Consider the following 72,089-nt stretch of genomic DNA (forward strand, 5'->3'; position numbering starts at 1 on the left):
AAAAACTTATCTTTTATAAAATAAAATCTAATAATAAATATTAATACTAAGTCAAAACTAACTTCCTATAAAGTAGGCAAACATAATGCAATGACTATTTAACGTGGAAAACTGACTACAAGTGCTGTGCAAACTCGTGTTCCTTCTATAAATGAATTCTAGACAGACTAGTAAGGAACTTACTGGTCATCAACACTAAGTTCCTTACCGACTGAAGTTCCAATGTAGTTCCTTAGGCTTGTTCCAGACAATTTCTCTTGTCCAACATACTTACATGATTCCTAGAAAAATATACTCCTATTTTTCTGTCTTCATGTTTCTCTGATGAAGCTTCTACTCCGATGCTTCTGTTCCTGCAAAGGAACTTCTCTTCTCTGATGAAACTTCTACTCTGAAGCTTCTACTCCCGCGAAGGAACTTCTCTTTACTTGTTCCCCCTGAGGAATTGCTGCTCATTCCTTGCAAAGAACATGTTCTCATTCTTCTTAGGAACTGCATGTAAAGTCTAACAATACGTTTGTACTTTTATACTTCTTCTCTTTATGTTCCCCTTGAGGAACTCAAGCACGATCCATACATTGTATGTAGGGAACCATCTTCAATGATGATCTAACCTGTACTCAATCATCTTCATGCTTCATGACTTGTTCATGCACATCTCAATACACATATTAGTTAGATAATCATCATTTGTTCACAATCATCAAAACCTTACAACATCATTAAAGTTATTTTTGAAAAAGTTTTTTTTTGTTGCAAACTACGAGCGACTTGATCCCTGAAAAAAAATGAAAAATTAAAAAAAAATGAAAAAAATCTTGTAACAGGGTACGTAGGCAGCTCGCTTTGAGTGCAGTCGCAAAAATTTAAAAGTTGGTTTCCTTATTGTGTCGAACTACGATAGGCCTAATTTCCTGAATCACATTACACTCAGCACATTTCCGCACTCAGGAATACGTAGGCAGCCTTCGGGCCCGGCCACTAACAGTTTGTTATTGCTGCAGGATTCACTTATTTATTTATTGATTTATTTATTTATTTTGCTTTCCTTCATCATGAGGTGGAAAATAGACGAATAAGAACATTAATTCATATTTACATAGTGATATAACCATAACAGTAAATAAAAAAAATACATAATGCAAAAGTCAAAAAGGCCCTAACTGAATCTCAGGAGACGGTGGAGCTTCGAACACCTCTGTTTGACCCCAAGTAAACCCTTGGCGATGATCAACCATAAGGAAGACTCCTCGAAGCATGTCTTGAGGGGAATGTCGAATACTAACTTCCCAACCACGAGAGCGCATTAGGAGTAGTATGTCGCATAACTTTTGCTCGGTATTTGTTGGGTAGACATCAAGCCTAGATAGAGATGAGATGAAGCGGTTAACGTCCATCACTACTTTTAATTGTTTCACCTCTAGAGAGCGAGCCTTTTGCAATCCATTTTGCAGTAAACAAAGCGAGAAAAAGGAAAAGCTAGGTCCTCTAAGCCTTGAACCAAAAACCAAACTTCCAAACATGCCCGGGTTCTCGCAATATATACCTACCTCTACATCCATCTGAGCCATCCGATAAGGCTGCTAGAGATAGAGTATGAGGATCTTCTTGTGACCAAGGAGTAGTCGACAATGCCTTAGTTAATCTATCTATTATTATGAAGAGACTCCTTTGACCTATTGACCATAAAGTCTCAGGGAGACGAGATACGTAACGCCTATGACGCGAAGGTAGTTTTTGAAGAAAATTCTCCCTAGATTCTCGATAGTTTGAAGGACCACCCATCATCATTGTTAAGTGATTGTAGGTTATGAAGTCTGATATACCCAACCAGGGATGATTAACTGAGCTTTGGGGTGGGCCTCTCCCTTGGCGTGAGGAAGTCCCAGAATAAATACTATGAGGGGTATTGTAAGCCGATATGGCTATTGATCCTTCAGACAATCGAGTGAGTGAAAAGAAACACGTGTCACTCCATAGGAATAGAGTTGATGGGAGAGAATTATGCCCCGCAAGAATACAAGACCTTGTTACATCTATGTTTTCAGAGACCTCCTTGCCAATTGACAAATTAGAGATGAGTAAGACCAAACAAGTAGGAATATGGGTTTTGTGTAATAGGGAGATATTATGTAATATTTGACTCGTACAGTACCCACGAGCATCCCAAAACAGTAACCTGAGAGATGAGTACATGGGAAGATTAAAAGGGAAATGTGATGGCAGGTTCGGACTCTCTACGAGTTGGCTAGCGAATGGGAGCTTTTGTTGGCTTATAGTAGCTATGATAGGGTAAAACGAGTCTTCAGAGAAACGTAGAAATAGAGACATAGCTAGCACCATTGTATCTGCCACAAATAAGGAAAGTGACTCTGAAGAGTTATTTATCTCGAATACCTGGGGTGGACCAGTCACTAGTGCAAGTTTCACTTGAGGAACTGAAGGTGGGATAGCTGTAGATTTTTGATCATAAGGGAGAGAGAGGTTTTCCCTAGAAAATTGAGATGGATGATCTTCTGGCCGTATTGAACTAAGAATCTTGTTGCGTTCTCTTTCTCGTAACTCTTGGAGGGAGGAGCGCGAAGTGTCAGAGAAGAAGTGAATTAAATCTCTAACGCGTGAGGCATTAGGATCCATAACTTAAATTTAAGCAAAGTAAGCAAATCTCAAAAGAAAACACTTGAGATTTTAGAGAGAGAAGAAGTTTGGGTGAATAATCCTTGTTCAAGTTTTAGTTTTTTATAAGCCAGTAACCAATGGTGTGTTCAACACGCAAGGAATCCTCGTAGTAGGGGTCCAATATATTTTTTTTAATATTTTATTTTATTTTTGAAAAAAAAAACCTTTCTTTTTTTTAGAAAAAAGGGGTGTTCATTTTTTTTAAGAAAAAATCTTTTATTTACTTCTTTTTTTTAGCTTGTTGAAGAAGTTTTTTTTTTTTTTTTTTTTTTGCAATGTTCCTTTTTACCCAGGAAATCCACCTGGACCCGCACAGGATCTAGGCTTGTCCGACAAACCTCTTTTCACAGATTACAATCCGATTTAGTAGCCTTCTCACTGGGTCATTCGACGCCAAGGGAAATTCATTCTCCACCACCAAGCGAAATGTCCGAGATTCCTGGCCATGAAAGTTCGCTAAACCCTGATCCATCCAATGATCTTCGAGGAATGATGCGAGCTATCCTTGATCGTCAAGATACTATGGAACAAACAATACAGAGTTTGTTAAGACAGAGTGCAAGTGCTCCTCCTCCTCACCATGATTCAGAGGTAGCTTCACCATTACATTTAGATGATGGAAATGGTGATAGAGAAGCTCCTACAAAAATTGAGGAAGATATTCTCAAGCTCAAGGAAGTACTGAAGGGTATGACCAAAGCAGAACCTTGGTTGGATATTCATGGTCTCACCTTATTTCCGAAAGCACGACTGCCACCTAGGTTTAAGATGCCGAATCTCACGAGATTTGATGGTACAGGAAGTCCCACCAATTTCTGAAAATTATACGTAGGGGCTATGAGTCCTTGGGGTGTTGATGAACCTTTAATGGCGCAATTGTTTCAGCAATATTTAGATGGGGCTGCCGCTCATTGGTTTCTTAATCTGGAAAATTTAAAGAAAACTTCGTGGGCCGATATTGTGCGAGAATTTTCTAGCCAATACAAATATAATGAAGAGATCGATGTAACAAGGAGGGAGTTGGAGACAACTGCACAAAATCCTAATGAGACGTTTTCCGCCTTCATTACTAGATGGAGAAACAAGGCTGCAAAGATGGTGAATAGGCCGAATGAGGAAGAATAATTACAGATGATAGTGAAGAATCTTCTTCCCGTCTATCAAGGACGAATGGCTTTCCAGTATTTTCCGTCATTTAAAGCCCTTATATCAACAGGAACTTTGGTAGAGGATGCCATAAAAAAGGGAGATATCAAAAAGGATGAAGGGAGCAGTAGTAACACCTCTTACAATCCTAAGTTTGGGGGGAATAGGAAAACCAATAACAACGACTCAATACCCTCAAAACCAACAAACTTGATACACAATATCGGCGTCGCACCAGCATTCCAACTCAAGCCGCAGAGGAATTTTTCTCCTTTGAACATGACCTATGCTCAAGCTTTCTCCAAACTAAAAAAGGCCAACCTTGTTCAACCTTTAAACCCAAGGCCACCCCCAAGAAACCCTTCTCCCAGTTACAACCCAAACCAACACTGTGAATTCCATCAAGGGCCTGGGCATGACATTAAAAATTGCACAGCATTGAAGCACCGTATTCAAGATCTAGTAGATGGAGGAAGGCTTTTAGTTGGGGCACCCTCTGATAAATTTAAAAATACACAACCAAGCATCACTAATAATCCTCTCCCCAATCATAAGCCTCTTGTCTCTATAAACACCATATCCACTACCAATAACCAGATTGATCCAACATTACTAATGGTTCGAAATACCCCTCAAATGTATGAGATGCCATTATCCGAGAATTATGTGTGTGTTGTGTATGATCACTCCACTCAGCAAAAGGTCAAGCTTGTGCCATGCAAGGGTTTTGATGTCATCTTCAATAGAGATTCGTTCTCCGATGTCTGCGCCACTATAGGATATGATGGGGCATTTTACCTAATAGATGATGAAGAGGATGCTCTCTCGTTGTTGTCAATGGCTGAGAAAAATGCTGGGGCACACCTTAGTACCCCTAGTAATTTTCAATGTCCGATCTATCTTGATGATCTTAGTGATGATGAAGATCTACATGTGGCCCATTTGACTCGTGCAGGTCGTCATTTTGAACCTTCATATCTTGAAGATGAGAACCCTGTGGAAGCCCTGAGAAGGAAAGAAAAAGACAGGGAATTAGTAGAGGTGAATAAGGAAGAAGATGATGCTATTAAGCGCATGAAGGAGGTTAATGCAAATGTTTCTATATGGAAGTTACTGACTCATTCACAACCTCATCGGGCTGCTGTTCTGAGACATCTCAATGAAGTTTCAATTGATGCATCTATAACACCGGATCAAATGGTAGGACTTATTCATGGAGCCGACCACACTTTAATGTTTACCGACGATGATCTCCCAGAAGGTGTCAACCATAACAACTCTTTGCACATAACTGTGAAATGTCATGGGTGGACAATACCCCGGGTACTTATTGACAATGGTTCTGCCATCTTCGTATGTCCTTATCGAGTTATGACGAAGCTCGGTTATCAAAAAGAAGATTTGACACCTTCAAGACAGGTTGTTAGGGCTTATGACAATGCCAAAAGGGACGTTTTGGGGTCAACTGAGTTACTTTTGGAATATGGACCAGTGGCTAGAAATGTTTAATTTGTGGTAATTGATATTGAAGCGTGCTTTAACCTTTTGCTCGGTAGACCTTGGCTTCATGAGAAAAGGGCGGTAGTCTCTACCTTACACCAAAAGGTGAAGCTGCTCACAGATCATGGTGCAGTGACACTTGTGGATAATCCAGAAGTTATGAATGTTTCTAGTGTTGGAAAATCAGTGCTCCATTTAGATGAAGAAGAGGGTAGTCGATTAGACGGATTCACTATTCATAATATTGGATTTGATTCAAGTAGCTCATGGAAAGAAGAAGAAGAAACGGAGGAAGATACGGAAAAAGGACTTAGAGGAAGACGAAGAAACCGAGGAAGATCCGAAAGAAGAAACTGAGGAAGATCCAGAAGAAGAGCTTCAAGAAAATGACAATGATTATGAGGTTAATCCCCAAGGAGCTAGAGGTGGAACAAACTGGTCCAATGAAGATGGGGTAGAAGAGGAGCCTAAAACTCCAAAAGACAGCGATCCTTGTTTTAGAGGAGAATCTTGGACAAGTAAATCCTTTAAACATGATGAGGGATCTCGGAAGAGGTCTAGGGCCGAGGATTTTGATTTGGATTTTGATGTCCTGTGTTATAGAAGGTTGGTATACCCGGAGGAGTTGATTCTTTTCCCTAACTACAGGCATGTAGATCGTTATCTTAATCTTCCTCAGTTTGAGAAGTTCAATGGGTTGGGAGATCCTATTCTCCATTTATACAACTTTGTGAACACCTTATACCCTTTAAATGTTCCAGAAGAACATCTTCCTATGTTGTTTAATAGAAGTTTGGGTGGACCCGCGTTATCATGGTATTATACCTCAGGGGTAACAAGTAAAGGCTCTTAGGGAGAAATAGCTCAAGCATTCAGTGACTGGGCATTTGAATTTCGACAGACTGACACCGAAAAACTGAAGCTAGTGAATATGGAGCAAAGTGACCGGGAATCATTTTCACATCTCTTTTCAAGATGTTCTTACATTCGGGCTCAACTTCGTTTTCCCATAACTGATCGGGAGTTTATGTTGATATTGCTAAGAAAGTTAAATGATTTTTATTATCGACATATGGTCTCCATCAAATACGCCGATCTCTTGCACATGGAGAGACATGGTTACGAAATTGATGCCTATCGACTACAGGAAAGAAGGCCTAAGGTGCACCCTCAATGTGAAAGAGCTAACAGGAGGATATTCACTTGAATCGACGAACCATTGAGTGTGGTGTACGATTGTTTGAGCAAAAAGGGTATTCTTCGGGCAAAAAGCTATGTGTATTCATTACCACCACATGGGACCGATATGAGACAATATTGAAGTTATTGTCATCTATATGGGCATAGAACAGATACTTGTTACGACCTTAAATGTGCAATCCAGGATCTTATTGATCGTGGGACCATCACTCCGGCCCATCCTAAGTCTAGCGCACTAGAGACAAGCCCGGCACAGCCACATGCCTCTCAAGATGATTTGTTCCTTCAACTACTCGAAGAAGGTCGTATCAAGCCACTACCTCGTCGAGCAGGACCTGATCCTGTTGGATCAAATCTCAACAAATATTGTCACTATCATCAGTTACATGGCCATGATACTAACGAATGTCACGCCCTCCGTTGGTGTATAAAGCGCACAACTGGAATTTCCTGCCCGAATCAGAAAGTGTCCATAAATTCCCTTTCCCTTTGGACACACGAAGATGATCCCACTCTTTTGATTGCTCGTCACTACTCGGACTTCGAGAAAGACTGTTGAAAACCTTGAAGCCTAAGGAATCTCTACATGGGAAAGGAAACATCTACAACAACATGGTGACCTCTATCTTACCCTCCATCAAGAAGGATGAATAAAAGGGGTAGTATGACAATCGTAAACCAAGCATTTTTTTTCTCTTTATGTTTTCTTTTGGTACAAAGAACTACGTACAGCTTGATCCCCTAAAACACTATTTCATGATCATACACAAAATTGTACTTGCACGCACATTATTATTGGGGTACGTAGGCAACTCTGATCGAGTGCAGCTGTTTCAAAAAAAAAACCTCCTTCTTCCGTTTTGAACTATGACGGGTCTGATTCTCCAAAAAAAAGAGAGAAGAAAAAAAATGTGAAAATATAAAAAATCTATCTGGAGATACGTAGGCAGCCTTATGGCGCGACCCGAAATAATTAAAAAGTTTTTTTTTTGGAAATGAACACCCCACTAACTTATCTAACTTAATAGACGTCCTTTAAATGTTTACCAAAATCTTTTTTTTTTCGCATGCATTTTTGCATTTATCGTTTACTTTTTTTTTAATTATTTTCAAAAAAAAGGAGGAAATCCTAATCTTCGGTATGTAATGTTTAGGTATCCTTTGCCAACCAATGACCAACCAAACTCGAAAATCTACTCTACCCTCGGATTCCATTCAAGAAATCCAAGATCCAATACCACAAACACTTACTAGAGGACTTCAATTGATGTTGAAAATGGGTTATGTTCTAGGAGCTGGTTTAGGACGAAACGGTGAAGGCATGAGGCACCCAATCCCAATAATCGATAAGCGAAATCGTCATGGTTTGGGCTTCGATGAGAACATGGGTTCTAAGGTTATGAAAAAGAATTCTCTCACCTTGAATGGGCAATTTGTGTTGCAAAATGACACTGAGCCATTTTATGAGTTTCCTGAACCTTGGTATGACTTGGATAAAGAGAAAATTCTCCCTGGGTTAGAAATTTTCTTTGCAAAAGCAAGGAATGAAGAATTTATTAAGAAATGGTTTGATAAGAAACCAGTATTTAAGAAAGATTTTGATTGGGCTGACCATCTAAAGCAAGGAGTTCTAAGAGGCTTGTTTTCATCAATTTCTGATTATGAAGTCCGATTGGATCCCATTACGCTTATTACTCCAATAAAAACAGAAGTTGAAAACAATATCCGATCCGAAACTCGAGAACAATTCCTTTTTTCCCTAAACTATATACTTTTCAATCTTCTATCTCAGACGGTTATGAAACCGATAGCTCATCAACTAGCCAATCATCTATCCATACACTGCCTGATGTCCCATATCATGAAGATATCGATAAAATTACTTGTAAACATATTTGCGTACAAGAAATTGATCTTGATCATGAAGCATTTTCTAATAATGAACTTTTCAATGAACCTAAATCATGCGTGACACCCATGGAAGAGTCTATAACTATAAACATAGGTACGGATAATGATGTAAAAGAAGTCAAGATATGATCCTCCCTTTCCCTCGATGAACAAAATGCATTTATTATATTACTTAAAGAATATGTAGATGTGTTTGCATGGTCTTATGCTGATATGCCTGATGTCAATCGTAGCATTGCTGAACATCGTATACCACTCTATCCCGATAGCAATCCAAAGCAACAAAAGCTTCGTAGAATGAAACCGGAAGTTAGTCTCAAAGTTAAGGAGGAAATTCAAAAGCAGCTTGATGCCAACTTCGTCAAACCAATTAAGCATCCGGAATGGCTGGCGAATGTGGTGGTAGTGCCTAAAAAAGATGGAAGGGTTAGAGTGTGCATTGATTTTAGGGATTTAAATTCAGCATCACCAAAAGACTATTTTCCTTTGCCCCACATTAATGTTCTGGTTGATAACACTGCTGGACACGCCATGTTCTCATTCATGGACGGATTCTCGGGATATAATCAGGTACTTATGTCAGAAGAGGACATGTCCAAAACTTCTTTTATTATCCCATGGGGAACCTTTTGTTATAGAGCAATGCCCTTTGGATTAAAGAATGCTGGGCCAACCTATCAACGGGCTCCAACGACGATTTTGCATGACCTCATCCACGATATTGTGGAGGTTTATGTTGATGACATGATTGTCAAAAGTCATGATCATGAGACGCACCTTGATGCTTTAAAATCATTCTTCGATAGAATTAGGAAATACAATATGAGATTGAATCCTCAGAAATGTGTATTTGGAGTAACTTCGGGAAAACTTCTAGGCTTCGTCGTAAGTCAAGACGGAATTAAGGTTGATTATGACAAGGTAAAGGCCATACAAGAGCTTCCTCCGCCAAGGACGGAAAAGGAGATTCGGGGATTTCTTGGTAGAATTCAATATATTAGTAGGTTCATATCGCAATTGACAACCCGGTGTGAACCTATATTCAAGTTACTTAAAAAAAATGTTCTTACAAAATGGAATGACGAATGTCAAGCCTCATTTGATTCAATGAAAGAATACCTCTCCTATCCTCCGGTTTTAATGCCGCCGAAACCGGGGTAGCCCTTGATATTATATCTTACTATTATGGAAACAGCCATGTGTTTTGGGTGTTTTTGTCCCTCGGGAGAGTTACAACACGAAGTATGATCCGGCCGAGCTGTACCTGCAAAATAACGGAGACTCCGGGTGATTGGAGCTCCGCCTCCGACGGTCAAGTTAGTAACTTGAAAAGGAATAAAGAGTACGGAAATTTAGGTGGGAATCTGCTTGGATTCCAAGCTCAGGTGTTTCTCTGATGTAAGAGAATGCAAAGGTAATAAATGGTCAAAAAACGTGTCCTCGAAATGAGGGATATCTCCCTATTTATAGGGTCTTTGGGAATTGTGCCCCTGATTAGGTCACTGAACCCTAATCATTGGTGGGCTGCGCCGTTTTGCGGCATTCTCGGGATTTGGGCCTGAAGGCCGCCTTTTCCCTTGCTTTCTGGAATGACACGTGTCAAGCAGGGATTAGTTCATTTTAAACCAATCGGAGGCCGACACGTGTCAGCTTCTGATTGGGCCACGCGGCAGGGTAAGATTACCCTAAACATTTGCCCCTCACAGATGTGATGTGGCACGCCACGTGGCATCTGTGACACATGTCACGCTTCGGTTGGTGGTAATTTTACCGTTACAGAGTAACCGTTCACCTTACCGGTAATTTACGGAAATGCCCCCATATTTACCCTCTATATCTAGCCGTTTTACCCTCATAATTTTGTACGTTTACAAAAATTTTCTAGAGAGAAAAACTTTGAGAGCAGAAGTCATCCGTTTGAGTCAGGCGCGAGCAAGAAACTTTGTTCTTCCGCAACCCAGCCGGACCCGCCTTCCTTCAGATATCAAATCCAAAGGTACCGTCTCTGTCTCTCTCAGCTCTTTTCTTTTTTCACCGCTTGTACATATTTCTTGCAATAAATGGATGCATCACCAACACACACGGCACAGCCTAGGTTAGAGTCCAGCCGGTCACCAGGGACGGCTGAGTCTAGGACTGGGAGTGCCGGCTCGGGGTGTTGGGACCACCCTTTGCCATGGATTCCGACCAGTTATGTGTCTGTGCAGGACACCATGGCTCGGACAATGCAGACGACCACTGATCCAAATTACAGAAGCGAAGGCTCAGGCGGCCAAATGCCTGAGGGAGAAACGTCTGGTCAGGGAGACCAGACGGCTCTGGAGAGATCCCCTCCGCGCGCCCCTTCAACCCCTGCTGACTCTTTCTAGAGTGTGACCAAGGCGGCGACGAGGCCGCCTCTGCCCCCATGGACCAAAGTGAGGGGGAGACGGAGAGTGACAGCTCTGCCTCTACCTCTGAGAGCAGCGATGACTTGCCCCCTCTTCCGGATAGCGAGGAGGAAGAAAGGAAAAAGTGGAGTGAGAAGGACGATCCCTTCAGCATCCACGTCTCCTCCAAAGACCGGATCCAAATGGGGGAGAACTTAGAGAACTTTAAGAAAATGCACCCGCTTGGAGACGGGTATAAGATCCGGGTGCCGCCTGAGCTGGGCACCATCGCTTGGGGGGATGATCAAGAGAACGCCAACAACTATTTTGGCTATTATGAGGCGGCGTTCAAAGCCGGCCTTCGCTTCCCCCTTCACCAGGCGGTGAAGGCAATTTTGAGAGGCTACGGCCTTAGGCTCTGGCAACTTACCCCCAACTCCTGGACCAACATTTTGGGGTATGTTGCCGCCTGCGAGTTCCAAGGGCTTAACCCCGGCTGGGAGGCTTTTGCAAGCATGCACTACCTCAGTAGGAGCCCAGGCGGCTGGAGGGTGTGGTACACTCTAACCACGCAGCCGCAATATATGATGACCTTGGACAAGGTCTCCAAATTCGATGGCAGGAAACACAGGTTCTACCTGATGTCAGCCCCAACCAGACGGGAAAACTATGAATTCCGTCTATACAATAAGAAGCCTGACTTGTTGGGCAGGAAGTGCGCTCTTCCCCGGATCCCAGAGGAAGACTTTGACAAAATAATTGAGGCAGACTTTTTCGGCCTCACAGACGCAACTCTGTCAACCGGGGAAACAATAAAAGTCCCTAAAAACTGGATTCCCAAGAGCGACTGGTTCAGGGATGAATGTTTCTTAGCCGCCTGCGGGCTAGGGCACATGTTTAATAAACGTATGCACCTGAGTTCATACCGTCTGTAGTATTTTTCTATCGGTATTGATTTATGATTTTGACCAATTTCTTTCTTTTTGCAGAAGAAGCACTAAACATGCTGCAGACGGAGAAAACTCCCAAGCGGTCTTCTGCAGCCATCCGCAAAGAGCTTGCGGAGAAAGCTACGGCCGAGCTCAGGGCCAAGGTATTGAGCGCCTGACCCTTTCTTAAGTTTATTTTATAAACTGTCTTGCCCGGATACTAACCTTTACTTGTTTATTTTCACAGGGGGGAGAAGTTGGGAAATTGTTTGAGAAGAATCTCAAACGGGCTAGAGAGGAGGCCCCAGTCGTTCTCAATAAAATGAAAAAGTCTGCCTCTGCGTCAACTCCTGGCGCCTCAGCCGGGGCTAAGACGATGCGGATAGCGGGGCGACTCGAGAAGGTAGGCGGCAGCCTGTGCCTTGATCTTGCCAACCCCTCAGCAGCCACGGGGTTCACCACGCCTGCAAGCGTTTCCCGCTTGGCCGGCTCTGAAGGTAAGAACCCTTTTGAATCCCCGCTTGAGCTGGGGTGGCCTTTACGGGTGAAATCCCACTCCCAACAGACGTCCTCCTTAGACGGTCGGCAACAGATAGGTGCTGCCTTAGTTTCGCACTCATCACGTATTGATTGTGGTGCAGATCAATCTCCCCGCTGGCCAGACGTCCAGATGCACGCCAAGGCCATGCTGGATGCCGTCCGGAAGAGGGATAAGGACAATATCCCTGGGATAGAGACGTTCAATCTTGAACGCATTCTATCCCTTCTGGCTGAGGTAAGAAACTTGTCAATTCAATGTTATTATTTTTTTTTTCAAGTAATTATCCCGCCTGCTTTTTGCAGGCCATGCTGCGGGTGGACAGGCTCAAACGTCCTTATTCCCGCAAACGGGAAGAGGTAAAAAAGGCCAAGAAGTCCGCCATAGACGCTGATAATATTGCTTTCCACTCAACTATCGTAAATGAACTTGAAACTAAAGCAATAATTATGACACAGGCGTCTAAAATCCAGCAGCTGGAGCTAGATCTGAAGGCGGCCGACCAGCGGGTAACGGATGCTGAGACGGCCAAGAAGGGGGCGGAGGAGGCCCAGAAGAAAGTAGACGAGAGCGCCAAACAGGCTGAAGAGGCGCTCAAGAAGGCCCAGGCGGACCTTGGCAAACTGAAATCCAGGGTTGAGAGGCTGGAGAAGGATGCTGCTCAAGCTCAGAAGAACTTTGCAACAACCTTAGAGGCGGAGCAAAACCGCCTTGTTGCTGAAAGTGATGCTGACAACGACGCCCGTATGAAGATTGCTTGGGCTGCCTTGTATCCAGACGCTGATTATAGCATCTGGACAATGGCACACAGCTATGCCGAGTACGTGGTGTACTTGAGAGAGCAAGGTGAGCCAGAGCCTGCCTCCTTTGAAGCCTGGCTCAGCAATAATGAGCCGTCCGCGCCTGAGCTTCCTGGTCCCGGCAAAGCACATCAAATTCTCTCAGATGATGAGGAGAAGGGGGAGAACCAGGAGGCTCCGTCTGCAGGCCAGAAGTGACTTTTCAGCGGCAGTATGCCAATCTTTGCTTTTGTCTTTTTCTCTTATTCAGCGGCTGTATGCCAAAACTTGCTTTTTCCGGCCTGCGTGCCGAGTATTCTTGTATTTACCGGCTGTGGAGCCGTGTTAATTAACAATTTCTTTCTCCCGGACGAGGTCCGGTTAACATTTGATCCATTCCAACCGTTTGGTTGGATGAACTTTTATGAATTGCACCGACTAAGTCGGTTTTGATTATTTTGCATTTGAATTTTTAATTTTTGCCTATCTTATGAAAAGCATGCGGCGATTCTTTGCCTAACTAGTCAATAGTCTGGCTATCCTTGCCCCTGGACGGCTGTGTGATTGGTTTCAGTTGGAGCTGGTTGATTGGCTTGAAAACGTCTGATGCTGCAAAGAGCATGATATGTTTGTAAGTCAATCAATCACAGTAGTGATTGCCCCAAACCAAGTGCACAGCCGTACACCCACAAGCGTTTCGGTCACTACCCAGACGGGTTACGCCCGTCTTGGTAGAGATTTCATAGCCATTGAACTCTTGCCCCAATTGGGGTGAGGTGCAATTTTGGAATGGATAACCTAAGTGAGAACTTCAGCCGGTGACCGACTGATGCCTATGGGCATCCGGTATTTAGGGACTTATTCGTTCTTCGTAGGTTATTTCGGTCAGACGGCTATGAGTTGACCAATTCGGTCGTTCAATTTTTGCCGTCTGCATGGATACGTAGAACCGACAGATAATCTGTTCTCTGCGACGATTGCACCCGGAGGGGTGTTGCCGGACGCCTTTGTCCATGTTGGGACAGGCGATTTTATAAAAAGAGCAACCATCCGGCCATTTTAGCCTCTAGTCTTGTTTGAGACCGGTTGTGTAGCCACTAAACGTTTTTGTGCTTAGTTTCTTAATCAGTGTTGAATTTTCACTAAGTATCGAACTTAGTTTTTTAATCAAACGAGTCTGTCTGGGTACTACCCAGGCAGATCATGCTAAGTATCAAACTTAGTTAGAAAAATGGAGAATCCGTCTGAGTATTACCCAGGCGGATCATGTTAAGTATCAAACTTAGTTAGAAAAATGGAGAATCCGTCTGAGTATTACCCAGGCGGATCATGCTAAGTATCAAACTTAGTTAGAAAAATGGAGAATCTGTCTGAGTATTACCCAGGCGGATCATGCTAAGTATCAAACTTAGTTAGAAAAATGGAGAATCCGTCTGAGTATTACCCAGGCGGACAGTTAAGCAGTTGAACAAGCAAAGTATCCAGCTTAAGTAAACAAGGGATCCGAGCATTACCCAGGCGGATAAATGTAACCTTCACTAAGTATTGAACTTAGTTAGGTAGATGGGGAATCCGCCTGGATATTACCCGGATGGATAATCAAACGATAACTCAATTTTGCAAACAAAGGCTGAATCTTCAATAATTGACTCATTGTTTACAAAGAATTACATTCTCAGAAGTAGTACTTTTTTAGATTGTCTACATTCCAAGTTCTAGGCAGGCGCCTACCATCTGGGGTCTCCAGGCGGTAGGTGCCGTCCCTTACTTCTTCATAGATCCGGTAGGGGCCTTCCCAATTTGGTGTTAGCTTTCCCAACTCATTGGCCCTACCGGTTGCCTCCATTTTTCGTAGCACTAAGTCGTCAACTTTCAAAGGACGCTTGTGTACTTTTTTGTTGTAGGCTCTAGTCATTCTCAGACGGTAAATCTCATGACGCAAGGCGGCATTGCCCCGGCGTTCTGGAAGTGAATCCAATGCCAGGCGCATTGCTTCCCAATTTGCCTCTTCATCATACATCATGACTCTGAGAGTCGGCTCGTAATGTTCGATGGGCAAGACGGCTTTAGCACCGTAAACCATGAGAAATGGGGTTTCACCGGTTGCCCCTTTCGCTGTTGTCCGGATGGCCCATAGGACATGGATTAATTCTTCTGCCCATAAGCCACCGGCTCTTTCTATTTTCTTTTTAATGCCGTCTGAGATGAGTTTGTTGAAAGCTTAAACTTGGCCGTTTGCTTGGGGCCGGCCTACAGATGCAAAATAACTTGAGATCCCCTGATCTCCCAACCAATTTTTTAGCTGAGGCGTCTCAAACTGAGGACCATTATCAAACACCATAGACATGGGTACCCTGTGCCGGGTGATAACATTCTTCCAAATGAAGGAAATGACGTCTGAGGTCTTGATGTTTTTGACCGCCTCAGCCTCAACCCACTTGGTGAAATAATCCACAGCCACCAAGATATAGTGCTTTCCGCCTGGAGCAGGCGTGTAAGGACCTAAAATGTCCATGCCCCACTTTGCAAACGGGATTGGACTGTGGATGGCCGTCAGATTAGTAGCCGGACGGTGAATAAGTTTTCCAAACTTTTGACACTTGTCACATTTTTTCACCAATTCCTTGGCGTCTGCTTCAAGAGTGGGCCAAAAGTAATGTCGTCTGGCTCTGACGGCTAGGGACCTGCCGCCTATGTGAGAGGCGCAGAATCCTGAGTGCAAGTCTTTGAGAACTTCTTTCCCCTTTTCTGGGGTGACACACTTCAACAAAGGCTTTAGAAACCCCGCCTTGAAGAGTTCTCCATTTTTCAACTCGAATCTTACAGCTTGCTTTTTCAGGACGGCTGCTTCCTGTGGCGAATCAGGAAGTGTACCGTCTGAGAGATAGGCCCGGATGCCATCCATCCAGGTAGAGCTTCGGTCTAGAGTTCCAACGGGATCCTCATAGATGCTTCTCTTTTCAAGAACTTCCCAGAAGACTGACCGAGGCGTATCATGGCAGGCGGAAGATGCTAGTTTCGACAATGCATCCGCCTGGTTATTTTCCGACCTAGGCACCTGATTCAGCCGGAATTCCTCAAGTGCCTTGGTCTCTTCTTTGACTGCCTGAAGATATTTAATCATAGCCGAATGGGTAGCCTCATAACTTCCCTCATACTGGCTAACAACCAATTGAGAATCAGAGTAGGCGTCAATTTTCATGGCCCCTGCCGCCTTACACATGCGTATGCCGGCTAGCAGGGCTTCATATTCCGCCTCATTGTTAGAGGCCTGAAACTTGAAGCGCAGTGCATATTCAAATCTGTCTCCTTCAGGAGACTCATAAATTACGCCTGCACCACAGCCGTTCTTTGTAGAGCTCCCATCTACATACACTTTCCAAACCTGATCAAGATTATCCGGAGCCACCGGACAAGTCATTTCTACAATGAATTCGGCAAACGCCTGACCTTTCACTGCCTTTCTTGGTTCGTAAGTGATTTCAAGACTTTGCATTTCAATAGCCCATTTCAACATTCTCCCGGATGAGTCCAAGGTAGACATCGGCCGCTTGAGTGGCTGGTCCGTATAGATCACCACCGGATGTGCCAAAAAATAAGGCTTCAATTTTTTGAATGCCATATACAAAGCAAGGCCAAATTTCTCAACCATGGGGTACCGGAGTTCAGCATTTTTAAGAACATGACTAATGAAGTAAACCGGGAGCTGCACGCCGTCTCTCTCAGTAAGGAGAACGGCACTGAGGGCATGGTCTGAGACGGCTAAGTACATATACAACGTCTCTCTAGGCAAAGGATTGACCAACCTAGGCAGAGAGTGCAAATGCTCTTTCAACCTCTGGAACGCCGCCTCAGCATCATCCCCCCACTCAAATCTAGTCTTCTTCCTGATTGCTTGGAAGAAGTAGAGGCATTTGTCGCCTGACCGGCTGAGGAACCTCCCCAAGGCGGCCAGGCAACCGGTGAGTCTCTGGACTTCCTTGACAGAACGGGGTGACTTCATGTCTATCACCGCCTGTATCTTTTCAGGGTAAGCCTCTATCCCCCTTTGATCAATCAGGAATCCGAGAAACTTCCCAGACTCAACACCAAAGACGCATTTCTTAGGATTTAACATAACCTTATGTCGCCTGAGGGTGGTGAATGTTTCTCGGAGATCAGCAAGGTGATCCGTCTGTAGCTTGGATTTGACTATCATGTCATCAATGTACGCCTCCACATTCCTCCCAATCTGATTAATGAAGACCGTATTAATCATCCGTTGGAAAGTGGCAGGCGCATTTTTCAAGCCAAACGACATCACAGTATAACAAAATAGCCCCTGATCAGTGACGAAGGCCGTCTTCTCTTGATCTTTCTTCCACAGGGGTATCTGATGGAAGCCGGAGTAGGCATCCATAAAGCTCATCAAGGCGTGACCGGCTGTTGAATCGACCAGACTGTCGATCTTTGGAAGCGGGTAACTGTCCTTTGGACACGCCTTGTTGAGGTCTGTGTAGTTAACACACATGCGCCAGGTCCCATTCGGTTTCTTAACAAGGACCACATTGGCCACCCAGTCGGGAAAATTACAGGGCCGGATGAACCTGGCGTCTAGCAGCTTTTTGACTTCGGCAGCTGCCGCCTGACTTCTTTCCTCGCCGTGGTTTCTTTTCTTTTGCCGGATGGGCTTCTTTTTGGGGTCCACGGCGAGCTTGTGGACAGCAAGATCCGGGCTGACGCCTGGCATCTCTTCCACTTCAAAGGCAAAAATGTCTTTGAATTCTTTCAACAGAAGGTGCAAGCTTGCACCCAAGGTAGCATGAGCTACCGTCCCAACCTTAACAGTACGTTCTGGACGGCTGTCGTCCAGAACGAGATCAATGCTTTCACCAGCCGGTTGGGGACGGAGCTCGTCTGACCGTTCACCGGTCAATGATTGCTATTTTTTCTCTTTCTTCACCTCCACCGGCAGGGGAGCCTTTCTTTTCTTCCCGGCTGCTGATGGGGCGGGAACTGGGTTGGCATCCTTGACGTTGTCAAGGTCTATTGGTTCCTGGCCGCCTGGGGTCACTGTATCTCGGACGGCTGAGAGATAACACTCTCGGGCCGTCTTCTGATCCCCATTCAAGGAACCAACAGAGCCGTCATCCCTCTCATATTTGATGAGCATGAGAGACGGGATGATTACGGCCTTGGCTACGTTGAGGGTTGGCCTGCCAAGGATGATGTTATAGGCGGTCAATTCCTCAACGACCAAGAATCTGACGACCATATGTCGTCCCTGGCCTTTCTCTCCCAGCCGGATGGGTAAGTCAATTCTCCCGGCTGGGTAGACCATCCCACCTCCAAAACCAACCAAGGGGTGGGTGACCGGATGCATGCTGCCGACGTTGTATTTCAGCTTTTGCAGGCACCGGAGGCTGATGATGTCTGATGAGCTGCCGGTGTCTATAAGGATCCGCCCAACCAGCTGGTTGGCAACCTTACATTCGATAACGACCGGTGATCAACACGTCTGGGAAGGAGGAGCTGGCTTCCGCCTGCTCATCATCATCTTTGTCCATCTTTCGAAGATGGCTCTTGGTGCCCCGGATGGTAGGGCCACCACATGAGAACCCGCCTGCTATGGTGTAGACCGGCTCCTTGTCGGTATCCGAGCTACTAGCATGCTGGGGGGTAGTCTTGGAGGACTGACCCTTGTTTTTCTTTTTTGCCCCGGCTGGGGACTTAGAAATGTAGGACTTTAGCAGCCCTTTGTCAGCTAGACGGTCCAACGCCCCCTGAAGACTAAACCAGTCGTTGGTGTCATGGCCAACTTCCTCATGGAACTGACAAAATTTATTTTTGTTCCGTGACTGGACGGAACTCTTCATAGGATTCGGCTTCTCAATGGACAGCCGGTCCTTTACCTCCATGAGGATGGAGTTGCAATCTTTGTTAAACTCGTACTTGGGGACGTACGGCTTAAACTCTTTCTTTTTCTTCTGGGACGGCTGGTCAGACTCAGTAACCGCCCATACTTCTTTTCTTTTCTTGCTCTCTTCTTTGTTTTTGGTCGGCTGAGCTGACCGGCTGACTTTCTGTTTGTCGGACTTCTTAGAGTCCGACTGGCTACCAGGAGAGCAGAGGTCGGTAGCTTGGATGTAGCTTTCCGCCTCCCTCAGGGCCGCCTGTAAGGTGAAAGCCCCTTTTCTGACGAGGTCGAACTTAAAAGTCGACCCGTCTCTCAGACCCTTGAAAAAGTCTGTAAAAGCTACCTCGTCAGACAGTCCTTGAATCTGAATTCTTATCAGATTGAACCGCCTGACATATGAGCGCAGCCCTTCTTTCTTTCCCTGCTTAACAGTGCTCAAATCAAGGCTCGTTTTCTTAGCAGGGATGTTCATTGAGAAGTTGGAAGCAAACAGGAAGGCAAGCTTCCTGAAGCTGTCTATGGACCCGGCTGGCAGGTTGCCAAACCATTGTTGGGCAATGCCCTTCAATGTAGCCGGGAAGCATCGACACCAGGCGGCATCGTCCAACCCCTGCAGATACATGAGGTTGGTGTAAGCCATGAGGTGGTCTTCCGGATTGGTGGTGCCATCATAGGTACCAACCAACACATTCTTAACCTTGGACGGCTATGCCGCCTCGGTTATCTCCCGAGTGAACGCAGAAGGTTGTTCACCCAGGCGCAGCAGACGAAGCTGCCAGTCCAATGGCTGGACATTTGGATATGCCGCCTGACCCCCATAGAAGGTCGGTTGCATGAAGTGAAGAGGATACTGCCCGTAAGCCGGAGAAGGCACATACAGGACAGCTCCAATCATATGAGGGCCAGAATGGACGGTATTACCGCCCGACTGACTCTCATGCAAGGAGGGTGCACTCCCTGCAGAAATGTTGTTGAAGCTGTCTGGAAAGTTCGACGTTAAAGCTGACTCAAACAGCGATTGATTTCTCTTCTGGTTAATAATTTCCCGGGCATCAGAAGTTGGTTTTTTACTTCTCACCGGCTGTTGGGGCCGGCGAGTGTTATTGGTGTTCCTCCCAGGAAGGAGAATCTTCGACCAATCAATGGTCCCGGCTGCCTTCTCCTTTGGATGAGGAGTGGGCTGCCGGTTTCTGACTGACTTCCCCTTCTCTGGAGGAGTCTTCTTAGCCGACTGACCTTTACTTGGGCCAGCCCGGCTTTTTGTGATCAGCTCTGTAATTTCACCCTTGAAACTAGTCATGAACCTCATGAGTTCGTCTCGGGTGACAGGGGCTGATCTAGCTGCCGTTTGGGTTGCCCCTTCCGGCTGCCCAGTGGGTCTGCTCGGACCCGCCTAGGAGGCGCCCCGCTCCAGAGTCTCTCTGGGCCGGATGCGCTTGACTCTGAGAGAGCCATCCTCGGCTGTAGAGGTTTCGACCTGAGGATCCTCATCCTCCTCATGGTCTGTAAAAACTTTTGGGTCTTCACCCAGACGGTTAGGTGGCACAAACTCTTGAACCATCTTCGAGGTACTCTCCCCACAGACGGCGCCAAATGTTTTGGGTGTTTTTGTCCCTCGGGAGAGTTACAACACGAAGTATGATCCGGCCGAGCTGTACCTGCAAAATAACGGAGACTCCGGGTGATTGGAGCTCCGCCTCCGACGGTCAAGTTAGTAACTTGAAAAGGAATAAAGAGTACGGAAATTTAGGTGGGAATCTGCTTGGATTCCAAGCTCAGGTGTTTCTCTGATGTAAGAGAATGCAGAGGTAATGAATGGTAAAAAAACGTGTCCTCGAAATGAGGGATATCTCCCTATTTATAGGGTCTTTGGGAATTGTGCCCCTGATTAGGTCACTGAACCCTAATCATTGGTGGGCTGCGCCGTTTTGCGGCATTCTCGGGATTTGGGCTTGAAGGCCGCCTTTTCCCTTGCTTTCTGGAATGACACGTGTCAAGTAGGGATTAGTTCATTTTAAACCAATCGGAGGCTAACACGTGTCAGCTTCTGATTGGGCCACGCGGCAGGGTAAGATTACCCTAAACACCATGGGAGCTCTTTTGGCACAATACCAAGAGGGTACAAGGAAGGAAATAGCTATCTACTACCTCAGTAAAAAGTTCCTTGAGTATGAAACTAGATACATTCCTTTAGAAAGAGCTTGCATTGCCCTTATTTACGCAACAAAGAAGCTTCGACATTATTTGCAAGCACATACTACTTATCTGGTTTCGAGGTTAGATCCAATCAATTACATTTTTGAGAAGCCAATCTTGAGTGAAAGAATAGCAAGGTGGCATGCGACATTGTAAGAATTTGACATTCAGTGTGTGAATCAAAAGTCTGTCAAAGGGAGGGCTATATCTGAAGCTTTGGCTGATGGACCTATATCGGGTGATGAATTTGATGATGATTTTCTAGATGAACATATTTTCTGTCTTAGTACGTCACAATGGAAGATGTATTTCGATGGAGCCTCAAATAGAAGGGGCAATGGTGCAGGAGTATTATTGATTGATCCATAAGGAGTACATATTCCCTTCGTTGTGAAGCTTAGTTTCCCAACGACGAATAACACGGCTGAATATGAAGCCTGCATCTATGGAATCAAAGCGGCATTAGTAGCTGGTGCAAAAAAATCTCACAGTATACAGTGATTCTTATCTCATAATTTCCCAGACTATTGGAGCTTGGAAAGTTCAGGACGAAAGGTTGCAAATGTACACGGAGTATCTTCAACAATTTATCCCATTCTTTGAAGAAATAGAGTTCAAAGATCTCCCTCGCGAACAAAACAGTTTCACCGATGCTTTGGCAAATCTGGCGGAAAATTTAACTTGGGACGATGATGTGAAGGTACAGTCGGTAACAATTGTAGAAAAAGAAATTCCAGTGGTTAATTTTAAACCAAAAATTGCTTTATTAACCCAAGAAGATGATGAGGATGCTTGGTATACTGATGTTAAGAAGTATTTAATTGATAGAGAATATCCTGAAGGAAGTCACAAGAAGGATCAATTGGCTATTCGAAGGCTAGCTTCTCATTTCACAATATTGAAAGGTTTGTTGTATCATAAGAGTTTCGATGGAAATTTGCAATTATGCATCGATGGGGAGCAGACACAAAGGATCATGGAAGAGGTACATGGGGGAGAATGTGGGCCTCACATGAATGAACGAATGCTTGCTCGGAAGATTCTGCGAGCAGGGTATTGTTGGACCACTTTGGAAAGTGATTTCATCCATTTCGTAGGAACATGCAAAAAATGTCAGCTATTTGCAAACCTTAATCATATGCCGCCAGTTAGCCTGAATAATTTTACTTCTCCATGGCCTTTTTCCAGCTGGGGCATAGATATCATTGGGCAAATACATTCTAAAGCTTCGAACGGGCATCAATATATATTGGTTGCTGTCGATTATTTTTTGAAATGGGTGGAGGCATCATCATATTCGAAACTAGGGGCAAAACAAGTTTCAAAATTTGTAATCAATAACATTATATGTCGGTATGGGGTACCTTTTGAAATTATTTCCGACAATGGTTCGCAATTTGAAGGCCATCTCAAAGAAACCCTTGAGAAGTACAAAATCAGACATCACCAATCATCACCATATCGTCCTCAAACCAATGGAGCTGTTGAATCAGCTAACAAAACCATCAAGACGATAATCGCCAAGATGACAGATAGGGCTCGAGAATGGCCCGATAAACTTCCCTACGCACTTTGGGGATACAGAATTTCCATTCGAACACCAACTGGGACTACTCCATATTCTTTGGTATATGGAATGGATCCGCTTCTTCCAATCGAAACGGAGATTCAATCGCTTCGCGTAATGAATGAAAGCGAGATATCTGAAGAACAATGGTTTAAAGAACGATATGATGAACTTTCTTTGGCAAGTGAACGAAGGTTACAAGCCCTTCACAACATTCAAATTCATCAAAGACGCATTGCTCGGGCTTTTAATAAAAAGGTCAGGGAAAGGAATATCCAAGAGGGAGATTTGGTACTTAAGGAAAATCGAGCACCGATTCATGATCCACGTGGAAAGTTCAAGCCCAACTGGTCTGGTCCTTTCCTGGTCAAACATCTTACACCAGCAGGAGCAGTAAAATTGATGGATCTTTATGGAAATGAATTTGTTCATTTCACCAACCTTGATCAGTTAAAAAAGTATTATGCTTGATTAGTATGGTGTTGTATTTATAGGATTCGCAAAAAAAAAAAAAAAAAAAACGTGAATCTCCTACTAGCTCTAGATAGTTATGTGTATCATGTTAAAAATTAGATTTCATGCATGTTTGCATTGCATGCTTAAGGGTCATGTAGAAATATTCATTATTATTAAAAGATCATGATCAAGGCAATACTTAACAAAATATGATTACAACAAACATTCATTTTTTTATTATTATTTGATCATAACACAAACTCTCTCGGTTTTTGGCGAGATTACATCCATTTTTAACCATGGAAACAACAACCACATACACCATACCCAAGAGACCAATGCCTTCGGATACAATTTCTTCTTTTAGAATTGAAAATACATAAGCAAGGGAAACACAAAATACAAATTCTGAAGTACAAATAACGAAATCCCTCTAAGGATTTATTCAAGCATCACCCTCGAGGTCCTCCAACAACCATGTTGTATAGGACGCGGTTGGAACATCATCTTCGAGGACTGAAAGTGCTGGAAGCATTCATGCAAATTGCCATACACGGGATGACGCCCTAAGAGCTTCCACACTACCAATTTCATAAGTGGTACAAGGTACCACTGGGAGCTCATGGAGCTCTAGGAGTCGTTGGAGTTGGCCCGCTTGTCTCAAGCATCTCCAAGGAAGATAGAATGTGACGCGACACAATCCTGGAAGTTGAACACCTCTGCGCCTGCTAGTGCTAATTGTTATGGAATTTATGTTGAGAAATGAAATGATCCATTCCACATCAGCTACGGCAAAGACGTCTACCCATCCACCATGATTGCAACATTGACGAAATATAGGAAAAAAGCCTCTCTCCCGAATATGTCGGGTTTGGTAAGGAGTTCGAAAAGGTGGTCTAGACAGCTTGAATTTCTCGCATAACCAAAGTTGAAGCACAATTGGACACCCTTTAACAAAACCACCTGGATTTTGTTTCAGATGGTCAAGCCCCATCATAATTTCCCCTAGGATAAGAGGCCCTAAACGGTTCCCTGACTCAATCTGTGACAACAAAGAAAGGCAACGAACATGACAGGAAAATAATGATTCCTTGAGTAAAACAAGGCCGAGCAATAAAAAGATGCAAGCTCTTTCTTGGCACTTTTTGAAGTCCTCATTGTTGGAAAATTCCCAATGAGATAAAGAGAAGGTTTTAAGGAAGTTCCCTAAAATTAAAATGTCAAGCAGGCGATAATTGCTTTCTATATTTAATGGTATACCTAGCAAATCCCTCATAACCGCATTAGTTGCCCTTGGATCAGCAGGTGTAATCACACGGCCTTCTTTATGAAGGCCAAGTAAACCCTCCACTTCTTTTAGAAGATGAATCATTTCCGTCTCTCCAAAGCGAAAAATATGGCGTTCTTCATCCCAAAATTCAACAGCAGCATGAATCATATCATACCGAGGTTGAATAACTAGGAGAGGGGTGATGGTTCTAGTAAAGACACTTGTAGAAGGGGAAAGACGAGGTGGAGAAATGTTTTCTATCACCCCTTGTAGTTGGAGCTTTCTAGCTCCACCGATTTCATTGAATTCTTGAAACATGACATTCATTTTTTCTTAGAAATTTGAGGAGAGAATAAATAAGACTTGAAAAGCTTGAAAGAAGAAGAAGGGATTTGATTTGGTGTAGAAAATAATGAATACCACCTTTTTTTTATAGGGGTGGTGGTGGTAATAGAGCCAGGGAGAAAAGGCCGAAGGAGTTTACTTTTCCGAAAACTCGGTACAAACCACCTGCTGTTTTTTGCATCCGAAATCCATAAACTGTGTTTTTTTTTTCAAGAATGATTGTTATTTTTTCTTCAAGCTCGTGCAAATCGGAGTTTTAATCTTCTGCAAGGTTAAACTAATTTTTCAACTACACCCAAGCCAACATTTGTGTTGCAACTGAGTGAGAATTTCACTCTATTTTTTTTTTCTTTCAGCCAGTTTTTCAACTGCACCTAAGCCAACATTTGTGTTGCAACTGAGTGAGAATTTCACTCTATTTTTTTTCTTTCAGCCAGTTTTTCAACTACACCTAAGCCAACATTTGTGTTGCAATTGAGTGAGAATTTCACTCTATTTTTTTTCTTTCAGCCAGTTTTTCAACTGCACCCAAGCCAGCATTTGTGTTGCAATTGAGTGAGATTTTCACTCTATTTTGTAGCCAGTTTTTCAACTGCACTCAGGCCAATGTTTAAATGAAGATCAATTAGGATTTCTCTTTCTTTTTTTTTAACATCAAAATTTGTGTCTTTTCTCAAACATTGATTATCATTTTATTTAAACTCAATCAATGTGGGGCAATCTGTAGACACCAAATTTTGATCTTACCTTTGTAATTATCATTATTAATTATCTTTTATTATTATAGTTATCGTTTTCTTTGCAAATAATTATTATTATTTTGCTAATTATTTTTATAAACTTAATGACGCTCGTTTCATTATTTAAAACAAAGAAAACGAGTAATAATAATGATTTTTATTCATAATTCCCAAAATACATGTTATAATTTGTACTTCTAAACTACTAAATTACAAAATATTGAAATACAACTGACACTACATGCATTTCTACCCTGCTCCACCGAAGTAATTTTCGGGTTTTTACTTATGGATTAACAAGTAAATTAATATGGCCATTAGGAGGACCACTAGCCCCACAATGTACATGAAATACACCCTTATCATCCTCATGTCTTCCTCAAATGTAAAGACAAGCTGATCTTCTTGGTTTTCTTGAAACATGGTGGTTGAGTTTAATGGTGGTTTTTGTTTGATTTTTTCGGGTAAAGAGGAAGATGGAAGAAGATAAGAATTAAGTGGTGAGTGGAGATTTTGGATAAGGGTAATTTCTTTTTATAGTAAAAAGTAAGTATTTTAGACCGTATTTTTGTACGTATATGTATAATAATCGTATTGTATAAAGTACAATATTTTTTGTCTCGCCAGGGGAATATGTCATTTTCCTTATAAGCAAGTATCGTTTAACCCTTTAGAGTATAGTAAGTATATTAATATGTTCACTTAGACTGTTAGAGTACTTTTTTATTTTATCTAGTAATTTTTTATGATTTGTGCACTACCCTATTATATGACCAGTTTACATAAGCTATAAAGTCCACTACTCTAAAGACTCATGTCCAACCAATATAGGGAAATGACAAACACTCCAACACCTAAATGGGTACTATATGTTGTAGTGCTAAACGGACCTCCTTTTATGTACGTTTGTTATAATGTCCTTGTCTTTTTGTTCCGTTGTTGATACTTGATCCGATAGATTTAAGTTCGGACCAAACCCATCGATATTTATATAAGGATAATTCAGTATTGTGTGGATAGGAGTAAAACAGGCTGATAATGACCGGAATATATAAGGAAGCACAATATATTATTGTTACTTGTTGGGGTATAATACGAACTGTAAAGCATATGAATTCATGGAGTGGAAGAAGATAGGAATGCTTGAAGTTTGTATCAATTCGTGAAATGGGAATGAATATGGAGCAAAAGTAGTGGTTTTTAACAATCAGTTATACTCCACTATTGTGAAGCTAGTTTTTAGGATATTACTCCCCTGGTTTCATTCGTTACATTCCTTTTTTTTTTTCTTTTTTTTTCTTTTTTTTTTTTTTTTTGTGTTGTTGTTGTTGGAAGTTCATGCATGATTGCATGGAACGTACTGACATCCTTTTTTTTATTTTATTTATTTTTCTTATTATTATTATTTATGTTGTATATTACAGTCTAGTTTGTGTATTCCTTCTTCAATTTTGATAAGCAATTATCAATAGTGAATTAACGTTACCTTTTTTTTTATTCCCCGCGGTTAATATTGTATCCAATAAATTTCAATTTGGACCAATTGTATCAATATTTATCCGATGCTAATTGGGACAGCTGGATTTCATATGCGTCATATATTGTATTTCACTATTCAAAACACTATGCAAACACTATTTGGCACTATTCCAAATAGTAATTTCTGTTATGCTAATTCACTTTGCCGACGTGAATTTGGCTTCCGTTTTATTTGTTTTTCTGTTGTTTTGATCTAGTTTTGTATCTTTTGTCTTTGTTTTCTACGACTATGATAAATATAAATTTGTGTTTTAGTAGAGTAAAGTAAGATAAGAGTTCACCTTTTTTTTAAGGTCATTCGGTCAAGGGAATATATTTTACTCTTGACCACCTTAAATTTATGTTGTATGACTTAATATTGTATGATATATTTTCACGTTGACCATGTCAATCTTATGATTTTATATGATCTACTTTTTTAGTAAGGGTTATTATTTGAAATGCTCGTATGTATAAGGTTTTGTCGTATGTTCAGATATTCTTGGGTAAATTTATATGTACTATCTAATGAGGGCAGGGGTTAATTTTTTTTTTTTTTTTTACTTACTCTGAAATTATTTTTGTTCAACCCTATTAGTATTGTAACCTAATGTCTTTGTGTATCTTTTAGAGTTGACATCTCAGAGCTGACTTTTTTTTTTATTGTATAAGTGTTGTTTTAACACCTTGGTGAGTATAATAGTCACTAATTAAGTGTAGGTACTCTTTTATTGTATATCATGTGAGTATTATTTTTTTGAGTTATGACACGACTTGGTCATATATATATTTTTTTTACATACCATGGCATTTTATAACCTTTTTATTATGTGAATATTAGAGTTGATTTTATCACGGTTTTCTTTATTTTATCAATTTAAGCGTTGCAAAACAAATTAGCAAGTTTGTTACATGTAAAACAAGAAAATTTAATATCAAGATTCTCATTATTACCAAAATCTTGATATTTACCAAAATAATCCTTGAATTTTAATTTATTTACTTTCTTTTATTTACAAATTAACCCCTTTATTTTCCTATAAATACCCCCCTAATTCTCAACTTTTAAACACACCAAAATTCTTACAACTTCTCTCTCTAAAAATTCTCTCTAAAATTCTCCTCTAATCTTTGTTTTAGTTAAAATCTCTCTAATTTAGCTTTATTATTAAGTTATTAGCTTATTAAAAAGCATCTTATAATTAAGTTGGTATTTTTATTTAAGTATTGTTATTATCTTTAATTCTTATAAAAAAAACAAAAATATTTCAAGTTCAAGTATTGTTATTATTATTATCTTTGTTAAAAATATTAGTTTAATTGCTTAAGTATTCCTATTCTATCTTAAAACCAAAAAAAAAAAAGTTTATTTCTTAAGATTTAGCTTTATTTTTCAAGATTATTTTCTATAATAAAAAAAATAAAAAAAAGTTCTTTAGCTTTATTTTTGCATCAATTTCTTTTAATATCTCAAAATTCCAAAAAAAATTACTTAGACTCTTTAATTTCATTTTAACTAAGGAGTGATCATATTTTCATCCTTGATAAACCAAAGAGGTTATCCAAAAAATTGCTACATCTAGCTCAAGGTATTATCTTCAATCTTTTCTTAATTTCCTTAATTATTATTATTATGCTAACTAATATGTTTGTTTCCATGTGATGTTACCAATAGGGGTAATGATGATATTAGGTGCTAAATTAGCCCTAAATCTTTCATTACTCCACATTAGAAAGCCAAGCCTATTGGTAAGGTGATAGGTTATAAAAAGGGGGGTAATTGCATCTTGCATTGCATCTCTTTCTAATGCATTTTTAAATATGGAAGGTTAATACATTCATGTGGCTGCCTAAAGCATTTTTTTTAAGAATGATTTATTTCTTAAAGTGAGCTTAAAGACCTAATGAATTAAGAGTTTATGTAAAGGTTGTTCAAGAGTAAGGAATTACTTACCACGTCCCAAAGATGGCCTATGAAAGAACCTTTACGACCAGAATCAGTTCAAGTTCTTTAGCTCAAGTGATAGAACTTTTCAAGAGCTTTCCAACCATATCTCACCATAATTTTTTCTATTTTTCTATGATTTTTAATGATTTTTTTAGTTCAAGCTATCAAAAAGATGAAATATGCACGTTTTTCTCTTAATTGCTTTTTAAAATTTTATTAATTTCTTTTTAAGAACCTAATGGTGGTATGAAACCTATATTACACTATATTATATATATATATATACTTCCTAACTTATGAAGTTTTAATGAAAATGTCTTTAATCTTATTTTAAAAATGATTTTAGAAGTAAGAGTTTTAACAAGCCTTAATTCTAAGTGTTATTTTAAGAAACTTTAATCTTATTTTAAAGATGACTTCAGAAATAAGAGTCTTTAATTCTAAATGTTGTTGTTTTAAAATCTTTAATCTTATGTTTTTTAAGATAACTTTTGAAATAAGTGATGTCTTAAGTACTTTAATTTTCTTTTAAGATGACTTCAGAAATAAAAGTTTTAACAAGCATTATTTTCTTTTATAATTTTGTGAACCTTCTTATTTCAAACCCTTTTGTGAACAAGAATGAATCATAACTTTGATTGTTTGTTTTTAGGTAATGATAGTTAATATGAGGTTATGGCCTCATTTCCAAACATGAGGTTAAGATTAATTATTTAGCTGTATAAGGTTGTAACAATTATCCATCTCCATAAATAGAAATAAACTTATATCCCATCATAATTACCCGATGGATTAATTGACAATCGGATATGATTAAATAGTTTATTGTTCCCTTTTATTTGGAAGTAAGGCCTTGACAGTTGTCGTGCTTTATTTGGCCAATTCCATTAAGCCTAAACACATAACCCTTAAAACCTTACAAAATTACCCTTGAGTGAATTTAAACCCAAAGTGAGATTATATAGTGAACCCTTACAGTTTCACTCCAAACAATACCCTTACCCACTCAAAAGTCGTCAATCGGGACGCATTTGTTGAATTGTCTTGTTCAAAAGACATTTTTGGTGATCACTAATCGGGGTGATTTTCCTCAACCAAGGTGGTTCATTTTACTTTTATGAGTGAATCCGGTAAAGATCACTAAAATCCCACTTACAAAATGACGTTTATGTCAACAACCCAAATTAAAAACCCAATGGAATTGGTTATTTAAAACATGGCAGTTGTCCGAACTACGAAGGTTTTGATCCGTGAGTGAATTCAAAATCTCACTATGATCGGTACGTAGTGCAACTTTGGTTGCTCAAACCTACCTTGTATTAATCATTTTTTTTATGTGCTAAATATGTCTTAAAAATTGATTTTTGACAACGCAATAGTAAGAGCTCGTTCCTTAGAACGGAAGAGAAGACGAGTTCCATACGTTCGATTCTCTTAACCTAAACCCCGAACCCTATGCCTTATTTCTTTTTATGGAGTTAGCAGTTGATTTTTATTAAGTTTTAATTTCTTAAAATTGAATGTTTTAAAATCCGTCCTTATTCGGATAAAAATAAGGTGGCGACTCTAAGTTTTGTTTATAAGTCTTATCAAACACTTAAGTGGAACCTTTTATAGACTAATTTCTGTCCACTAAAAACAGGTACCACACCCTGTATCACATATACTGAGCCCTTAATCGCCGGTTTGATGGCTCTAACTGGCCTTGAGCTATGAAGGATTGTTGTGCATCTCCAATGCTCGTAGTTGCTCCTTAAAATCCCGGGAAAATGCTCCGAAAGTGCAATTTCCTACAAAACTCAACCTAAACTACGAAAACACTAGAAAACATCAATTAGTAATAAAAGTGGCTATAAAGAGCCAAAAACACTACTAATTATGACCAAGGGACGGGGGTAAAATACTATATAAAACGGACATATCAAACTTCCCCAAGCTAAACCTTTGCTTGTCCCTAAGAAAAGATCTCATCAATGAATAAATAAACATGCTTCACCCCAAAAAGTAAAAATCAAGCACAACTAATTCAAGGTAAATCTAATAAACATGCTTCAACATCAACCAATCTCATCCATCTAATTACTCTTCCTCCCTAACAATTGTCAAATAGAGCAAACCACAAGAGCATATAGAATTCAAGACTAGTGCTCACACACTCAACTCTCATTTATGTGGCGAGTAAAAGATGTACTCGATCGCTCTCCATCCCAACCCCTTTATGTGAACAATGCCCTCCCAACTCACACTCTCGTGTGTTTAAAAAGACAAGCACTCAACCTACTAGTCGACTCGAAATATCTCAAATCATAACTTGCATTGATAAATAGCACTTTCACATCCATACACTCTATGCACAAAGGTCGAAAGGTCTTTAAAGCTTGTAATATAAGGCTAGGGTAAAGGGTAGGAAATATTTGGGAAAATGTGAGAGAAAAGCAATGCTTAAGGGAGCAAATCCTAATAAAACCAAGGTCAAAGATAAATGATGACCAATCATCTCCAACATACTCAACTCCAACAAAAGTTCACCAAATACAACTCCAAACATAAACAACAATCCCAACACTTACAAATTTCACTCATAAAGATAGAATAATGTAACACTTGAGCGAATAACAAACTTCAACTCTTCAAACTTGAAATTTTTCATTGAAACTAATTTTTTTTTTCTTTCTTTCTTTTGATCAACCTTCACTTAGAACACTTGAACTTTTTTCATTGAAGTTCACTTTTTTTTTTCTTGAACTTCTCTTGTTTTTCATATCATCATACTTTTTTTTTTTTTTTTTAAGAAAATTCAACTTTTAAACTCATCAAAAATAAACTATGATCAAGAATATAATAACTTCTCAAAATCCACCCAAATTGTGCAAATAATAAGCACACTACAAACTCCCTTACCTCACTCACTAATAGCTCCCCCAAGCCAAACTTGGGACTAGTAACCAATGGGGAAAAATAGGCTTGTAATGTGGTTTATAAACAACAAAAAGTCAAGGCAACAACATGGGTAGCAAGAAGAGAACAAATGTATCTAAAATCATCTGAAGGCTACATACAAGAACAAATGCCTTCGTCCTCCACAATGTGCATAATAATGAGTCATATAAACATTACTTATAGTTGCAAACCAATACTAAAATTCATTGACATACCAGGAACTATCACACAATTCCTAACCAAATCAACTAGTCAAGCACTATATTCACAAGCAGTTGGACAAAATTGACGCATGTTAGGACATCTAAGCAATCAAACTTCAAATCATTATCAACAAATCCACAATGCTTATCATCATATACCAAGAATCAAAACAATATTTTCCAAGTATGGGGCACTGGGAAGCATGATTTACAATTCATTGGAACGTATTTTTGAATTTTTTTATTTTTAAATTTTTTTTTTGGTATTTTTCATATAAGAAAGCAAAAAAAAAAAAAAAACCTACTTTAAAAAGCAATAAAATCTATACTAGGAAAGCACACCAAAAATAAAAGAAAAAGGGAAAAAGAAAGATACCAAATCCAAAATCTCCCCCAAGCTAGAATCAGACAATGTCCTCATTGGCTCGGGAACTAGCCCAGCATGGCTAATCCTCATCATCCTCATCCATGGAGCCAAAACCTCCACCGCTACAACCTGCACCACCTGAGCTACCACCAAAATAGTTAGCGTGAAAACTCCCCCCCTCCGGTCCCCCAAAAGGAATGTCCTGGCCGTACCCATGGAAGGTAGAATAGCCAGTATAAATACCATGGGCAGTGGGATCCCTATCGTATCCCTGGGGTGGAGGCTGAAACCACTCAGGGTAGATAGCATCGTCGGGAATGTTGCTCCGACGAGCATAATCATCATACATAGGGTAAAGGGCTCTACCCTGGTTCCGCTCAAGATACCCTAATCTATGGTCAATGGAGCCTACCATCCTCCTAAGGTCAGTATGGGGATGCTCAATATGGCCTAAGGCCTGACCTATACTCTGAAGGTCCCAAACTGGGTTAGAGTCACCATGGGGGACGAAGTGAGACATGCGGGGTGGTGATGGGATCACTATTGGCTCGGGCTCGGGTGGTGGCTGAGGTGGTTCTTGCCCTTGGGCATGGGCAATAAGAATATCGTAAGTGTAGAATACTTTCCCGGGAGGGAAAGCGGTCAAGTCAGGACTGGGTAAGGGAAAGATAGGCAATGGCTGCTCGGTCCCAGTCCTAATACACCAGTGGGGGGTTTGCTCACCATCTAATCGTACCCAACCCAACTCCTCAAAGTACCTAGCAGTCATATAGGTATCCGGTCCACAGTTAGTCATCCGGTGGGGTCCACTCTCAACAAAACCGGCTTTTTTAACTGCTATCCTAGTGATTAGGCCTCCTAAAAGAATAGGGGTACTAGACTAGGTACTGGCCGTGGCATGTCTACTCAAATGGTGGATTATGTATCTACCTATGTTCAGTTTACCAAACCCATACACATAGTGTCCAATAACAGCTAGTTCGTTGGTTTGGGCGTTATGAGGCTCGTTCCTACCAAGAAAACACAATCCTGCAAATCTTTGCCAGATTTTTGGGACAGGGTGATGGATAGGTTTCGTACTAGCATGTTAGGGGTCGGGGGTCGGTAAACCAGTTAAAACATGATAAATATCACCCATTTTATAATCAGCATGCCATTGATGAGGTAATTCAGAATTCAAATAAAATATTTTACAAAATTCAACATAAATTAAACTAATATTCTTATTGTTCAACCTAAAAAATAAGTTCGGCCCATTTATACTATTTACAACTTTCAAAGAGGATAGGGATGAAATTGGGATGTTGGGCATCAAATTTGGAAAAAAAAGGTAAAAATTTGGTTAATTTAAATCATTTGACTGGCCGAGGGTGATCAACGCCGGAAAAATTAGTCAATGACGAAAATCCGGTGAAACATAGTTTCTTACAACATTTTTTATTTTAATAGGTAGTTTATTACAACATTTTTATTTTAATAGGTAGTTTATTACAACATTTTTATTTTAATAGGTAGTTTATTACAACATTTTTTATTAGGTAGTTTCTCACAAAAAATTGTTTCTAATAGGTAGTTTCTGACAAAGTATCCTAAAACTTTAAACTTGCTACAAAATTTTGGTGTAACATAGAATATTAATTATATTGTAATTGAAAGGGATAGAAATCATAACATAATTGAATTATCAAATAATTTTATGCATGTAAAATAATTCTTCCAAATTCTATCCTTCAAACCTGCAAAAATTGTTGTCTTCGATCTAATAATGATGGTCGAAAGCCCAAGATATTTTTCATGCATGTCCACCTGTCGAACTCCCAGAGTATCAATAATTTCATTCCTATGATATGTGTTAACTTTCTTACTTAAATTGACATCGGTCTTGCTTAGATTAAATTTCTGACTTGATCCCCCCCCCTCATATTTGCTTATAATGTCAACTATAACGGAGCATTCTATCACATTAGCTCTAGCAAAGAGAATATTGTCATCGACAAAAAATAAATGTGACACTCCTTGGCGCACCCTTACAGATTCTCGCATCATGAGTAAGCCCTTAAAAAGCCGCCTTATTCAACAATGTCAAGACAGCATCAACACATAACAGAAAAAGATACAGAGAAATATCAATGGTCTTGTTACATTTTTTTTTTTTTTTTTGAAGAAAGTTATTGTTAGATCTTATGTTGATCACAAACTTTCATATGTGGGTGTAGCCAGCCACATATATTTTTTTGAAATGTTGACCACAAACTTTCATATGTGGGTGTAGCCAGCCACTAGACACCTGATTGTGTCTCCCCAAAAACCAAATCCAGTGATGAGTACCTTTCACGTTATTAATTATCGAGCAAGGTGAAATGTGGAAGAGTATCATGAGTTTCCCTTTTTCTTAAATATTTTAAATAATTCATTTCATATTTTGAAAATCATTCATTTCGTGTCTTATTAATTAAAGTCCAATCCAATTTAGTTTGGTCCATGATATGGGACCAATAATTATGCAATTTGACAATTAGTATTATGTGCACCATGGTGCACTTAAAAATAGGGGCACCAGGCCCAATATGTGCCCAACAGAGGAAGCCCAAGACGAAAGAAGCTCACTTGGAGTTCAGTTTTTAAAATAAATAAATAAATGCTCCTCCTTTCTCTAACCGTCATATCTATTTTTTATTTCATTTTTAAAAAATTCTCTCTTCTCTCAAATTAAAACCCGTTCTCAATTAATTCTTTTGTATTTTCTCTCTCCTCTCACCATTTTTCTCTCTCTAAAACCTACAATCTACCATGGCAAAAGACGAAGAACACACACAAAAAACATCACTCAAAAGATGAACATTGTAAAATTGAAACTATATTCTACGATATAATTGTCTTATTGATTTTTTTTCTTTCAATTTTTATTTTTTTGGTAGAAAATCAAAATTATCTACTTCTAATTTTTGGAAATAAGATATAAAAAAAAAAGGATGAAAATGTGTAAGTAATTTATTGTTCAAATTAGCTACCTGAAACTTCTGATGAGACACAAGAGCCAATAGAAAAGCCCCTAAAAACTTCTTTTCAACACCAGAAGCAACACAAAATCCCGTAGAAACTTCTAATAACACAAAAACCTCAAAAATCGCTGAACCTCCTACAAAAACTTCTGAACCCCTATTACAAACCATTGAACACCCTTCAAAAACAATTAAACCACCTTCAAAAACCTCTAAATCCCAACCACAAACCACTAAAAACCCTACAAAAACCTCTGAACCCCTTACAAAAACTTTTGAACTCCAACTACAAACCACTAAACACCCTACAAAAACCTTTGAACCCCTTACAAAAACTTTTGAACTCCAACTACAAACCACTGAACAACCTACAAAAACCTTTGAACCCCCTACAAAAAACTTTTGAACCCCAACCATAAATTACTTAACACTCTACCAAAACTTCTGAACCCCCTACCAAAACTTCTGAACCCCAACCACCAACCACTGAGCCCCCTACAAAAACCTCTGACCCCCTACAAAAACTTCTGAACCCCAACCACAAATCATTGAACCCCTTACAAAAACTTCTGAACACTCTATAAATACCTATGAACCCGCTACAAAAACTTTTGAACCCCAACCACAAACCATAAAACACCCTAAAAATAGCTTTGATCTCCCTATAAAAACTTCTGAACTCCAACCACAAACTATTAAACACCCTTTAAAAACTTCTGCACCTGAAGACACTGCTGAGAATGCTGCTCAGCCTTTAGACTCTCCTTATAAAGTATAAAATGCCAATTTTTTTTTAAATGATTACAAAATACATAGATCTAAAAATAGTTCATAAGTAATGTATCACTTGTTCAGAATTATAATTAAGATGTTCATAAATACAAAAATACATGTCAGTGTAAGGAGGGTGATCCCATCGTAGGGGGTCCTTCCTTAGATGCCCATTAGCCATTTAAAAGCCTAGGACTTTACACTTGTTAGGGTGTATTAGGATTTGAATTCCTGACTGTTTGGGAGTGCTTGAATTATAAATGATACTCTCATCACGCTTTTTTGTAAGAAACAAGTAGGAGTCGCCAATGAGTTTTAGGAAAACTCATAAACCTTGTTCATGCTTTTCTTCCATATGGAGTTCATGGAATAATTAGCACGAATCATAAGTTTACCCATGCCCAAATTGGTCTACATAAACCAGAAATGAGTTCGGGAGCGAGGGTACTAAAATAACATCCCTTTTAGGGATGAATCGCTATTCTAGCCCTAGTACGACCTCTACTAGCTCTTCCTTTTTTGCAATTTCATTACCAAACAATATATGCAACGCGATACCTAAAACTAAGTTAGTTGATTTTATTTACACACGTTAATTCACGTAGGAATTACATTGCAATGTCGTTATTCTTTATTTAATCAATTTCGTGAAAAGAACAAGAAAATAAACAATATTCGCCTTGGCTTATGTGATCAATCAACAATTAATTATCCAATTCTAATCTTTATTTAACACAAGATACTATGTGAAAATAATTAATTAGTCCTTTTAAGAGGATCAAACAACACTAATTAATTAATTAAGGTTCCTTTAAACAAGAAAATAAATATGATTTATCTAAGTGCTCGGGAATTTACCACTTCTCTTTGCTAGATCTCCGTTTAGAACACTTATGGACACCTTCTTGTTGGGGAACCTCCACCGTAGTAACAAAATATCAAGGGGTAAATGTTTAGGACAAGAGGGTTTAGGTAGCACAAGTTCACAAGTATTTCGTCAGAGTTTTAGGTTATTTTTCTATGTGTTTAAGCCTCGGATTAAGCCTCTATTTATAGGGAATGGGTAGGATTAGGGTTTTAAACATTATTTTGTCGCAGCAGGTGTCGCGCGCAACAGATTCAGTTGCACGTGGCATCCCAGCACAAGTGATTTGGTTGCGCTGCTATGGGCAGCGCAACTGAGTGTCTTGCGCGCAACATTATGGTAAGATTCGATTCTATATTTTCATAAAATTCTGAATCTTCCGTGAGCGCATCTCTAGAGTTTGCGCTGAGTGTTGCACGCAATTGAATTAGTTGCTCGCGCCTGACAACGCGACTGATTGGGATGCGCACGGATTTTCCTGCGACAGCATTAAAATTTAACCTAGGCGCTCCTAAATCCGTCATTATTGGGTTTTAAGCACGAGCTTAAGCCTAATATTGATCGGATTTAGTTAATTGGACCTCGTTTAGCTTTGTTTTTTTAGTTTGGGCTAGTTTTTGTGTTTTGTGTTAACCAGTTATCCGTAAGCATTCTCCACTTCAATCTAACACGAAGATGGTTTTATTTATCGTCATTGCACTTCCTGTCAGGACAGGAGGCCAAAAGTAGGTGTCTACAGTCAGTAAAAAAATATATATTTATAGGAAACGTATCCTACGTTCATATTTTAAACTTAAAATGTTCAAAAATCAAAAAATAACCAAAAACAGAACTGTTCATAATAGAATACATAAATATCACTAAAAAATCAAAATAATATAAAAGCTACACCTTTCGAAACTCAAACCTAGCCATACTGATTTAGATAATGGAGTCTCATCGGAAAATAATCATCTTCGTCGTCTTAACCACCTTCTCCTCGTCAAATCTACCATTTTTAACTTCACTTCATTGCAAAAACTCCATTAATAAAGCTTCAAATTGAAGGTTGAAGAAAACGAACTTTAAAGTTAATATATGATGATGATGAAGGAATTAAACCAACAACAAAATAATGAATGAATTTAAGAAAATAGAGGAGAGAGAAATCAAAAATTATGAATTGTAAGAGGAGGAGATGAAGGATCTCAATCTATGGTGATCAACAATGGTAAATGATGATGATGAAATTAAATAAAAAACAAACTATTGAATTAATTTAAGAGAGAGAAAAATAGAAGAGAGAGAGAAGATGGAGGAGAAATAAACCAGAAATTAAGAAAGTGTGATTGAGGAGAACAGAGGAGAGAGAAAATATTGAGGAGAGAGGAAATACCGAGATAGAATAATTTAAAAGAACAAAGCTACAGATGGCAACTAATAACTATGTGACATCAATTCATTGATGGTGCACACATTTTAAGGTACACCATGGTGTACCTTATAATTTGCGGCAATTGAATGGGGTTCAAAAAGAGCTTTCTAACGATATATTATAAGCCCAATTATGAGTTAAAACGAGGAAGTTATGGCCAAAATACTAAACTGGGCCTAAGTGAACTTTATATGCGGACCCAATGATCATGTGGAGGGTCCATTAATTTTAATTATATTTCTAAGTCATTAGGATTTGTCTTAATTTTCTAAAATTATGTAGAAGGTAATTTTGAGTTCTAAAGGCATTAGGATTGATAATTATAATTATTATTTATTTATTTTGAAAACATAATGATCAAGAATTCTACATCAAATAAAACAAGTATTTTAAAAAAGGATTTAAAACTGATTTAATAAAGATATGTATGAACTTTGGCTAACCCAATTTAATTGGAAGTCGGATTCCGTACGAATCTTATCGTATGGAATCTATTGCGCCGCGGTAGATCCATCTGCCGCGATAAGCTTATCGGTGTGCGATGACGCTATTGCGTCTCGATAATCCTATCGTGCCGCGATAGAACCTGTTTTACTCCGAGTTGGATTCCCACTCGCTTCCTGATTTTTTTCGGTCGTTTTTCTCTATAAACAGGGGCGATTTTTCCCATTTTTCATTCACCCATAATCATCATCTCTTTCTCTCTCTAAGCTAAAGCTCATTCTTTTTCTCTCTCTTGATTTACTAAGTCTTTCTAGATTTTTCTACTGCTTTTCATAAACATACATCATACGTCCTTCACGAAATTTAGATACACCTAGCCAAGCTCGAAGTTGCCTCAGACCTCGATGTGAAAGTTTGATAGTTCTGAGGGTTTGGTCCTACATCTATATTTTAATTCTTTAATTAGATTTATTGAAAGACGTGCGGCCCAATGATCTAGAGGAGGGCCTAATATTGATTTATCATTCCTAATGCAATTAGAATTGATTTTAGTCTTCTAGATTCTTCTATAAGGATCTTTTCATTCCTAATTTAATTAGCATTGATAATTGACTTTAGTTGACTTTTTAGAGTTTTAATCAGAATAAAAGAAGTGTTTTTAAGGAAAATACGATTTTGCCCTTCTGTACGGCTAAATTTTATCAAAATTAAGAAAACGCGTGAAATTAGTTTCTAGCGCCTGGCGACAGGATTAGCGCCTGGCGCTAATGCTTGGCGTCTGGCGCTAGCCTTAGCGCCTGCAGCTAATGTCTAGCGTTTGGGGCTAATCTATTTTATTCTCTTCGAAACTCTGATTTGTTTTTTTATCCGACCGGCTGATTTTCAGTATAAATAGCCTCCTAAAACCTCCGTTTTCAATCATCAACTCTCTAATTTTCTAATCATCATCAATTATCAAGAATCTCTTGATTTCTCTCTCACTCTAGCTTTTGCAAACAAAATTCCGCATTCACAAGATCTAGACACACCTAGCCAAGTTCGAAGTTACCTTCGCCCTAGACGTGAAAGGTTTTGATTTCTGAGGGTTTGGTCCCAAATATCTTTCAATTATTTAATTTAATTGTTTGATTTTATTATTTTCCTTGAAGTTACAACCGCGTGTATTACACCCCTAGATCGTTAAGGGGTGTAACCTTCACCCTGTGAACGATTTACAAGTTCCTAAAACTTGTTGGCGACTCTTTTGCTCTATCTTCTTTCCCTTTGGACGCCACCGTACTTAAGTGTATGATCATAGTGGGTTTCGAGCTAGGGATAATGCTTGAAATATTCCCCACAGTTTTTTGGCAACTCCACTGGGGAGGATTTCTATTTTAATTCTTGAAATTTATTTCGGCAATGATCTAGAATGAGTGGATGAGACTCGAAAAGTTCTAAGTATTTCATGTGCGTAATTTTGATTAACATTATTGCCATATGCATAAAAAAGATCTCATTGGAAAGACCATCCGTAATGAGTTAAAAACATAGGATTTTTACACGTAGGAAATTTGAGGAATATCTTTCACAACTAGGATCGAAATAATGCTGCGCCAAACTGGAAAATTTTATCGAGCATAGAAAGCTGCTGAGGCATGTAGGAACTAGCGTCAGAAAACAGAGTCTAGAGCCGAGGATTTGACTTTGGCGCCAGGCGACACTCCTGTCGCAAGGCGCCATAGCCAAATCTCGGCGCCGACCTCTGTTTGCTGGCGCCAAGTTCTTCCAGTACCGAGCCAGAAATATGCGTTCTAATTTTGACTAGTTTTTAGCACTGTTTGCTCGATCCTACTTCCTGATTGAGTTTTTCTCACTTTTTTGAAACCCATATGTGTTTCACATATGGACATAACCCTTTGGGAATTCATGCTCCATATACCTGATTGAACGCTCTGTGCAACAAAGGGTACATCCGAGAATGTTGAATTCCCCAAACCATGGAAGCGAGTTTTTAACTCGCGGTGTCCCATCCACTCGTGCCAACCCTTCAAAAGATAAGGCTTTCGCACAGTGCATCCGGACAATTAACCATGGACCCTCTTTGACTAACCCATATCCCAAACTTTATAGAACTAGAGCCATGGTTAGGTTGCAAACTCATTGCATCATGTTGTGACTACTTGACTACTTGTGCATCTCTTACTTGTGCATACTTATTATGTGACTAAACTAACCGTTTGGTTTGACTTGTGTTTGTAAATAAGTCTTAATAAACTAATTAATGACTAAAGGACTTTGCTTAATTAATTAATTAATTAATTAATTAATTTGAGCTAATAAATATGTCTAAAATCGAGTCATAGTCCCTTTAAGTCAACCCGGATTTTTATTCCCGTATACTGCACAAGCGTCAACTTGTTTTAGTCATAGCCGGAGTTCTGGGAAGAACTACAAGTCATACAGCCTATGGATATGTAGCCCCGAGTGTTATCTTTAATTTGGCGTTGGTTTCATCCCAATCAGAGTCACAGATCAAAAGTTATGACTAAAATACCACAATCTGTCCAGTTTAATGCATATACGTGAGGTCTTAACTTAGTCTTTGTTCGAGTCTAATCACATAGTCTAGCCACATGGTCATGACACGAGTCTTAACATGTCACTTGCACTCACAATAAAGCACCCACTAATATGTATATACACCATGACCTTGTCTTAGGTTCATGCATGAGTCGGTTTTTTCCGTCATTTGAATTGGGGGTACATTCTATTCCTAATTTTTTCATATCTATCCATCTACATCATTTTTCTATTCTCTACATTCTTTCTCCATATCACAACCTTCATTCTTCCTACCTTCTTCCATCCATGCATGTTGAATCGAGTTTGAGTCATGTGATTGACAAACAAAAAAAAATGAGTATAATGATAAATGCACAAGGCAAGCTTCTTATCAAGATTTCATGCTTTCTTCTTCTTTTTTTTTTCAAACCCTTTCCCCACTAAGTCTAGCATAGGCACCCTTCATCCTCTTTGAATTTATTTCTTAGAGTTTGATTTTTACCCTTCACTTTTTAAATAAAATGAGCATTTATTTCCTTACATATATATGATCATTGCATTGCAAAAAAAAAAAAAAAAAAAAAAAAATCATGTTGATCGAACTAAGCACAAGGTATACCAATGATTTGAGGCACCCCTTGTAGCCACATCATATCACCTTTCACCCTTCAAATATGCAATCCTTTTTTGACAAACCACTTTGAGCATCGTCTAACGATAGACCTTTCATTTTTCAACCCATATATACCTAACTTTGGGATGGGATTGTGTGCAACTTATGCAATTTTCAATTCCATAAAAAGCTTGAGTAACTTCAAAAGATTAAGATAGCAAAAAATAAAAAATAATAATAACAATAAAAGTGTACAAAAGGGCAAGTGTTCCAATGTCTTTGATATGAAAATATCTTTGATAAGAATACGTCTCTTATCGAGTGCTCGGTACCGTGCCTGAGAAACATGAATGCCAAGTGAGTGATAGACCGCATAATCGGGGATTGCCCACACTTATAAAAAAAATGCAAAAGCAAAAAAAAAAAAAAAAAAAAAAAAAAAAAAAAGAGCAAAAATAAATAAAGCAAAAGAGAGCTAAAAAAAAAGAGTTAAAAGCCTCAAGCATAAAAATATAGAGATTCAAATGCAAAGTTGCACACCTTGGGGGCTTATCTAGGGTCTTGAGCCTTTTATCCCCTTCTTCTTCAACCTTTAGCCTAACCACGTTACAACCCTTAAAAAGACCTTTTTGAGGTATACACACACTTGTGCGAGGTTCGGCTAGAGCTACGTTCGGCCTGATTCCTAACGGATACGTAGGCAACCTCACATCGAGGTGCGACCGTAATAAACATGCATTCATATTCACATTCACACACCTTGATCATATCAATGGATCTCCTATAATCATCCCTATCTACTTAGAGCTAGACTTGGGGGCTTGATCCCTACATCATTAGCTTACCTAGCCTAAGAGTCGCCATTATTTGACTCTTCTCAAAATAACATTTTTTCCACACACTTAGCTCTTGCGGCCTAACTTTAGAATCACTTTCACACACATCACAGATACATGACCAAATATACTTTCCCTTAGGAACCCTTTGTCATGAAATCTTAACACAACGCTGAAGCATGCCTTGTCATATCAACATCAATCATCATTGCATCACAAAGTATGAAGTACTTAGCCTCCGCGCCTAAGTTACCTAAATACTTTCATTATCGAGTCAACTAGGATAGTCTAAGATGTTACAATCCTTGTACTGTGAGAGACAACGTTAACGGATTAAGCTCATTCAACATGCACCTTCAAAAACTTCGCTTCTTTCTTTTTCGCGTCTTTCTTTTTTGGGAGAAAGTCGGTACCCTCCACAAAAATGACGGAAATTTTTTTCTTTTTTGCATTTTCGAGTCGCATGATCACAATACAATGCACACACGGGTCATGAGTCACACTTGTCATTTCACTTTGAGTCGAGTCAACCTCGAGTCAATCACAGCGAGTCAAGTTTATATCTTGAGTCGTGTCAAGTCAATGAGTCAAGCGACATTAAACCTTAGGTCAACCCTAAAATAATTAAATAGATTAGCAAAGTCCTATAGCCAAAGATAAATACAGGTGCATCCCAGCGGCAGCAATAGCAGAATAGGGAAGACCCGACTCCAGCGCCAGACGACAACATCTAGCGTCTGACAACAAATTTCAGCGTCTGGCGCTAGATCCCAGCGTCTGGCGACAGAGCCAAATCGCGGCGCCAGAGGCATTGCAGCGGCGACAGAACGCTATTTTAACTAAAGCTATTTTGCAGGTATCGGCGTTACAAGAATGGTTTAGGATCGCAGAACGTTCTGAATCATTCTCCGTCCCTATCGATACTTCGACTTTTGTTTTCGAAACTTGCGTTTCTCCAAACTCAGTCAAAGTGGGGGCTTTAGTAGACACCCATTTGTGTCTCCCTAAAACCAAACCCAGTGATGAGTACCTTTGACGTCGAATCATAATCGAATGAAGTGAAAGTGTGGAAAGTCAAGTGTTGCGGTTATTTTTTAATTCTTTTCTTTCTCTCTATTTTTAAAAACCTATTTTAGAATATAGCCGATCCAGTTTAGTTTGGTCCATGGAAAGGGTCCAATAATAGTGTAGTTGGATGGGGCTTGAAAAGAGCTTTCCAATGATATATTATAAGCCCAATTCCGATGAATAATGAGGAAGTTATGGCCAAATTACTAAACTGGGCCCGGTTTGATCCTTGTGTGCGGCCCAATGATCTAGAAGAGGGCCTAATATTGATTTATCATTCCTAATGCAATTAGAATTGATTTTAGTCTTCTAGATTCTTCTAGAATGTTCTTTTCATTCCTAATTTAATTAGCATTGATAAATTGACTTTAGTTGACTTTTTAGAGTTTTAATCAGAATAAAAGAAGTGTTTTTAAGGAAAATACGATTTTCCCCTTCTGTACGGCTAAATTTTATCAAAATTAAGAAAGCGCGTGAAATTAGTTTCTAGCGCCTGACGACAGGATTAGCTCCTGGCGCTAATGCTTGGCGTCGTCTGGCGTCTGGCGCTAATCTGTTTTATTCTCTTCGAAACTCTAATTTGTTCTTTTATCCGCCCGGCTGATTTTCTCTATAAATAACCTCCTAAAACTTCTGTTTTCAATCATCAACTCTCTAGTTTTCTAATCATCATCAATTATCAAGAATCTCTTGATTTATTTCTCTCTCTCTAGCTTTTATAAACAAAATTCCGCATTCACAAGATCTAGACACACCTAGCCAAGTTCGAAGTTGCCTTCGCCCTAGACGTGATTTTAATTTAATTGTTTGATTTTATTATTTTCCTTGAAGTTACTAACACGTGTATTTTGTTATTAGAAAGAGGTACGAGGCATCCAAATAAGTGCTTTAATTGATTTATTGATATTATGATATAGAAATCATGTTTAGGTTGTTATTTTGATTCCTAGTGTCATGTTAGGGCGTTTTGATCTTCCTAGTGTCATGTTAGGGCGTTTTAATCTTCCTAGTATCATGTTTAGGATAACAACTATACTTTCTAATATCAAATATGCTTATTATGATTTCCTGCGATGCTTCCTATTTTCTTTCCTAATATCATGTTAGTATCATGTTAGGGTTAAAGCTTTTATTCTTTATTGTTTAGTGACATGCTAGGTTTGTTATTAATCTTGTTAGTATCATGCCTAGGATCTTTCTATTATTACGCGTTAACATGATTGTTTTGATTATTATGATTATAATTATTATTATTGTTTATTTATGATTATGTTGCTTGATTATTATTTATTGTTATTGCTTGATCACGCCTTTTATGCATGTTTAAAGGGAATTTGTATCTGTAATCACGCTTAATAAGATAATTAATAATCTTGTTTAGGTTAATTTGATTATAATTCAATTGATCGCCAATAATAGTTTTGTTTGTGCATTAATATTCAACCAACATAGATTAAACAGGTTTAGGGTTAAACCTATTGATTACATGTTAGTCAAAAAGCGCACATGAATACGATCAGAATAAAGTATAGGCCTATTATTAGGGCAGGTTCAATCTCTTTTAGGTTAGATTTGTACCTTCATCCCCGAACTACCAGTCATGGTTCCAGACCTATTGGAGTTGACGATCTTCTGGATCGTTAAGGGGTGTAACCTTCACCTCGTGAACGGTTTACAAGTTCCTAAAACTTGTTGGCGACTCTTTTGCTCTATCTTCTTTCCCTTTGGACGCCACCGTACTTAAGTGTATGATCACAGTGGAGTTCAAGCTGGGGATGATGCTTGAAATATTCCCCACAGCCAGTCACACACAAAAGTTGTTGGTTGATTAAATTAACAATTATTCTGCCTATCTAAGGTAAAAAAATTATTAACGAATACTTATATTATTACTACCTCCGTTTTTTTAAGTTGGCATATTTTAACTTTAGCACTATTCACACACTCTTTTTTGACCGTGTTTTATGCTTTATACGTAATGAAATATTTAGTCATGTAGAATCTTGTTAAATTCCTCACAATATATATTTTCTGAACATCAACTATTCATAATTTTTGTTTATGTAATTAAAGATATGAATTTCTTCCAAAAAAAAAAATAAAAAAATAAGATATGAATGATTGAAGTTGTGCATTGACAAATGTGATTCAAAAAAAAGGTGTTAAGGGAAAAAAATGGATGAAGTATTATTATTAAGGAAAAATTATCAAAAATAATACAAACTTTCAGCGGTGCGCCAAAAAGAAGTCAAACTTTTGATTATTTCTAAATAATACAAACTTTGAGGTTTATCCGCTATAAACAAGTTATGACCGGTTAGTGACTTGATTAATAGGTATATGAGACACATGTCATTATTTAATTGGTTTGACAATTTAATTTAAAATGTTTATTTATTTATTAAAAGAGTTAAATTTTAATATAAATTGTTTTTTTTTAAAATAACCCCCGCCCCACCAGCAACCCATTCATCTCCCTGCCATCCCCCATCTCCGATGCCCAGCCCTCCGGCGACACTCTGCCGGCGCCCCAATCCCCTCCCGCGCGCCAGCGACCTCGACCCATTTCCAACATCCTCACCTCTCCCACTCCCTTCCCCGACTCCCACCCACCACAAATACCCACGGAATCCCCCTCCCTCGCTCCCCGTGGAAACCCACGGAACCCCTAATTGCCCCTTCGCCCACCCATGAAACCCTATTGGCTAGGGTTTTCGAGGGTGGGCGAAGGAGCATTTATGGTTTTTGTTGGTTGTTGCAAGTATGGAGGGGGTTTCGTGGGAAATTAAAGGAGAGGGATTTTGGGGAAGGGCGAAAGTGAGAGCGACGGCTAGGCGGGCTGACAGGACTAGGCTGGTGCCGCCAGAGGTGGAAGTAGTAGGGATGGGGAAGCTGCTAGTGGTAGGGAGGAGGAGTGACCGGTGGACGGTGGTGGGAGTGGTTTTTTTTTTTTTTTTTTTTTTTTTTTTTTTTTTTTTTTTTAAGAAAAGTGTTTTTTTTATACTAATTATCAATTAATTATGGTTTAAATGTTAATTAATTTTTCATTAAGTGTTTAGTTGTTAAATGAGATCAAAATAAAAAAAATAAATAAAAATTTACCTGTCATATAGGTTGTAGGTAAAGTGTCACATTTAAATCGGATTCTCCCTAAATTTTGTATTATTTGGAAATAATTAAAAGTTTGACTTGTTTTTAATGGACCGTTCAAAGTTTGTATTATTTTTAACAATTTTTCCTATTATTAATGAAAAAGTAATCCGTGAGATTAACTCGATTTTTCTACTTAAAAACGTTGAACCCTATATTAATCTTCCGTCCACTCAAAATCCAAATCAAACTTCTTTCTCTCTACTCTTGCTTTCTTCCGGTCTACAAAATTTTTCTCTGCTTTCAAGGTAAACTCTCCTTTTCTCTAAAACACAACGATCTTCTAACACTAATAACATAATATCTTCAAAATTTATTGTATGATAATTTCAATTGTGATTGTTGATTTCTACTTTCTCTAATTGTGAATTGCAGATGATTGATGATCAAGATCTAGGGTTTATTGCCAATTTTCTTGGCGTTTTCATCTTTGTTCTGGTAATTGCTTACCATTTTGTGATGGCTGATCCCAAATATGAAGCAATTTAAGGATGTTTCTTCCCAATTTACAATGTCAGTTAATTTCAGTAGTACATCATCTAGGTAGTACTAGAATTTTTGTAATTCTGTGGATTTTTTGACAGTAGATCACCTTAATCTATGTATTTGAAGTATTCAGAGTGATTCTCGAATTGATTTTGAGCTGAATTTCATATGATTAAGAGATGATTGCATGACAATTTGTGATTTATATAATTGAGCCTTTTTTGTTGTTGTGAATTCTAAGTTTTCTCTGTGTGTTTGAGATTTTAATTGATATGGAATTGATAGAATCTTGAAAATTTTCCGGGAATAGGACGTTGCGATTGTGGGTTGAATCATGCTTATGAGGTTGAATGTGAATAAATGAATAATAGGAATTCCCCATGTAGTATAAAAGTTGTGAGTTGTTAATGTTGTGGGTTGAATGAAGATTGTGGGTTTGATAAGTTTATGAGGCAAATGAGAATGAAGTTTTGAGAGTTATTAAACGGTTTTTTTTTTTTTATTTTTTTTTTTATTTTTTTTTATTTTTTATTTTTATTATTATTATTTTTTTATTTTATTTTTTATTTTTTAAGTTTGTAAGGCTAATCATCCAAATCAAAAAACTATTTAAACTTATCCCGAAACCACCCTAACTAACCAGCATTTGTTATGTTATTTCATTTTTCAGCTCCACCTATACTAGAGCTTAGTAAGTATGATTAAAAAGTGCACTTATTCGAAAGAAGGGCATAAGAGTGGTATTTGGCTAATTTATTCATGTTCTTTTTACCCTTAATGAGATAGCATGGGCGGCTATGTGAAAATGAAGTAAAAAGCTAGAAGTTGAATTATTCATCTTTTCAGGCATATGGATGTTGTTGCTATGCCCACATATGGAAGGCCATCTTCTGAAATCGTGTCTTGCTGCATTTTCTCGGGTGTAATGATTCATGTCTTGGACTAAATTGGTGGGCATTGGCAATCCCCTTGATAGTCATTTTGGAGGGTGCCCTTTGCATTGATCCACAAATAAGTGTCACACTACTTACTGATGAATTATATTATTGTACTCTTGGGAAAAGACCGTTCACTTAGGGTGTAAGGGAGGTTATTAGTAATTCTTTGCACCTTAAGGGTTTTCTGATAACTCACTATTGGTTTAAGGGGGGTTATTAGTAATTCTTTGCACCTTAAGTTTTTGTGAGAACTCACTATTGGTTTTGGAAAATATAAAAGTGGCCTGTCTTTTGTTTCAGTTTCCATATACAAGAGTTTTTTGTATATCGACAGTAGCTTTAAATGTTTAAGGAGAACTTTAGAATTTCCGACACTCTAGTTAATCTTCAGTTGTTTTGTCAAAGGGGACTGATGTTTGGTGGCTTCCACGGTGTATATCTCAAACCCTTATCTGCTATTCCTTTCAAAGTTGTCTATTTATCTTCTTTTTTTTTTTTTTTTTTTTTTTTTTTGGTTTTTTTTACAAAGGTTGTCTATTTATTCTAGGATGTGCAATAGAAGAAAGTGGGAACTTTATGTTTTGATGAAATTGCCCTTTATGCTTGAAGTTCTGGTCTCAGCCTTTAAAGTTTACTCTCCTTTTCTTATTATTTGCAACAAAGAATTTTTTTTTTTTTTTTTTTTGTCTAACAAATAATTCCCTTTCGTTGTAAATAATAAGAAACGGAGGTAGTAGATATGGATATACTGAAGTTAGAAAGTTGCACACATAATTTTCTGACATTTCACTTTGAACCGATGTTGAGTTATGCTAGAATTCAGTGCAGTGGAATCCACCACTGTGATGTATGTGATGGCAGTCCAGACTAGCTCATGCTGAACATTTCTAAGCAAATGAATTTCAAGAAAGTATCCAAGAGGTTTTGGACTACCCCTTTTTGTTGCTCGTTATGGTTATCTGTCTTCTTATGTTGGATCTTACCCTTATCAGCTAAGCAATTGATTTTCAAGAAAGTATCCAAGAGGTTTTGCAGGTGTAGGAGCTTGTACTATGAAGATATTTTTCTTTGACCTCCCGCAGCATACTGTGCTATGCCTTTTATGTCCCGCCTTTGATAAAGGAAAGACAGAAGAATTCTATCGTCTAGCCGAGAGCAAAAAGGCATGGAATTAGGGGTTATATAGTTTGCTCAGCTCTGAGTAGCTTGTCTTTTGATGACCTTTTTGGGCGGTTTGGTGAGTGAATTTTGCTCAGGGGTGGTTGTGGTGATAGGACCGGCCTACCAGTAAAGAGAAACAATGCCTGTCTTGTGGTAAGTGATACATATACCTCTTTCGGCTGTCTCTTATCAAGCATCACATACCACTTTTAGTAACCTTTTCCTCTACCCTTTCTTTAATATTGGGTCCCACACCCATTCAACCCCTTTTTCTCTCTGGATCATATTTCACTCCCTACAGCGCTTCATAAGGAGTGAAGCATTTACAAAGGTTATTATACCACTTCAGCCACACCATTATGTCACCCCCAAACTTCACCCGATCCTCGAAAGAAATTTTGTGAACTTTACATTAGTATTAGAAGTAGCAACTTGATAATCCTATTGAGCTACAGGTCAGCTCCCTGATATGTCCGAGGATGTAGCATGTAGCATGATTTTGCTGACTTGGTTGAATGTGACCTTATTTAAGGGGCTCTTGATGTTTATATCTGTAAACAGTTATGAATGAGTTGTTTTTATTCCTTGTATCTGCCTCATACCTTAGATTCTTTATTTTTGAACACAATGTTACGTAGGGGTTGCTCCTCTGATCCCAGTTTTTTCTAAGGCTTAGATGATTTAGAAACGACTAAGAAAACTATATTATGACACCAGCTTTATCGTGTTGCTGATGTTCTGTTTATGACGAAGTGGCATTCATGTTCATGACTGCCACCAGTTTTTGTTTGCTGTATGGCTTTCTCACTTTCAGTTTACTGAGTGTTTGTGGAGTTTATTTTGTAAGAGGTGCATAGGGAACTAGTTAGGGGGTTTGGCCGTGAACGTGAGGGGGAGGAGCGGGAAGATATCTGCTGACAGTTTAATGTCATCTTTGAGCTGTAATTTTTTAAACGATTAGAACTTGTTTCTATTTGCATATGCCAGTTAACATGAGAAAAGCGTAGCTCCTTAAAAGAGGAATATGATCTTTATAAGTAGTTCTTGTATCTTTCATGCTCGTTATCGCCATTCTTAATTTATTCACATTGGTAACAATAAGCACAATGAAGCTAGTTCAAGGAGCCAACCTAAATCAATAGAAGAGTCCGAAGGCCTAAAAAGTACTTGCTACTAGCAAGTTGCTAGATATAGAGGCCTTGTTTGGCAATTGGCTGCTGGTTATTGGCTGTCGGGTGGTTTGGCTAGCTATTTGTATTGGCTTTTTTTGTTGGCCGTTTGACTTTTTATTAGTCTAAAAACATGTTTGGTAAAATTGACTGTTTGATGTAATTAGTAACTTAGGTAGCTAAAAGCCTAAAGCTACTCCAAGTAGCTCTTTTTATTTTGGTTAAAAGCCAGGTTTTCAGCTAGCTGAAAAAGCCATTTATCAAACATAAATTTTGGATGTTTGATCAAATAAAAAAGCCAAAAGTCAATAAAAAAGCCAATGAAATTCATTTACCAAACAAGCTCATAGTCATAAAGAGATTTGGTTTATTGGTTAAAATATGTACGAACAATATTTCCGTATTTTATGCTTGCCTAGCTATTAGATCTCCACCTTAAGCATTGAAAAAGAAGAACAAAACATCTAGTTACCAATCTCATTTTTGTATAGGCTGTAGCCACTAAATCCCTCCAAATGTAGCTAATTTCAATCCCCATTTGCTGTTCTTCCACACCATTCTCCATATAGCCTTTTTGATGATTATTAAAGGTTCATGTCTAGGATGGCCTGTACGCCAAAATACGTCTGCAAATATTTAAGGACATGGTACTTTGGAAGAGCTGTAAGACCAAGTTAATGACCTATTTCGGATGAGTATTCACGTCCCTAAGCAAGACATTAGTAGCTGAATTTCCCCTTGATAATCTTAGGCACCATGAAGAAAAAAACATTGGTACCTGTATAACTCATACCTCATGTAATCTTTAGATGGGCTCGTCAATATTTACATGCGCAGATGTATTAACTTTGATGTAAAAGAATAAATTTTCATATAAGAGAATCACTTTGGCAAATACAGGTGCAAAATTGGCCGTAGTACTTAAATTATTTTGGATAATTTTGGACTTGTTTGGTATCATTGTATTTTTCAGCTTTTTTAATTTTTTTTTTCAATTAAATCATTCTCCTTCCGTTTTTAAATACTTGCTCTATTTTCCATGAGCGTAGTTTTAGGAGAAATTGAATAAAGTAATAAAATAAGAAGGTAGTGGGATATGTGGAAAATAAAAAATTGTAAAAAGCAAAAGTTGTAGGGCATGTTCTGATTTACTGAGTTGAACTGAAGTGTAATGAATTGAACTAAATAGAGCTGAAATGAATTGTTTATAAAAGAAGGAAATTCGGAACTGGACTGAACTGAATTGATTGGAGCTGAACTGAACTGAATTGCACTAAAATTAAGCCGAAGAGAACGAGCCCGTAGAGAGAATTGAAGGAGAGAGAATATGAAATTGGAAATTTTGTCAGAAAAAACCTTTTAAATGCCTCATTTTGCAAGAAAAAACCTTTTAAACGATCTTTATTTATTTAAAAAAACCACCACGATCACTTTATTTGTTTAATGAAACCTCACCCTTCTTTTCCGGCATTGACTCCAAATTTCAGGCGTTGACTCTAATTTTTCCCTACTTACACCCAATTGTATTTATATTTGCACTCCCTCTTTGTTTTCCCTCTTAAGTCTTTCCCCTTTATTCTCTTTCTCCTTTCTTCCATAAAAGCTCTGCAACACCATACATCAAATTAAGTTTCTCTTTCTCTCTCCTCTGTTGCGCCATTAAAACTTCAACGGACCACAACCCGAGGTAAGTGTAAATTCATCTGTTCTTGACTCGAAATCGTAAATAAAAATTGGGGCTTTTTTTTAGACAATTGAAAAGCTCATGTTCTTGCTTTTGTCAATGGCTAAAGGAGGAAGAAAGGTGATTGTTGCTGGTTGTTTGGTGATTTTGAACTGTTGTGTTTAAATATAACACAAAAACTTGCTTGGATTGTTGAATTTCTTCACTGAAATTGTTCAATTGTTGCCCTAATTTGTTGAAATTCTGCAATTTTGTTTGTGTTGGAGTGTTTGTCAAGTTTAATGGTAGAGTAAATTAGAGAAGACAAAGGAGAACTAGAGTGAGTGCTACAATGGTGAATTAAGCACTACAATTGTTGAACAAATTGTTGAAGAACCCTAATTTACCTATCAATTGACATGATTTGGGGAAGATTTGCACTAATTTTTTGCTGGAATGATTTGCCTTGATTTTTTGTTGGACTGATTTGGGGATATTATAGAGGGGAAATTAGGGAGCAAAAACAAAAGAGGGAAAAACGCCTAACAGTGGTTGCAACTAGGGAAAATCTCGAGTGAATGCCTGAAAGTTGGAGTCAATGTCGGAAAAGAGGGATGGGGTTTCATTAAACAAAAAAAGTGATCGTGGTGGTTTTTTTTATAGCAAATAATCGTTTAAAAGGTTTTTTTTTTTTTTCAAAATGAGGCATTTAAAAGGTTTTTTCTAACAAATTTTTCTATGAAATTAATAAAATATGAATTATGTTGGGTCCAATAGGTGAGAGAAATGAATTAAATATTATAAAAACTTTTCAAATAAGGAAATGGAGCAAGTAGTTAAAAACGGCCGAAAATGAAAAGTGCAGCAAGTATTTAAAAACGGAGGAAGTATAATTTATATATAAAAAAAAAGGTAAAATTGATTTCAACAACATAAACTTTTAACAAGGTGCATATAACAGTATGAACTTTGACTAGTAGGCTAGTAGCCATAACAACACCAACTTCTTCATTGGGTGCACAAAATAGCATAAATGAAACCAAGGACCGGAAATTTTGTCAAAGAAGTGGAATCTTTAATATTTTATTAACTTTTTGCAAATTTTGATTTCATCTTTAGTCCTCAAGGTCCAAATTGACCAAAGATCTTAATCAAGACATTTTATAGCACGCAAATCGATGCTTTTTTGTATATTTTTTTGCTAAATTTGATCTCAAAATTGACCCATATTGACTAAATTGACCTCCAAAACCTCATTTGATCTTCTTTTTTTTTTTTTTTTTTTTTTCCGTATATTAATCGAGGCACGTAATACACAACAATTATTTATAACAATAAAATATTGAATACCTCGTCTTTGGCAAAAAAATTGGTCTTGACTTTCATTTATGATATTTTGCGCACCTAATGAAGAAGTTTGTGTTGTTATAGCTACTAGTTAATGTTCATGCTGCTACTTGCATCTTGTTAAAAGTTCGTACTGTTGAGGCCAATTTTGGCCAAAAAAAATTATGTGCAACTTTGAGAGGGTTTGCGGTTTACAAAGCAAAACTTGAGGGACAAAGATTAGAGAAAGTTAAGGAAAGTAATTAAAGGGGTAGGAGTGAGAAAGTAGGCCCACCTACTTTTTTTTTTTTTTTTTTTTTTTTTTTTTGACAAGACACCTACTTGTATTTTTGGTGGGGAAATCTGGTCCTTTTAGGAGGGATTTGATTTCCCCCTAAATTTTCACCAAAAATTCGAATAAATTGAATTTTTGGGTGGGTTTTGTTTTCCCTCCTACTTTTTTTTTAAATAAAAAACACCATACTTTTAATTTTTTTTTTGGCATCTAAAGCCTACATTCAGCATTTAAGAGGCTTATAAATACCAGCCTCCATAATTCCAATACCATTCAATGTTTCACCAACAATTACAAATATCAAGTTTTCTCAAAAGATGAAATTCCAATACCAATAATATCAATCTTTCATAATCAGCATATCCTAGCATCCTTGATCATCTACAAATCCACATAGAGCAGCCTTCATCTTTTAAAAAAAAAAAAAAAAAAATTCAACAGCCACCCTTATATCATCAAGCAGAATCTGAAGAAAAACTAATTAGGCACAACACATGGCAGAATTTGTTGAAGGTCTTTTTTCAATGTTGATTAAATACTAATAGAAGAACTGGCAGAATTGTATTATGATCATGAAAAAGATATGCAAGATCTAGGCTTAGAGGACTATGAATCTGAAATGAGAACATGCAAGACAACCAAGAAGAAGAACATGGCCAGCAAAACACACAAGCTATGGTTGAGTCCCTAGAAATGCAACAACCAATTAAAGAAGGGATTCAAGTTACCCAAAGAAAGCAGCTCACCATGCAAAAGAAAAGATCGAGAAATTGTTGATGCAATGTTGGTTAAATGCATGAGAAGAACATACCAAGGGGTCACATGAAACATTTATCAGTTCAATTCAATGTTTACAAATCCACTATCACAAGAATATTCACAGACATAAAAAAATAAAACATATGACAAAGGGAATTTGTTTGATGTCAAGACTAAAAAGTATGGCAGAATAGGTTCAAAGCCAAAGAATTTTATGATGAATTCCTACAGCCAGTCCCTTTACAGAACGGAGTTATGTAGCCATTGAAGATCTCTCATGTCACTCTTCACAATTTGAAGAAAAAGGGAAGGCTAAGAACACACACAAGCATCAACAAGCCAGCACTGTCATCAGACCACAAGGTAGCTAGACTGAAATAGGTTATGTCACATTATAATCCAATTACAGCAAATGAGGACCCCACATTTGTTGATATGAACCATGTGATATATATAGATTAAAAATGGCTCTATTTGAACCCTAATAAGAGGAGGTTTTATCTCCTATCAAGCGAGGAAGATCCATATAAGGCAATACAGTCAAGAAGATTCAAGCTCAAGACAATGTTTATGGTAGTGATTGGGAAGCCATTGTTTGACATAAATGGGGAACTACTCCATGATGGGAAGTATGGCATATTCCCATTCATAGTCGAAGAACAAGCAAAGAAATCCAGCAAAAACAGAGCAGCAGGATCTTGGGAAACAAAGGCACTCCAGAATGTCAACAGAGAAGTGATTAGAGATATGTTGCTGACAAAGGTCATACCAGCAATTATGTCTAAGTGGCCTAAAAGTCTGGCAAAAACTGTTTTCATTCAATGGGACAATGCCAGATCTCACCAAGTTCCTAAGGATGAGAGTTTATGGCAACAACAACAGCAAATGGGTTCAACATTCAATTTGTTTTTCAACCAGCACAGTCACCTGATTTGAATGTGCTTGATTTAGGCTTATTTAGGTCTATTCATCTTTGCAATATCAGTCTTTTCCTAGCAACCTAGATGAGCTAGTTGATAAAGTTATAGACTCTTATGACACATTCAATCCTCGAGTTAACAAGTACATATGGGTGACTTTGCAAAAATGTATGATAATGATCCTCGGAAGGTGGGAACAAGTACAAAATACCCCACATAAACAAAAAGAAACTTGAAAATCTTGACATTCTACCAGATCGATCAAGTAAAAGTGCATAAGGAAGTAGTGATGGAGGCTATGGAGTACCTAAACACTATGTTCAGGCTAGAAAATCAAGGCACTCAACAAGCAATAGAAGATATGGAGGTAGATGCATACTAGGGGACTCATTACAACAATGGAGAACAACATGGACCGCCACACATAACCACTTAGCTCTGTTAATTTTTTTTTTTCCTTCACATATTAAGTGGTTAGGTGTATTTTGTTGATTACAATGATGCAAACATGTAAGGCAGTCTTATGTAAGGTCTTTTGGTTAAGGTATGGTCATTTTGTACCCACATTTTGAATGGAATAGACATGAAAAAGTATCAGTTGTTGTGTGGGCACTAAATCTATCAGAAGCTTTGTATGTCATTGTTGAATACAACACTAAGTCACAAGGTTACCTCAACAACAACAGCATAAAACAAATTGTTGGAGCAAAACACTTGTGTATAGTGAAATTCAATGGAGTCCCTTCATCATTTGGATTTGACAAACTAAACAACACAGTTAAATGGGGGACTCACTATAAAAAGATAAGCAATGGGGACTCCTTTAAGAAATGTTTAACAACACCAAGGGACTGGCATGTGTTCTCTACACAAATAATCATTGAGAACACTATAAGGTATAACCATGCCAACATTACAAAACAAAGCACACAAAAGCCTCATCATTCATCAATCAAACCCCCATAGGCACCATATGTCATTTTTCCAACACCAAACCAATCAAAGAAGCCAATGAAACCAAAACATGCAGCATGAAGCAACAACAAGCCAACATAATCCATCAAAACAAGCCAACATAATCCTTCATAACAAGCCTAAAAGAATTCCAATAAGCCAATAACCAACAACATTTACCACTATGAGGAAATATAGGATGTCATGTCCAACAGACCAAAACACCAACACACACATGAAGCCAACATAATAAAAAGTTGCCAACATAGCCAACAAGTCAACAGATCAGACAAATGAATTGAACACGTCTAAAAAGCCAACAGATACAACAACCCAACGTAATCAGAAATAAGAAACAAAGCCAACAAGCCACAAGATCAAACCAACATACTATAAAAAAAAAAATCAATGGAAAGGGACTTAAATAAAAAATTAAATAACTTAGGGTTAGGAATCGTTACGCAAGCAGTCACTCGGAGGGTTGAACCTTTGGGTTTATCCACCTTGCGTAGTGCTTCAAAGGAGGGCCCTGTACTTCACCATCTTCCACTTGAGGGACACTTGAAGCAGCCTTATTTATAGGAGGTAATGGACCCTCCACCTTTTTAGGCTCATCATTAGAGGACAACAAGATTATCTCCTGATCTGGCAGGCCACGTATCCACCTTAAAGCCACCAATGTCGTCTTCCTTGTAGCTCGAATCTTCAGGGGTGGCCTAGCCCTCTTAGATCTGGGATTTTTGGTGGGCACCGAACTCCCCTCACCACTTTCAAGGACTGGTCTACAGCTACAACACTAAAACCAATCATTTTCTTGCCACGGGACTCCCTTTAACCTTCAGCCCTTCACAAGCGCTCATCCTCCTCAACGCTTTCAAGCACCTTACCCAAAGCCTTGTAGGTGGTCGACGCACAGTAAGGACCAGCCTCACAAGACTCATAGATCGAATTGGCGAGGAAAAGGAGACCCGGTCTCAACAGATTGAATGAGGGACACAATCAAATTACCCTCGCCGACGTTGTTGGTGGCCATGAAAGCCTCGTGAAGTGAATCAAGGTTAACCATATTCTTGTAGGACTCGTTCTCTTCAAGATTTGATGTCTCAAGCTAAGATCTAGAGTGTAAGATTGAAGAAAACTAAGGATCGATGAACAGGAGAGAGAAAGACGAAGAAGATGAACTAGGGTTCATATGAAGATCTCTCCACAAAATAAAAGGAAGCCTAGCCATGAGAATTTAATTTTTGGTGGTTGGGAATGTGAGTAAATGAGAGTAGTTGGGGCCGGGGGAAATGGGATAATAAATGGAGGGAGTAATATATTAGAATAATCTAATTAGTTTTAGGTTAATATGATTAAAATAAGATAAGGGTAAAATTAAGAAAATCAAAATTTTAAGTAAGGGTAAATATGTAATTTCTAGGGTATTTGTTTACTAAAGATAGAAAGAAAATAGAAAGTTGTTCATAACCTTAACATCCCATTTTGACAAAAGTTGCACATAACATTTAACGGAGGTAGTAGTCAAATTTATTAGAACCATCAAAGTAAAAACAAAAAATGAATATGAATAAATCCTTAGTTAATTTATTATTTATAAGTTCTTGTTTGGTAAAAAAGTGCTAACACATTTTCTTGTATCTTGCTTTTGTTATTAGTTTTAAAAAAAATTGAAAACAAAAAATGAATACAAACAAAACATTAGTTACTTTATTTATTTATTTAATTATTTTCAGATACCTTAGAACTTGTAATTATTTCAATAAGAAACTTGGTTTGGGTTTTAATCACCCAATATTAACAAATTATTTTGAAAACTAAATGCGAGAGTTTATAATGTACACCCGGGTGTACCGTACACCCGGGGTCTTTGCAAAATTCAATCAACAAATGAGTAAAAATATTATTTGCTCAATTATTGATTAAATGAGCAGATAACCCCGAGTGTACGGTACACCCAGGCGTATATTACAAATTCTAACCAAATGCAATTTAGTAGCTCCTTTTGATATGTATTAATAATTTGTCCGATCCTCACGGTATCAAAAAAGTCAATTCTCATGGTAATGGTAATTCATCCTGGAATTATTCAGTTCTTTACAAGTGTTCATTAATATATCGATTATTGTGTTTTTACTCTAGTCGTTTGAAAAATGACTACCATATTATTTTAATGATACACAATGTGATTGGTTCATTTTTTCGCCTCATAAAATAGACGTAATTAGTCTTATTATATCTACAATGCAATTATATTTTTTTTGAAATTTTTAATCCAACATAACATAAATATTTTTCAAGAAACTATAAAATAAGAATAAAAATTACATAAAATGAAACTAAAAATTTGATAAATCAAAAAATTGTTGATAATACTATTTATACCTAAAATAAAGTAATATAATTAATTACTTGGGAAAATATGTTAATTATGAACTATATAATCATGAAAACATTATGGTAGTCATTTACTGTAAATTTTTTTAGTATTGTGTGGTAATGACTAATGAGAACTTTTGAGGAAATTAACATAGATTTTATAATGATTTTGTTAACAAGGAAATTAATGGGACAATCTTTTGGCGATAAACTAAAATAGATTAGGGGCAATGTTTAAGAGATAGAGGAAGTATGTGGTATATAGAGAAATTGAACACGTATTAAAACCATAGGAGAAATAAGTAAGAGACCACATGATGTTGTAGTGCAAACTAATTCTATATATGCTCTAAATAAGATATATATTGCTCTATTACTTTCATTAATTATAAAAAAATTAAGTTCAGATAAAGGGTTAATATAATATGTTTAGGTAAAATTAAGTTTGAAACAACTAAAGTTCAAATGAAATCTCATAGGAGTGATTAATAAGGGATAGATTAGTAATTTAGTATAATCTACAAAAAAATTAAGTTCTATAGCATTCAATTATGTTTAAATAGGTGAATAAGATGCATGTATCTAAGGCTAGTGTTTAATAAGACATGAGTAAAATTACTTTGAAACATGATTAAAAAAAAATCAACATGAGATAAACACAAAGATAATTTTTTATTGATAAATTTGTGCTATTTACAAAAAAAAAAAAAAATATTAACGTCTTGAAAATCAGTTCATAATGCATTAGCTAGACACACTTTTTTTTTACAAACGCTACAAGCTTTATTAAAAGGAGAAAACAAGATCAGTGTACATCATAATCAACACCAGCAGCTACACTAGGGGGGACCTCCTCAATCCACACCCTTAATTCATTATAAACTCTTCTAACATTTGCCAATTTGTGTGCAACCCCATTCCCTCTTCTCCCCACATGAGAAAATTCAATAGAAGAGCAAAGGCTGCCAAGATACAAAATGTCAGAAACAATACTACCCAGCTTTGAGTTCTCTCGAATGTTGTTCTTCAGCTTATGACAAATGATTGATTATCCACTTCAAGCACAATATGCAGTAGTCCAGCTTCCATATCATGCAATAGTAAGAGCATGTCTAGCCGCAAGCGCTTCTGCCACCACAATCTCGAACTAACCCTTCATTGTACAGCAGGTCGCAGCCATCACATCCCCAATCGAATATCTCATAATAGCCCCCATACCCACCACATTATCATTGAAGCAAGCTGCATCAGCATTAACTTTGTAAAAGCCAGGTCTAGGAGGAGACCAAACATGGATAATTTGATCAGAGTTACCCACAACGCCACGCTTTTCATTAGCCTTCGCAAACTCACCCACTAACCCATTTGCCTTCAAGACAACATTAGCAATTTCAATCTTACGTTTCTCAAAGAAAAAAGCATTTCTCTTAAGCCATATGCCCCACAAGATACACCAAAATAGATCCCACCAGGTATTCTCTTTGAAATTAGTCACAAGAGAATAATACCACTCAGAGGAAGAGAGCGAAGAGGAGAAGGGGATATCAAGCCTAAGTGGGGAAACATACCATCCAATGTGAGCCTCGTGACATTGAGCTAAAGCGTGCATTAGTGATTCATCCGTCTCCCCATAGCAAGGACAAATGCTGTCAACATTCATGCCACGCTTCACAAGGGCACCCTTTACAGCAATACTATTGTGAAGAACTCTCCACCCAAACAACTTTATCTTGAACCTTCGCATTCCAGAGATTGTTCCAGATTTTAAGACTAGAGGCAGAAGAAGTAGCAGCATGATCCATCGACTTTGCTTTCATCTCAACATAATAGGCACTACGAACAGAGAAATCCCCATTTTTTGAGTGATGCCACATCCAAACATCATCACCACCATAACGAGCAACCGGGATTTTCATAATCTCTTCAATTTCCCAAGGCAAAAAAATTAGCTTGTAAAGCTTCCATATTCCACTCACCCTGGTTGAAAAGTTATCCCACAAGCACTGCTTTGTCACTCAGTCTGATGTAGAGAATATTTCAAGCATTAACCCCTAGCTTGAACCCCACTGTGATCATACACTAAAGTACGGTGGCATCCAAAGGGAAAGAAGATAGAGAAAAAGAGTCGCCAACAAGTTTTAGGAACTTGTAAACCGTTCACAGGGTGAAGGTTACACCCCTTAACGATCCAAGAGATCGTCAACTCCGATAGATCTTGAACCATGATTGGTAGTTCGGGGATGAAGGTACAAATCCAACCTAAAAGAGATTGAACTTGCCCTAATAATAGGCTTCTAATTCATTCTGATCGTATTCATGTGCGCTTTCTGACTAAAATGCAATCAATAGGATTAACCCTAAACCTGTTTATCTATGTTGGTGTAGGCGTTGTTCGAAGGGCGCCTACGTTAAAGCATGTGTGAATATGCTTGGCACTCATAGGAAGTGGGAATTTACATAATACGATTAGGGACAAGGAAAGTAGGGAGCCGCCAACAAGTTTTTAAGAAACTTGTAAACCATTCACGGATCATAAAAGGCAACCACGATAAAGGGACAACGATAGGCAACAACGATTGACCCGTGAAGGTTACACCCCATTCATAATCCGTGAGATTACTAACTCCATATGGTTTGGAACCACGAAAGGAGGATCGGGGATGATGGTACGAAGTGAGTCATGGAGTCACATTCGCCCGTATTGGCCTCTACTCGATTCTTATAATGAAAAATGATTCCTGCGATCTCAAAGGCATACAAACAAAATGTTCAATTCGCTCCAAACTATTATTACTCTAAATTGGTTGAATATTAATGCAACATATAATTCTAAAATATCGTGACCACTTGATTAAACAATAAGATTAAAAAGGAACCTAAACCGGTCGTCCAAATTATCTTATTAGGCGTGATTTTCAATTACATATTCCCTTTAAACATGCAATATGGTGATCATAAAAATAATAGAATAAACATTAATATTGGAAGCAATTTAACCATAATATCGTTAGTCAAATTAAATATAAAATAACCTAATCATGATGCTAGCAATATTAGAATAAAATAAGAGTAATTAAATTAATTAATTACTCACATTCCGCGCGCTCCTTTAACTTGCTACATCATGAATAAACTGTTAGTAACTTCAATAAAAATATAAAGCAGATGAAAATTAAATTAAATTACATTAAATAAATATAGAGTTGATTTGGTCCAAACCCTCAGTTAATTATAACTTTCACGCCTTGGTTTAAGTATAGAACTTCAGGTATTGTATGGACTCCTTGGAGTGCTTAAAGGAAGAAATAGTGAAAGAATGGGGAGGCTAGTGTTTAGGCTAAAGAGGGAGAAGAGAATTATTTTATGATCAAGCTTGTTGATGATTGAAAAAAGGGAGATATGACCTCTATTTATAGGGGAAAAAAAAGGGTCGAAGAATCAAGAAAAGATAAGAATTCGAATCGGATAAAACTCTTGCGATAGACAGCAGTTTTGCGGTTTTGTTTTTATCATATCTTTTGATCTAGAAATCGGAATAAGATGAATAAGATATCTTTGGAAATATCTTGAAGTCTACTTTCTAAACCAATTAGAATCAGATTAAAATATTTTGTAGAATAAAATATATGGCCGAAATAGTGAGACGGTGTCAGTTTTGAATAGAGTTTGACATTTTATTCATATCTTTTCCGTTATAGCTCGGAATTGATATTATAATATATCATTGGAAAGATAATTTCAAGGGCTATCCAAACATATAAAATTTAGATAAAAACTATGAGGCACAAAAATAATATCTGTCTATCTTTGAATGTCTTTCAATTCGGATAGAAATAGGATTTTCAAAAAAGGAGTTTTATTCAATTTCAAACTCTTTAATATTATCTTTTCAAAAAGGATAATTAGGATCTTTTAGAAACTTATAGAAGCTTCTAATTAATCCTAATTGGTTTAGGAATGGGATTAAATAATTTGGACCCTCCACATGATCATTGGGTCGTAGGTAAGGTGGGCTTAGGTTCGATTTGGGCCCAGTTTAATATTTTGGCCATAACTTATTCGTTATAACTCGGATTTGGGCTTATAATATATCTTTAAAAGCTCTTTTAAAGCCCCATCCAACTATTCAATCATTGGACCAAGATTAAAGACCAAAATAAACTGGATTAAACGTTTTTATAAAAAGGATACGAAATGAATGATTTTAAAGGACACGAAATGAATTATTTTGGGTTTAAAGGCACGAAAAGTGGAAAATATGTTATAATTTGGGGAAATAAGATAGAAGTTGGGTTGGTTTATGAAATGGAAATATGAATTTAAGCACTCCAAGATTAAATACTCAACCTGACCAATAATGGCGGTGAAAGGTTGTTCATCATCGGGTTTAGTTTTGGGGAGACATTTTTAGGTGTCTACAGTTGGTTGAATATTAATGCACAAATAAATCTATTATTAGAGATCACTTGAATTATAATCAAATTAACCCTAAACAAGATTATTAATTATCTTATTAAGCGTGATTACAAGTACAAATTCCCTTTAAACATGCATAAAAGGTGTGATCAAGCAATAACAATAAATAAGCATCAAGCAACATAATAATAATCATAAATAACAATAATTATAATCATAATAACAATCATAATAATTAAAATAATCATGTTAAAGCATAATAATAGCAAGATCCTAGGCATGATACTAACAAGATTAATAACAAACCCTATCATGTCACTAAGTAATAAAGATTAAATCTTTAACCCTAACATGATACTAACAATCATAAATATTAGGAAGAATATATGGGAAGCATCATACTTTTAATCATACTTGATATTAAAGTTACCCTAGACATGATACTAGGAAGATCAAAACGCCCTAACATAACACTAGGAATCATAATAACAATCTAAGCATGATCATAATATCAATAAATCAATTAAAGCACTTACTTGGATGCCTCGTATCTCTTTCTAATAACAAAATACACACGTATTAAATTAAATAATTGAAAGAGAGATTTGGGACCAAACCCTCAGAAATTAAATTCTTTAACGTCTAGGGCGAAGGCAACTTCGAATAATGCTAGGTGTATCTAAGTCTTGTGAGTGCGGAATTTTGTAAAAAGGGGTTGGTTTAGAAAAGAGAGAAAGAAAAGCTTCTAACTTTAAGAGAGAAGAGAATTTAGAAAGAATAAGAATTGGTGATTATAGATGAGAATTGGTGATTGTTGATGATTCCAAAAACAGAGTTTTTAGGAGGCTATTTATAGAGAAAATCAGCCAAAAAGATAGAAAATCGAACCAGAGTTCTGACGTGAAAAAACGGAGTTAGCGCCAGACGCTGACATTAGCGCCAGACGCTAATGCTAGCGTCAGGCGCCAAGCTTAGCGCCAAGCGTTAATGCTGGCGTTAGGCGCTAATCAAGTTTTTGACGCGTTTTCTAAAATCAAATAGAATTTAACCGTACAGGAGGATAAAATCGTATTTTCCTTAAAAATACTCTTTTATTCTGATTAAAACTCTAAAAAGTCAACAAAAGTCAATTTATCAATGCTAATTGAATTAGGAATGAAAAGAACCTTCTAGAAGAATCTAGAAGACTAAAACCATTCCTAATTGCATTAGGAATGATAAATCCATATTAGGCCCTCCTCTAGATCATTGGGCCGCATATAAGGCTCAAACCGGGCCCAGTTTAGTAATTTGGCCATGACTTCCTCAATATTTATCGAAATTGGGCTTATAATATATCGTTGGAAATCTCTTTTCAAGCCCCATCCAACTACACTACTATTGGACCCATATCATGGACTAACCAAACTGGATTGGCTGTTTCCTTAAAATAGGTTTTCAAAAACAGAGAGAAGAGAAAAGAAATTAAAACTATCCGCAACACTAAACTTTCCACACTTTCACTTCATTCGATTATGATTCGACGTGAAAGGTACTCACCGGGTTTGGTTTTGGGGAGACACAAATGGGTGTCTACAGAAGCCCCCACTTTGACTGAGTTTGGAGAAACGCCAGTTTTGAAAACAAAAGTCAAAGTATCGATAGGGACGGAGAATGATTCAGAACGTTCTACGATCCTAAATCACTCTTGTAACATTGATACCTGCAAAACTAGCGTTAGTTAAAACTGATAAAAGAGTTAAGAAACGCGTATCTTGCACCGTCGAGCACACGTCTCTAGAGGTAACCGATTTGTTGTTGTATTTCTGTATTTTTGTATTTTTGACGACCTCCTGCAAGCTAGAGAATGCCGCCTAAAGACTGCTACGCCTGTAACTGTCTCCAATTCCGCTATGATAGACTTCTGCAAGCTAGAGAACCCCATCGAAGATTGCTTCGCTTGAAACGACCTTCCTGCACTTTGTGACCATCTTCCGCAAGCTAGAGAACACGATCGAAGACAACTTCGCTTGAAATCACCTCCGGTTGTTTGTGATAACTGTCCGCAAGCTAGGGAACGCTACCGAAGATATCCTCGCTTGAAGCTATCCTCATTTGTTGCGATAACATTCCGAAGAAAATTACGGAAGACCTACGCTTGTTGATCTTTAAAAGCTCGCTTGAACTTTGCTTCCGTTATGCCAACACGTCGACGCTTCTACTGTTTTTAAACTTGTATGTCGGTGCCCTTCGCTGAATGAACCATTATGTCGGTGCCTAGCTGAATGAAACATTATATCAGTGCTTTGCTGAATGAACCATTGTATCGGTGCTTTGCAATGAGTCAATGCTTAGGCGCTTTAAGCTAAGTGAGACGATCATTCATCAGGTCGATCACTTTATGTAATTGTAATCAAGCCAATTACTAAAATCATGCAAATTTCTTAGAGGGGCTAACTGGTGTACCAAGGAGCCCAAAATATATTGCAACAGGTTGAAACAACCGTACTGAGTGGCTAAACAGTTTGGCGCTGTCGAAATATTGCTAGCGTCGCATATTTGGCTGTAGCGTCAGACGCTGGTACTAGCGCCAGGCGCTAAGCCTTATCGACTGACGCCAAGGTCTGTCGCTTGGCGCTAGAGTCGGGTTTTCCATAAATACCCTTCCCTTCTTCTTTTCTGCTGCTGCTGCTCGCGTTTGTGCTCGAGAATTGCTCAGAACTTCATTTGGCCTTTTCTTACTCGTTTCTCAACCGAATTCGCTCAAATTTGTTGCAAATCAAAGCTTATTCCATCCATTTTCCTGATAAATGTAAGTTTCCTCCAAACTGACGCCGGTTTTAATGAATTTCGCATGTATTTGTTTACGAATTTCTTGAAAATTCGAAATTTAAATTACTAAATTTTCTTTGTTTATCAAATTTTATGCCATGAAATTGCTTGATTATGTTTATATATTGCTTTGGGAGTAATTTGAGACTTGTTTGACTCAATTTGGTGAAGAAACGAATAAATCACCATTGTTAGACCTCTTAAGGTCGGGAAGACAATGTGGCTTATTCTTGACGTTTTTGCTAGCAATTCTTGTTCAATTTGTCACAATAATTACTACAGTATTGCAAGAAATTGTTTGAATGCTTGAAAAATGTCGTATATGCTCAATTCAAATTTGTGCTCTGTTTTAGTACTACGTACTCTGTTTTTTGCGAACATAGTATCATGCGGCTAAGCGAACCTTAGATACTATAGAACCTTAATTTATGATGATTTTTCATAATGTAGCATGGCTAGACAACGAGGTTTGGGTTCGCGGTCCTGAGACGTTCGACAGGAGCATGAGCCCGTAGAGGTTGACGCTGATCCGTCCACTTCACTCGGCCGACTCCCTGAGTGGGATGAGCGGACTTTGTACTTCTCACCCGTCCACTAGGGGTGTTCAGATCCGGGTACCCGAGTTTTTGGGTACCCGAAAACCCAGGTACCCGGATCTTCGGGTAGTTAGAAACTCGGCCCATGTCCCGACCCGAAAAGATCGGGTACCCGGGTCTCGGGTACTCGATTTTCTCGGGTCGGGTCACAGGGTACCCGATTATATTGTTTAAAAAAAAGTACCTTTTTCTTCCATCTTCTAAAAATCACAAGCTAATTATAAATTACTCCAGTAATTATAATCACATAAAAAGCCAAAAAATCAACCACAATCAAAATCAAGTATGAATCTCAAACTTTTACACCCTCATGAATTACAAAACCACAATTAATTAATATATAAAAAAAACTAATAAAATCAACTCAAATTGATAATTATAATAATAATTGTCCAACTGGACCCAAAATAAATAATTGAAATATTTTTTGGGCCGTAGAGGTACAGATCAGATCTGTTGAACATCAAGCGAGCGGCTGTCGGAAATTTATATCTAACTTACTCGTGATTTACTTTCTCTGATCTCTATTTCAAGCATGATAATTTTTCCTCCTTCGTTCAAAGGAAACGATTCCTGCGCCTCATCGTGGAGAAGATGGTGGTCGCACCTTGCAGAGTAGTTGTTGGCGTCGTCGAGCCGTGAGATACTGATGGTTTGAGAAGAAGGGTGAGGCTGCCGTGAGATAGTGAGGAGTGAGGAAAAATGAAAGAGAGAGAAAGTTGAACCAAAGAAAGGAAGAGGAGATGGTAGGTGGCTGCAAATGCAATCAGTTAACCCTATTTTAGTTTTAGAAAAAGGTTATATTCACTATGTATAGTACTAGTATTGATTTTCAGAAAGTTAAAAAAAATAGATGCGGGTCAGGCGGGTACCCGTATAACTGGAGTTCCGGCCCATGTCCCGACCCGTGACCCGAGGAATTAACCGGGTCGGGAACCCGACCCGAAATATTGGGAAAATTTTATGAAAATACCCATCGGGTATCATCCGGGTCGTCGGGTAGTCGGGTCGGGACAAACGGGTCGGGTTTTTTTTAACACCCCTACCGTCCACCACATTTTTGAGAGGGTGAGACGGGGCATCACAGTTGGGAGGACGCACTACCATGGTTCCGGTTGCGACACCTTGGGCGACCTGTACAAAATGTACATTGCCAATGACGACGAGGCGAGACTTCTGTGGGAGTCTTGCGGACTGACTACACTCTTCGAGACCTTAGAGGCCATGATTTCCTCTAGCAGGGGTCACCATGTGGTTCGTGCTCTGGTGGAGTTCTTTTGGGACACCACTAACACTTTCCACTTCCCTTGGGGTGAGATGATGGTCACCCCGACCGACTTCAGTCTCATTACGGGACTGGAGTTTAGCTCTGTGGCGCTGCCGTTCGACAACGAGGTCAGCGTCTTTGATCCCCAGGTTGAGGAGCTGTTGGGTCCAATTGTTGTTCGAGCTCGAGCTGAGGTGGAGTTGACTCAGTTCAGTGTGAGGGGGATTCGCCGCTCGACTCTAGCAGCGGCTTTTGATGACGATGCAACTACCCGAGAGCAGCGGGTGCGCATCTTTGTTTTCATCTTGCTGTCAGGGACGTTCTCCCCTGACAAGGGTAGTAGAGCGCTGCTTTACTACCTTCCTGCTGTCCGTGATCTACACCGGGTCGGGACTTACGATTGGGCCAGCTTGGCCTATGCTAACTTCATCCGAGCGTTGCGGAACTCGTGTCGACATCGGTCCTTCATGGGGAACGTTGCTCTATCTGGCTTTTGGAGGGTCATAGAGGTATACTTTATCTCCTGTAAAGTTTAGCTCTAAGCTTTAGTTAGCACTCGCTGATAATTTTTGCCTTTTGTAGATCTGGTCCTACGAGTACTTTCCCTCAGCTGCACCGGCGAGACTTTCGCCGCGCAAGTTTCCAGTGAGTGCTTCCTGGGGAAGCCGCCGTGTAGGGATGTCCACTGCGTATGTCCGAGATTGGATCATCTCGGTATGGTTCTTTATATATTTGAACATTTTGTGATACCTTTGATAGATTCTTGTCTGATAGACGTTCTTTGCAGGAGCCTGACGTGTTGTACCGGCCGTGGGTCAACCTGGTTGTCCCTGGGCTAGCCGCGCAGTATTCCGCCGAGCGTCGCTATTTCTTGGGGACATATCTCGTCATCGCAGCAGGCTCCGCAGCCTCAGCCTCATGTTGATCTTGGGTGGACGGGTCCTGTGCTGTGTTTTCCACCTCCCGAGGACACCGGAGCTGGAGCTGGAGCTGGTGGGGAGGTTACTCCTCGTACGATGCAGTTTTATGAGATGATGAGTGTACGTCCCCCCACGCCGTAGTTTTTTCCTGTGCTTTTTATTATTTTATTTTGACTTTGTATAGAACTTTACCTTTAATTAGACTCATCATCTAGACATGCTTGTATATACATATTACTTATGAGTTTATTAATCATTTATCGTTTTTCATTTTTTATTTTTATGTGCATGTTTGTGTGTGCAAAGAGTTGTGAAAATTAATTTTGCGCAAAAATTTCGTCATTTTTATTATTGATGGAGGGTATCCGACTTTCTCCCCCAAAAGAAAAAAAATGAAAAAATAAAAGTCAAAAAATATTGGAGTTGTAAAAATTTGGAAATAAAATCCGAAAAATAATATAAGTAATATAATGGTTATATTAATTAAGAAGAAGAAATGAATGAAATTTAGAAAAAGCTATAAAAAAAAAAGAATAAAAAGACCGTAAAGTCATTGGTCAGACTCGAATCAGGCCAAAAAAAACGCGGTCTTGGAAAGCTCGTATTTTAAAACACGTTAGCGCCACGCATTTTGGTTTAGCGCCAGGCGCTACGCGTAGCGTTTGACGCCAGGCTCTAGCGTTGGGCGCCAATGTTTGGCGTCTGGCGCTAATGAGCGCTGACTCCGAATCCTTCCCAGATTAAAACTGCGCCGATTTTGTGTATAAATAGCCCCCTGTCCAGCCGATTTTCTTCATAATTTCAGCATATTAAATATATTCTTAGCTTTTAGAAAAAATAACAATCATGTCTCTAGTTTCTAAAAGTTTTACCAACTTCACTCATGAATGGTGTCGGTCTCTTACTGCCAAGGAGAGAAAAGAGTTAGATGTTTTTCACATGGGGGTATTTATGGTGTCAAAGAGGTAGATCTTGATTTAGAATTTATTCATATTGCTCTAGAATATTGGGATGTGGATACTCATTGCTTTAGATTAGGGTATGATGAAATTAGCCCTTTGCCGGAAGAATTCGGTGTTATTTTAGGCTTCCCTGCATTAGATCTTGTAGTAATTCCTAGAATAAACGAATATTATTATAAGGATTTTGAACGCTTCTTCAACTTAAAAGACAAAGATCTAACAAAAATAGTAGATGGTAGCATAGTTAATTTGAAGGAATTTGCTCGCCATTATTTTGATAGACCTTATTCTGAGTCTTTTCATGTTTATAGAAGAAAAGCTTTTCTCTTTTGCATGCTTAATCAATATTTTTTTACTAGTGGTAAAAATAATGAGGGTCAAGCAATTATATCCACTGTTTTAGAGCAGATTGAATCTGGGAGAAATCCAATGCCCTTAATAGTTGGAGAGACTATGCTTAGTCTTGATGAATTAAAGAAGAATCCAAAAGCACCTTTTCGGGGCTCTCCAATTTTATTACAGGTAGAAAAATAATATTTTTAATTACAGAAATCAAAAATATATTTTTGTATAGTAATAATAATTTATTTGAATTAAATTTTTTTACAGATGTGGCTAATGGAAAGACTGGAATTAATTAGCCCTCCGGGCAATATTGAGAAGTATACTCCAAATTGCTTCGTGAGAAGGAAGAAACGCTTCTCTAAGATGGGGCGCCACGAATGGAAGAAGGTCTTCGAGTCTTACAATTTTGCCATCAAGTGGGTCATCCCTTGGTGGAAAATAGAAAAGATGGTTGGTGTCAACAAGCAGCCATTCTGCCGTCTTCCAAGCTTGTCCCGAATGACTTTTTATTATCCCTGCAGGGTAAAAAGACAGTACGGCCTACTTCAAACAATTCCTTCCGGGGATCTTCGTCGTCCCTATGAGTTCCCTGTCTCTCAGGAAGTAGACAAATTTGATGCTTATTGGAGCGCTAGACCTTTATGGGAAGTGATTACCCAAAAGGTTTCTCCTTCTTTGCCCAATGATGTGAAAAAGTGGCTTATGAAGAAACCTTCAAAGGACGTGAAGAAAAATCAGAGTAAAACTGATGTGAAGAGTCGTCTAGGTGACAAAGTGATTCCTGTTAAGGAACGCTTGGGTGAAAGAGTTGAGTTCAAAACACCTACAATGCCTAAGAAGAAAAGTTCTACGAAAGATAAAGGAAAAAGGAAAGCTGACACCACAGAGATGAAGGCTTGGGTAGAAAAGAAGCATGGGGTCCTAGCTAAGGGAGAAACTATTTACTCAAAGATTGAATGTAGGTCCTCTAAAGGATGCCTACTAGCTAAGGTTATGGATGAGGAAGAAGATGCAGATAAGAATTGGAAGAGGGATAAGAAAGAGAAAGAAGATTAAGAGCATTGCTTAATTTTCAATTATTAGACTTAGTTTTTAAATTCAAAGTTAATTTATTTAAGCTTTATTTAAATTCCATCAATAATGTAATTTATTTTATTAAAGCAATGAAAACTGAAAAATTAATTTTCCAGAAATTTTTTCGAGTACGGAAGTCAAAAATTTTCCGAAAAACACCGAAATATTCCTAGATATTTTACAGTAAATTGGCACCACGATTTCGTGACTAGCGCCAGCTGCGGCAATCTGGCGTCAGGCGACGAAGGCTGTCGTCTGTCGCTAATGTTCATCGGCTAGCGCCAGAATTTTTTCTGTGACGCCGATGTTTCGTCGATCTTCTATTGAATTTTTTATTAAGTCTGGGATGCGAGGTTTGAAAAAAATAAAGTGGCCGCACCCGTAAAGGGTTGCCTACGTATCCTTTCTTAAGGAATCAGGCCAAACGTAGCTCTCTTGAGTGTCCTA

At 38.4% G+C, this 72,089-nt stretch overlaps 2 protein-coding genes across 2 annotated transcripts; both read left to right on the top strand.

Annotated features, from left to right (window-relative positions):
* The first annotated feature begins 3,849 nt into the window (after window positions 1–3,849).
* Window positions 3,850–5,334, top strand: LOC145640280 (uncharacterized). Its single transcript, XM_081691579.1, has one exon. The coding sequence runs from the start codon at window positions 3,850–3,852 to the stop codon at window positions 5,332–5,334; it is 1,485 nt and encodes a 494-aa protein (XP_081547705.1).
* A 2,467-nt stretch (window positions 5,335–7,801) lies between these two features.
* LOC145640281 (uncharacterized) lies at window positions 7,802–23,181 on the top strand. Its single transcript, XM_081691581.1, has 6 exons — window positions 7,802–8,162; window positions 8,318–8,530; window positions 8,624–9,357; window positions 21,330–21,491; window positions 21,667–22,219; window positions 22,547–23,181. Exons 1-6 carry the CDS (start codon window positions 7,802–7,804, stop codon window positions 23,179–23,181), a joined length of 2,658 nt encoding a protein of 885 aa, XP_081547707.1.
* The last annotated feature ends 48,908 nt before the right edge of the window (window positions 23,182–72,089 follow it).

The sequence above is a fragment of the Chenopodium album genome, chromosome 7, assembly GCF_948465745.1.
Source record: "Chenopodium album chromosome 7, dcCheAlbu1.1, whole genome shotgun sequence".
Lineage (NCBI taxonomy): Eukaryota > Viridiplantae > Streptophyta > Magnoliopsida > Caryophyllales > Amaranthaceae > Chenopodium > Chenopodium album.

Bases quoted from the DNA above. Each gene is read 5' to 3' on its own strand.
- LOC145640280 (XM_081691579.1), top strand. From the start codon at position 3,850: ATGGCTTTCCAGTATTTTCCGTCATTTAAAGCCCTTATATCAACAGGA.
- LOC145640281 (XM_081691581.1), top strand. From the start codon at position 7,802: ATGGGTTATGTTCTAGGAGCTGGTTTAGGACGAAACGGTGAAGGCATG. The intron at 21,492-21,666 runs GTATTATTGATT...ATAATTTCCCAG, and splicing joins GAAGGGGCAATGGTGCAGGA to ACTATTGGAGCTTGGAAAGT. The intron at 22,220-22,546 runs GTGATTTCATCC...CGCAATTTGAAG, and splicing joins TTGTTGGACCACTTTGGAAA to GCCATCTCAAAGAAACCCTT.